Source organism: Micromys minutus (genome assembly GCF_963924665.1).
Source record: "Micromys minutus genome assembly, chromosome: 9".
In the NCBI taxonomy this organism is placed as follows: Eukaryota; Metazoa; Chordata; class Mammalia; order Rodentia; family Muridae; genus Micromys; species Micromys minutus.
Window position 1 is genome coordinate 43,234,338 of NC_137978.1, and position 71,643 is coordinate 43,305,980.

Below are 71,643 nucleotides of genomic sequence, written 5' to 3' on the forward strand. Positions count from 1 at the left end.
TGGGGAGGCAGAGGCCAGGGGGCTTGGCTGTGACCCAGACCTAGTACCCTAAAGGCAGAGGCCAGGGGGTTCAGCTGTGACCCAGACCTAGTACCCTGAAAGCAGAGGCCAGGGGGTTCAGCTGTGACCCAGACCTAGTACCCTAAAGGCCTAACCCAGTGGGCTCAGTTGTGTACCCAGACCTAGTACCCTGAAGGCAGAGGCCAGGGGGTTCGGCTGTGACCCAGACCTAGTACCCTGAAGGCAGAGGCCAGGGGGTTCAGCTGTGACCCAGACCTAGTACCCTGAAGGCAGAGGCCAGGGGGTTCAGCTGTGACCCAGACCTAGTACCCTGAAGGCAGAGGCCAGGGGGTTCAGCTGTGACCCAGACCTAGTACCCTGAAGGCAGAGGCCAGGGAGAGCAACTGAGCACCTAGCCCACCCCACCCCACCCAGCATCCTCCTGACTCAAAAGAATGTAACTTCCTAAAAGGAGAAAGGATCCCTCGATTTGGATCCCGTGTTATCTATTAATTCAAGGTCACTGTCTCTTGTTCCCAGGAGAAGACCCAAAGTTCCATTCAATGGCTATGCTGGCCACGAGAACACGAACGTTCGGGCCACATTTGAGAACCCCATGTATGACCGAAACATCCAGACCACAGACATCATGAGCAACGAGGCAGAGTTCACAGTCAGCACAGTGTGTACCGCCGTATAGCCCCCGGGCCTGGCTGCAGCTGCCACCGCCACCGAGAGCCCCGCCGCCAGCAGCCGGTGAGATTTGGGGGGCTGGAGAGTGGGAGACAGACTGGCTCTGCAGGGGACATAGGGATATGTGTACACACTGCTCCAGCACACAAGGACACACACACACACACACACACACACACGCACGCCACAGGCACAGGGGGCTGGCCAGCAAGTATTAGGCCCCTCCTTGCAGATGAAGAAGACTGAAGTCAAGCACGTGAACATTAACAAACCTGAACAAGGCCACGTATCTAAGAAGAGTGGGTTAGGATCCAAACTGCAGTAGGAAAGTTGACCCACACAGGAATAAAAGGCATAACCAGAAAGAAGCCTGGTGCATGTGGCAACCACCTGTAATTCCATTGTTGGGAGAGAGGAGGTGTCAGGAGTAAGCTGGCGGTCAGATTAGTTGATATGTGAAGGTACCAGAATCAATGTCTGGCTTCCACACACGTGCATGCGTGCATGAGCACTGCACTTCGTGTTGTCCATGTGTATGCAAGCATGCAGACATGACACACACACACACACGCATGCACACACATGCACACACACACATGCACATACACAGGCACACACACACGTACACAAATACACAGGTGCACACGCGCACACACACAGGGGGTAGATAATAAATCCTGTCCCACTGTGCACACTTCCTACATGTTCCCATCCCCAGCTTGAGAAGACTAAAACCCTAAAGCGAGAAACAGAACCAACTGACACCCTTCTGTTCTTTCCTCTTGCGTGGCTTTGTCTCTTTGTCACCCCCTCCACTTCTGTCCCCACCCCACCCCTCCTTCCTCTCTTCCACCTACCTGCTTTGGTCTGTTGGCGCCCAGCTCCCCAGGGGGCAGGAAGGAGCTCCCCTGAGCACAGCGCCCAGTGCCCATCTTCGTCTGTCCCTCCGCCTACGTCTGCCACTGCTGGGACTCAGGCCCTTGCTCACCCTGCCTCCATCTGTGCTCGTCACCCTGGAGAGGACCCCATGATGCCCTGGCATGGGCCAGTAGAGGAAGAGGGCTGAAGATGGAGTAAGGCAAATGGATTAAAACAGCTGTGCAAATCATGGGTGTGCACCTGAGCACACACAGCCTCTCCTTCACTGTGTCCTACGGAAGAGACCACAGAGGCTTAAAAAAGGGACGTGTGTGCGTGCGTGGGTGTGTGGGTAAGTGTGTGTGTGTGTGTATGTGTGAAAGATGCCCTAGACACTTTTCCCTACAACCCCAGAGGAAATAGTGAGAGGCACCATTACCTCTCAAACCAACAGGTCCCCATGTGTGGGGACATGGAGATTGAGTAAGAAGGACACATGTCATGGAAGGTAGCAGGCAGAGGCCACCTGGCTGCAGGGGTGGCCCCATTTGCACAGTGATGGCAAGGATTACCTGGAAGAGAAGGGGAGAAATTCTTCAGACATAATTTGGTAATCAATGCAAGCTTTTCCAAACATAATGGCGCTGGGGTTTAAACCCGGTGAATTAAAAAGTCATTTGGGGTCCTGGGCAGCTTTGAAAAAGAAGGGTAAGGTTGTGGTGGAGTTGGGGAACAGAGCAGGAATCTGGCTCAGGGGCCTAGCATCACGTCTGGCTGTCAGCTGACCCAAGAGAAGAGAAAAGACCTCTGCAGACCAGACAGCACACCCTGGCGAGGACAGGGGCAAGCCAGCCCTGGCTCCCAAAAGGTGGCGGCCACCGCTTACTGACTGATTCTCCGTGCCTGACTCTTTACATGTCATTTCTAGTTCCTAAAACACCACCAAAGCAGGACTTGCTGTTTCCATTCAGAGGCCAGGGAAGATGGAGGCACGAGCCACTGAGAACAAGGGCATCAGAGATGCAATCGCGAATCTCTCTGACCCTGAAGTGTACTGCACCTGCTGCCAGAAAACCCAGGTCTACAATGGGCACCAAGGCAGGAAGGTAGGGGAGTCTCAACAAGAGGATACGCATGTCTAGTCTGGATGCTGCTGTCTGTGCCTGGGCAGCACCAGATGAAGCGCCCAGTGCCCCAGCCTCCTGAATTGGTGCTCGCCCCTTGGCTTCCAACAGCCCACAACCACAGCAGAGGACCGGGCAGCTCCTCAACCAAGAGAACTGAATAAAAATCACCTTCTCCGCAGCTCCTGGCAGGTGGCTCAGAGTCATTTAGGCCAGTGTTTCTCAAACCTGGGGATCACAACCCCTTTGTGGGTCAAGTGACCCATTTACAGGAGTCACCTAAGACCATTCTGCATATCAGATATTTACATTATAATTCATAACAGCAAAATTACAGTTATGAAAAGACAACAAAAATAATTTTATGGGGGGAGGGGGTCACCATGTGAGGAACTGTATTAAAAGGTGGCAGCGTTAGGAAGATTGAGAACCACTGATTTAGACAACGTCACTGTGTTTAGGTCATTAATTCCTTATGAGTGTGGTCGGGAAGCTCGTGAGTTTAAAAATCAACATCATGACATTTGGATTCGCTTTTTTCCGTGTCCTGCGGGATCCCCGTGAGCATACATCCCTGCTTCCGTGTGAACGGCAGCCTCCGACGCTTATAGGACATATCAAAATAACATGTAGGATGTGTGTGGGGATGAAAAGGGAGAGCCGCACAGTTCACGGGAACAATTAAAAGAGCTCAGTGAGGGCGGGCTGAAGTGAGGGGTCTCCATGGAGACCACAAGGGCAGGTCCTCTCCTGCCCACACACCCTCTGGCCCTCTGGGACGCAGCATCCCTGCACCCAGTGGGAGAGGACCAGTCTAGACAAACTTGCTCATTCTGACCTTAGAGGTGAATGCAGGAGATTCTCCGGCTCCTCCCTCTTCCTCCCCAAAGCTAACCCAGCCAGTGTGCTCACCCAGCCCTGCCTCCCTCCCTCCCCTGTGTGTGCTTGGGAGGTTCCAGGAGACACTCAAGGAGCAAAGGCTGGTGGGCACCCAGCACCTGCTGTGTGTCACCCTCCCGCTGGCCTTGGCCACTTTGTCTTCATCCCCAGAGGCTCAGAGGGGAAGAAGGCAGATTGAGCCCCTCGCCCACCATCCGTACCCTGTACCCACCACCTCCATCCCATGAGGAAAAAAAAAAAAGTAAAACAAAAACAAAAAAAAATCTTTTGTACAGAGATATATTTTTATTATACAAAGTTTGTACAGTACCAAAAAAAGACAGAAAAAAAGGGTGTACATTTTTTTCATTATTGTAGGTAAATGGTGTGGGAGCCCTTTTTGTAAATGTAATAAAATGTATAAATATGGTTTTCAGAAAGCATCTTGTGCTGTAAATATGTAATCTACACCCCTCCTCGGCTTGTCTGCGATATATGCATTTAATTTATCTGTCTCTGTATATGAGGCTTCCCCCTGGGGTTCTGCATTATGGTACTTTCCGGAATTTGAAAGCAATTTTAAATTTTTTGAATTCAAATAAAATATAAATTTTTGCATTGGTTCTCTTACATTTTTATGGCCTCTTTAGCGGCTGGGGGCAGGTGTTTCCTGGTGATGGGGGGGGGATGCAGTTTGGCCGGGACTATGAAGGTCAGGCTTTAAGGATTCCAGGATGTGGGGAGGTCTTCCAGGGAGGACAGTCTCTAAAGGAACGGGGAGCTTAGTGGGAATTAGGAAGTTGTTGTTTAATGTGGAAAGCATACCCAGGTCACCTTCAACCTCCTGGCTTCCAAGTTCCCCTCCTCAGTGACCCAGTTTAAGTCAACGTTCCCAATTTCGGTGAAGGCATTTTGTCTGGTACATAACATCTAGTGTTTACCTTCTAGCCACTGAGAGCCGGCAGGATGGGCCAGCCCTTGAACCTCCCTCCGTTTGGCAGGGTTTACCATCAGATGGTGTCAAGGGTGAAACAAGCCTCATTGCCCAGGAGATGGCTCAGAAAAGAACTTTACCCCAGTTTATCAGAATAACGGCAGGTAATTTCTCACTGCCCCCAAACACCAGGACAAGGCAAGAGTTCCATAAATCTAAGGACACAGAAAGAGGGGCAAGCTAACCTACAGTGTCAGAGAACCAAAGCACATCATCCTCGCTACCCCCGCTGCACAAGGGAAGAAGGTACCTGCTGTGGTTTGAATACAAAATGTTCTCCCAGGGGACATATGTGTTTGAACACTTGGTCCTTGGCTGGTGCTTTCAGAGGGTTATAGAACCCCTCAGAGATGCAGCCTTGCCAGGAGAAGTAAATTGGTGGGGGTCAGCTTTGAGGTTTAATAGGAGCCCCTCTCCCCCATTTTCTGACTATGCACACAATGTGACCAGATGCCTCAGCCCCTGCCCTCATGTTTTCCCCATGGTCATAAACTGTACCCTCAAGCTATAACCCGAAACCAAACCTTCCTCCCTGAAGTTGCTCCTGTAGAGTACTCAGTCACAACAGAAAGAAAAATAATCAATTCAGTACCCTTGAACTAAGAAACCATAAGGAACCAAAGCCACCAGACCCCTCCCTCCACCGAAATCGCCCCAAAACTCTGCACACATGTTTTATCATGAACCGATAGGGCATCTACACATCTTCACAGTTTCCATGAGAATAAGAAGTAAGATGTTTCAGCAAGATGGTGCCATGAGCAAAGTCATTTGCTGCTCAGGCCTGACAACCTGAGTTTGATCCCTAGATCCATGTGGAAAAGACTCAATGCTTCTGCAGTCTTGGCGCCTGGATGGCGAGATGGAGAGGATGTGGGAGGGAGGCTGGCCTAGCTTCTCAAAGGCGAGCTGACCTGGAGGTCATGGGACAGAACCACAACGGGGAAGACGCGACCTCGAGAAGGAGGAAGGAGAGAGCTGAGTCTTGAAAGCTGTCCTCTGACCTCCATTCCTGTGCGTGGCGTGTACATGAACATGCACGTACACACACACAAATGTACATGTGCATGCATGTACACATGCACACACATTTTCACACACAAAATACACACACACATGAATATGCATATACATACATGGGCCCACATGCACACACACATGTACACATGCACAGGTCTAACCACACACACACACACACACACACACACACACACACAAACGCATGGACATGCACACATGCACATATATGACATGCATACACACATATATACACATACACATTTGTATACACAATAGAAATAAAGTATAGAAAATGATAGTACAGGACATCAGCTAATTAAAATAGTCCTCTAGGAATATATAAGGAGAGAATGCCCTTTGGAAGCATCTTAACATCACTTAAATAAAATTAGGCGCAAATATTAAAATGCAGCTGGGGGTGGAGGGGGCTAGGAAGATGGCTCAGGCGTGAAGAGCGCTTGATGCTCTTGCAAAAGCCCCAGTTCAATCTCCAGCACCCAGAGGGTTGCTCACACCGTAAGTAACACCAGTCCTAGGGGATCAACGTCCTCTCCTGGATACCGAGGACACTGTCTGCATATGGCACGCAGCCAGGCATACCTTAGAAATAAAAAGCACAGTAAAGGGGGATAATAGGTTCAAAACAAACATGCAATGAAGGCCACATGGAAGAAATCAGAACATCCACCGCACAGAAAGAAGGAAACATAAAAATAGTGAGAAAGGGCAGGGCAAGTGTGTGATGGAAGTCCTGGAAGAAGAAACCTACGTAAACCAAGCAGAATTAATATTTACAGTTATATAAAAATACTAAAAGTAACAGAAAATCTTGGCCTACTTGTTAAGACATGCACTAGTTTCTGAGAAAAGTTCATCCAGGGTGCTCAGCTCTGAGTCATCCCAGGAAAACTTTAGGATTTTAAACAAAGAGAAAGAGCTCAGGTTAGAGGTGCAGCTTGCTTTTTAGAGGATTTGCCTATGATGTGCAAAGCCCTAGATTGCTTCCCCAGCATTGCAAAGACAAAGGGAAAGAGAACATTCTGAATCTCTTTTCAAATGAGCCCTTGTATGGGGAGAAGCAGTTTTGAGAGACCAATGTTGGGAAGCTGCAAGGACCCCAGCTTCTGAGGAGAGCAACTGTGATTTGTACGGATGGGAGGAACGGTGGAGACGCAGAAACAGTTACATGGTAGCAATGCTCTGTGAGAGGGAGAGATGTGGTCAGTGAGGAAGATCACCAGATCTCAGAACAAGTGAGGGCATTTCTACTGGAACCAAGCCACATGAGTGTGGCACGTGTGGATACGTTTTTACATGTTGCTCAGCCTTTAAGAGACATGGCTTCTTTCTGTGAGTATGTGGCATGCACAAAGACACAATAAAACTGTTGTCCCTGAAAAAGATGCAAAGAAGCATGGGAAACCCCGTCGTGAATGGCAAATATGAGCTATGTTTAAGATCCTAAAGAGGAGGATGGGGAGGAAGAGGAGAAAGAGGAAAAAGGGGAAGGGGAAGAAGAAAAGGAGAGGGAGGAAGAGAAGAAAGGAGGAAAAGAAGGAGTGAGAGGAGGGAGAGGAGGGGACAGCTAATGCTAAGATATTTTTTTCTTTATTAAAATTTCTAGTTGATAAATGGATTCTAGAGTTAAAATTTGGAAACCTCAATTCCAAGAAATCCTGCCATGATCCTCAGGGGCAAGCCACCACTCCACAGAGGAAAACACATACCTGGTAAAGTAAATCTAGCCAAGAACCCACACTTGGGACTCACAGACCACAGAGGTGAACCTACTACTATGGTTCTGCAAAATGGACCTAGTGACAAGCTCCTCTGTAAAGTTTTGTGTCCCGACATATATATATTGGCATGGCTCTCAGGCCTCATCAAAAAAGTTTCTTTGGTTAATGAAGAAACTCACAAATGGTCAAAGTATGAAGAGTAAGTGTCAGTCACAAATGGAACATCTGCAGTACACACATATTCTCCAAGGCTCAGGAACCATTGCAGAGGAGTGGACAGAAGGTAAGAGCCAGAGGTTGAACAGGACCAGAGGGAAGCCGTGTCTTCTGCACCCAAGACCACAGCAACCACAGGGCAGGTGTGGCTACTGCACAAGGTTAATCCAGTCACCATCTTAGCATAGAGCAAGGGGGGCGTTCACAAGCCCCCACGCTGTCCTGGCTAGCTTGTATTGCCAAGGGAACACAGTCAAGGGTCACCTGGGAAGACAGCCTCTACTGATGACTTACCTAGATCATATGGGCCTGTGGCCATGTCTGTAGGGCGCCATCTTTACTGATGATTGATGTGTGGGTAGCCACGTCCCCCACCCCGGGGGCAATGCTACCCTCGGGCAGGTGGTCCTGGTTGTTGAGCATGAGCCAGAAGGAGTGAAAGCCATCAGCAGCCTTCCTCCATGTCTCTGCTTCAGCTCCTGCCCCTGGGTTTTCTGCCTAGAGTACTTGCTCTGACTTCCTCCACTGACAAGACTGTTTTACGGAACTGAGGAGCGTTGCTAGCTTCTGTGGAAAGTAGTTCATAGTGTGGCCCTTGATAGGTCCCCAAACGCACTGCACACACGGGTATGTGGCTAGCCCAAGTGGGACTTGGTAGGTTATAAAGGTTTTTAAAACTGAGGACACAAAGTTGGGGAACTGAGGAGGTAGGATGGATCTGAAAGGACTTACATGGAAGGAGGAGGTGAATATGATCAAAAACATTGTATACAATTATCAAATAATACATTTCATTTTTTCAAATATGTGATTTTAAATTTGAGTTATCAACAATTTAAATCCACCTGGTTTAAATATATATTATATACTTATATGCATAAATATATTATATATTTATATGTACATATTATATATGTTTATACACATGTATATATGCATATGTAGAAATATATGTTTATGCATATAAATATATTTATGTGTGTCAAATATAATGTAAATATATAACATAAATATACACATGTTCATACATATATAATATACATTTGTTTCTTATTTCTATCCATGGGAAGGTTCCAGAAATGATATGTCCCAGTAGCAATGGGCATAACTTCCATCTCTTGGCATTTGGTTGGTTGGTTGGTTGGTTGGTTGGTTGATTTATATGGTACACATGTGGCTGACAGAGAGAACTTGTTGAACTAAGTTCTCCTCTCATTCCACCATGTGAGGCCTGGAAATGAGCTTCAGTTTGTCACTGAGTTTGGAGGAGAACACTTTACCTGCTGAGCCATCTCACAGGCCCCCAACTCTTGGTTTCTCGATTCTATTCACTCAAAGGAACTCTGTCCTTGAGGAATTGGCTGATTCCTCAGTCAGGGTCCCACACAGCTGGGACAGGAATAGTAACAAAGGCTACAGCTGTGAGTCCCGCATCATCCTCGGCTTCCCAAATGAGCTGTTTCAGATTTTAAATGAGGACTTGGGCTGGGCATTGGCAGCACACACCTTTAATCCCAGCACTCAGGAGGCAGAGGCAGTCAGATCTCCGTGAGTTCAAGGCCAGCCTGGTCTATAGAGTGAGTTCAAAGACAGCCAAGGACAGCCAGGGCCACACAGAGAAACCTTGTCTCAGGAAAAGAGAGAGAGAAAGAGAGAGAGAGGGAGAGAGAGAGAGAAGACTTGGTGGAAGTATACTTTTTAAAACATGCTTTGAGGGTATTTAATTTGGACGTGTGCACTGAAATTCTATTTTTCTGGCATTTTTTATTTGTTGTTAGTGACTTAATTATACCCATAAACTTCCAGTGTACAGAATAAACCCAGAAACAAACATATATTCCTAGCAGAACAGCCAAGTCAGTTACCTGCATTACCTCGTACACTTATTACTGAGAGAACATAAAATCTACTTAGCTGTGTTCAAGCACACAGTGAGTGTGTTTTTAGTGAGCTCTCTGAACTGCCCCCTCCATCTAACTGAAATGTTGCATCCTTTGGTCAGCACCTCCCACTCACTTCGTTCTCTAGCCCCGCCCACACCAATCATCATTCTGTGGCCCCTCCCCCATTGATCATCATCATTCCGTGACACCCTTCCCCGACTGCTCAACATTGTGACCTCCTTCCCAACGTTTTAAAATTCTGCACACAAATGAGCTTGTAGGGGCATGTGTCTTCTGCCCCCTGCCGTATTTCACTTCAAGATGACAAGCTCTTCCTGGTTTTGGAAGCTTTTTCTGTCTTGGTCCATTATGCATGTACCACATTGTCTTTAGCCCTTCACCAGTGGATGGTCTCAGGCTACTATCTACTTGCTGTTTTGAATAACACTGTTATTCAAATACAGTGTTAATAATAATATACATGTTAATAATGTATATATTTCCTTGACACATCAATTTTTTTCCCCTTTGGATATACAGTAGTGGGGTAGCTGGGTCTTATGGTAGTTGTTTCTTTAATTTTTTGAGGAGCCTCCATACTGATTTCCTCAACGGCTGCCCTAGTTTCCACTCATGTCAGCCAGGTGCAGGTCCCGTTTCCCCCAAATCCTAATCTTTCTCTTGCCATCTTCTGAGTAGCAGCTGTCCCAACAGGTGTGAGACTAGAAGCCTTGCGTGGATCATTTTGCATTCCCTGATGATTAGAAGACTTTTTCTTGTGCACTTCAGGGTTACACTGGAAGCTGATGTCAAGGTGATACATGATTGGACAGTAGGGAGTGGGGCGGGGACAAAGGTTGGAAAGGCGGAAGAGATGGGGAAAGCGGGAGATTGAAGGTGGAGGCGGCAGAGGAGAATGGTTCAGATCATGGTGAACTAGATCGATTTTATCTTGTTTAGGTGGGCGGTTTATATCTTTATTAGTTGGCAGTGGATTTATTGTTTAGATGTACTGTGGACTGAGAATTTAACATATAATTCTGATTAATAAATTATTGATTATCGAGTCTCGATTTTACCAGGCAATGGCTAAGAGGCAGCTGGAGTGTGAGATTGGGCACAGAGCCTGCAGAATGAGATGTGTGTGTGCAAGACTTGGTAACTAACCACCTAGGGGTCTGGGCTCAGCTCCACACTGGAGCGGCTCCCGGAGTGAGAGGTCCGGAGGAGTGAGACCCTGCGGGACCGGTAGTAACAGAACCTTTTTAAAATTTTACCACAGCATTACACTGTATAAGGGGGAATTTCTCCAAAGAATATAGATCTGGCCTATCCCTCCTATAAATCATCCCAGGGCTAAGAGGAAGCAAAATTCCTGGCAAATATGAAAGAATAAACCAATCCCCTAGATTAACCACAAGCATAATATGTAAACATAGGACATAAACTTTATAAATAATACCCCAAGTAAATTTTCACACAGTACCCAGCTGATGCACTTCTGCCGGAGTGTAATGTACAAACAGAAAGTGGGGCTGTGGCATTTAGAAGCCCAGGAACAGCCCTGAGCACCTCCAGCCCCTGCCGTCATTTTATAAGGAAATGGATAGCCTCACTTTAGAAAAGATTAATTATGACCATTAGTCTTAAAACACACACAAAATAATAAATATCTGTAACTCCGAGATAATCGCATTAGCTCCGTGCCGTAGATCCAGCAGGGCTCACGTCACATGGATAATGTTATAGTCCTGAGCCAACTAGTCGCTGTGGGCTGGTTGTTTGTACATTCAGTCACGTTAATGCATCGTTTCCACATTCTAAGTGGCTGCCTATTTTCCATGCCTGCCAACCCCTTTGAGCATTTCCCATATCCCATCATTGCCATAAACCAGCTCGTAGGGTGGTTGCTGGGCACCGTGGAGGACCTAATGGGCTGTGGGTTTGGTTGGGTGACAATCTTTCTGGTTGGGCTTCATTTTCCTCCGGCTGCAGTCACTGGCATGAACACTGGAGACACAGCTTGCACTTGTTTGGATCCTTGGGTGACAGACAAAAGACACACAGAAGACGTGTGAGGCTTCGTTCTGTTGGTTGCTGTATCTGAATCATGCCTGAGCTAGAGACACGGGGGGGGGGGGTGAGAGAGAGAGAGAGAGAGAGAGAGAGAGAGAGAGAGAGAGAGGAAGAAGTTCCTGGGCGTGCTTCTCTCTGCAGTCAAGGAGAGGAAGCATGGCTCAGACCAACCTGAGACATCACCTTTGCTAGAGATCAGCCTACCCCAGACCCCCAACCCTGTCTCTCTGCTGTGCTGTACATGGCACTGGCTTCGTGAAAGGAAGTTCCCTTGAATAAAAACCACTGTGCTCTCTGGGGGCCCAACCTGGTCTGGCACAGGCACTGACATGAACTGACATACACTCACATGTACTAACATGTACTGAAGAACTATAATGAGTATTATGAAGAAAGTAATGATGGGGAGTGACCCAAGTCAGATGGAAGTTAGGGCCTGACGTTCTGTGACTTCAACTGAGCCATGGAAGATACACGGAAGTCAGCTGGGGGATGAGTGCCAGGAACAGCATTCCGGTAGCTGGACAGGTTTGTGTAAAGCCTGGAAGGGCCTCAGCCTGTGGGAGGAACTGAAAGAGACCAAGGAAGTCAGAGCACAAGGAAGTGCGAAGAAGCGCTTGTGACAGAAAACAAGGGCAAAACGGAAGGGGGGCAGTGCCTTGCTCTGTCAGAGAAGCATGGGCTGAAGACAGCCCAGCACAGCAGCAGATGTATCAGCTCCGCAACTGGGTATGGGTGGGGCAAGCACAGCGAGGGTAGAGGCAGCCGTGGAGAAAATGGACAGGGGTGGAGTGGAGATCTGTTGAGGAGACGGGTCTCAAGGTATACAGAGGCTAGATGGATGGAAGACAATGGGAGAGAAGATTCCGTGTGCCTGGATGGATGATACTCTTCACTGGATGAAACAAAGAAGCATGGAGGGCTAGAAGGCAGGCTTAAATCCACACAGACATGCCGAGACCCAGGGGAGATGCCAGGGAACCAGCTGAGAAAACCTGAAGCTCCAGAGAAGCAAGAGTTCAGATTACACTGTGGATACTGGGCGCGGAGGGTTCGAGACCTGGGCTTTGAGTGAGCAGTTGTGATGTCAAAGATGGCAGTGCCACCTGAGCTGCTGTGGGCGTCCAAGCCATCCAGGGTGACAGCAAGAAATGGATGCTGGGGAGGAAAACCAGCCAGGGGAAGCAGACCTGGGTGGCTGCAAGAGGATGCTCAGCAGCTGAGAGATGACACGGGCAGAGGAAGGATACTGGAAAACATGAGGAACATGCCAAGAGACATGGGGGTGGAAGGCTGGTTCGGAGAATAGCCCTGGAGCCAAAATATTGCATCTGACTTGTGATTTTAGGCTTTCCTGCATAGCAGCTGGATGTTACCTAAAGCAAGTTACTAACCTGGGACTCTCAGTGGGGCAACCACATCACCCCACTGAGGATGAACTTATGGTCTTTGCACATAAGTCCTCTGCATGTAAGAGCTTTGGGTGACTGACCAAACCAACAGGAAAGTAAAGAAGTAATGGGAGAGCGGGTAGAGGATGGAGGAGAACAGCTCACCCCATGTCCCCACCAAGCGGTTCAGCTCTGAAAACTGAGCAGCCACCATTTGAAAAGGCATCCAAGGATGCAGGATCTTCTAGAAATGTTTCCAATATAGCCTTAACTATCAACTTGATGAGATCTAGAATTATCTGGGAGATGAACTTCAGGGCATGCTCGTTGGAGACTGTCTTGATCAGGTTGCCAGGTGGGAAGATTCACTCACTGTGGGTAGCGCCATCCTCTAGGAAGGGATCCTACACCATATAAAGAGAAAATGAGCTAAGCACAGGCACTCACCATCCTCTACCTCCTGACTGCATCTGCCACAGGCTCCTGCTGCTGTGACATTCCTGACATGCTGGATGACCGTACCTTCAAACTGTGAGCGAAAACAAACCCTCAGCGTTAGCTTCAGTTATTAACTTCACACGCCCGGGAAGAGGGGACCTCAACTGAGGAATTGCCCTCATTGGATTGACTTGAAGGAATATCAGTGGAGGCATTTTCTCAGTTGCTAATAGATGTAATAGGGCCCAGCCCACTGTGGATGGTGCCACCCCTGGACAGGTGGGCTTGGGCTGGGTAAGAAAGGCAATTGAGTGAGCCAGTGGGGGCCAGCTAGTAACTAACATTCCTCCATAGGGTGCACTGCATCAGTTCCTGCCCTGACTTCCCTCAATGGACTGTGACATGGAAATATAAGCTAAATAAACCCTGTAGCCGTTGATTAGTTAAACCGCTTTGGCTCCCAGTGGGTAGTGCACACACTGTAGCTACCCAAGAGTTCTGGATTCACAAATGAAAGACACACACATACCATCTAATTTTGATATGCTGTCTTAGTCAGGGTTTCTATTCCTGCTCAAACATCATGACCAAGAAGCAGGTTGGGGAGAAAGGGTTTATTCAGCTTACACTTCCATATCACTGTTTATCACCAAAGGAAGTCAGGACTGGAACCCAAGCAGGTCAGGAAGCAGGAGCTGATGCAGAGGCCATGGAGGGATGTTACTTACTGGCTTGCTTCCCCTGGCTTGCTCAACCTGCTTTCTTATAGAACCCAGGTCTATCAGCCCAGGGATGGCACTACCTACAATGGGCTGGGCCCTCCCTCCTTGATCACTAGTTGAGAAAATGCCTTACAGCTGGATCTCATGGAGGCATTTTCTTAACTGAAGCTCTTTTCTCTGCAATAATTCCCCCTTTTGTCAAGTTGACACAAAACCAGTCAGTACATATGCCTTGACTAGCTCAGTGATTGGGCACTTCTAAACCTCCCCACAGCTAACACACATTCCCCTCTGGTATTCCTGGCTTAACATCTTCTCAAACTATATTTTATCTTTGCTGACCTGTTACTTTCTGGGCAGCTCCACCTCCCCCCCCCCTCTCTCTCTCACACACACACACACACACACACACACAAAATAGCCCTGCTTTTTTCCTTTTACCCTAAATTGCTGGATGATATTTCTCCTGTAGCTCTTAAATTGAAAAGGCTAATAATTTTCCACCAGCCTCAAGGCACTAAGTAACCCCTCCCCACCAAGAAAGAATGTTTCAATCTTATCTAGCCACAGTTCCTTGATTGTCTCCAGGGAACCAAGCAGCCCTGCCTCCCAGGAAGAAATGTCCCAACCTTATCTAAACACCAGCCCCTATCCCAGAACGGTTTAGCCCCTGGAGTGTGGGCCAAGAACCCCAGCGAGGCTCAACTCAACAGCAGCCAATCTTCTTAAAAGTCAAATGACCCCACTAATGCTTGCATGCCTAATCACCATCACTATAGCCCGCCCTTTACAAGATGTATAAAAACTGTACTAACAGGAAGTTCGAGATTGCCTCTCCTCTGGATGTGGGTCACCCCAGTGCACTGGATTAATAAACCTCTTGTTTTTGCATCGATCTCCAATCTCTCTCGTCTCATTCATGGGAGCCTCTAGATAGATAAGACACAAATTGGATCTCACAAAATCTGATCCTGTCCCTCCGAGTCATGATTATCCCTGGCCAGGGAACCTAAATGTCCCGCCGCCTTCTCCCTTCCCAGCCATTGGCTGTACAACAATTCCTTATTACCAACCAAAGCCAGCTGGGGACAGGGACCCTGAGCATTTGGAAGCATGGCTTCTGAGAGCTGGATTAAGACAAAGCATTAGAACCAACTTCCAACAAACTCTTTCCTTACACATTGGTTTTGGTCTGTTTTAGCACAGCAACAGAGAAGCATGCTACTGCCAACACTTCCTTCCTTGTTATGTTTGCATGTTTTAGCAAAGCAATAGAAAAACACAACAGGCTCAATGAAGTGGGGTGGTTACTGAGGGTAAAGCTGGGTCTGAGGAAGACAATAGGTATCTGAGGAAGTTAGTTCAAGGCAGAAACATCAGTCCAGGACATTAAGAGGTATGATTTAAAAAAAAAAAATTTGTCACATGAGGCAGATCGAGGCTGACACCAGGCAATTCTGACTCACAGAACTCATCTGCAGGTGCATCTTTATGAACACCAGGCAGTAAAGAAACAGGAAATTGTGAAAATGAAAAAAGAAATGTGATGTCTGTTATCAAAAGGCTAAATAAGACAAAACACCATTGTCAGACATATGAAGAAGCCACTAGGCACAAATTCAAATCTGCCATGGTTAGCCCTTCTTGAAGTCACAATACATGCTCGACTTTCATTTCTCCCTAGGAACTGCACTGCTCTGGATCAGTCAATTGTACGAGACTGTGAGGCTGGGTTCCACCCACTCAGATAGAGTTACAGGAAAGAAATCCTTTAAAACCCTGGCAGGACCTGGCTGAATGGGCTCATCTGTAAAGGCTATGCACCTTTGTGGGAAAGAGCCCAAGATTTTGCCTTGCCAAACAAAATACTTTGGATTGTGTGGCAATTCTCTCTTAATCCCTGATCCTCGTCTTTTTACGGTTTTATTTTTATTTTTAATTTTGTGTCTCGTATGCAGTATGTGTGTCTAGTACAGGGCCCTACAGCAGCCAGAGACATCAGATCCCCTGGAGCTGGCATTACAGGCAGTTGTGAGCTGCCTAATGTAGTACTGAGAATTGTACTCCAGTCCTCTGGAAGAGCAGTTTGACCCTTAACCACCGCGTCATCTCTCCAGATGCCAGACCATTTCTTATGATCAAAAATAGCTATAACACCAAAAATCTCACTAGTAGCTGCGTGGAGGCGACCTCCCAAAAGTTTCCCTTCAGTAACAGAGGGGGTACTTAGAGTACATGGTTTCAGGTGATGGTCTGATGACCCTCCCCCCAAATCCTTCCTATGAGGAAAGGTTAATAGGCCAGAACTGGTTGAGGTCTCCTGTAAGTAACTGTGCTGATTAGTGTTCTGTCATCCCGACACAGCTGAGTCACCTTAGAGGACACCTCAGCTGAAGAACTGCCTCCATCAGATTGTCCTGCAAGCATGTTTATAGGACATTTTCTTGATTAATGATGGATGTAGGAGGACCCAGCCCATTATGGACGACATCATCCCTAGGCAGGTGGGTCTGGGTTATATAAAAAACTAGCTGAATGGGCCATAAAGAGTGAGCTAATAAGCATGTCTGAAAAGACAGAGGGAATGGGAGTTGGAGCTTTCCCCCAGCACACGGGCCTAAAGATCCTGGCTCCATCTCCCTGAGGTAGCACCATGTCTGACCACTAACTGCCCTTCCACTTTTACCCTTCTTGTATAACAAAGAAGATGCTAGAAGAATCCAAATCTAGTTTCTTCCTCCTACCCCTTCTGGCCATTTAATTTACTCAACAGGTTTAGCATAGAAAAGAAAGAAAATAGTAAAAAAATAAGAAAGCAAAACAAGGGGCTGGAGAGATGGCTCTGTGTTTAAGAGCACTGACTGCTCTTCCAGAGGTCCTGAGTTCAATTCCCAGCAACCACATGGTGGCTCACAACCATCTATAATGGGATCAAATGCCCTCTTCTGACAGCTACAGTGTACTCATATAAATAAATAAAACAAATAAATCTATTAAAAATGTTTTAAAGAAAGCAAAACAAAGCCAGAATAAAATAAAATAAAACCAGGTGACTTAGTACACCCGAAGCGCCTGTTTTAGAGTTACGGCCTTCAGTCAGTCTCTTACAGGCTAAGAGTCAACCAATTCTAACTTCAGTAACCACAACACAACTAAAAATTGCTTGTCAAGGCCTACTTTTCTAAAGGAACTAGCCTGTGGAGAAATCCCTGCTGATTGTACCTACTTAATTTCCCTGACAGATAGGTTTAGTGGGACCCCTGCCTTCCAGTCTCACTTCTTTCATGTTTCTTGGACACTTCAGGAACAGGGGTGGGGGTGGGGATGGTCTCAGATGTGGTCAGCTGCAATCCAATCCACAGAGGTGCTCTCTCCTGCTCTGGGTCCATAGGTTTATAGAAGGCTTCTGACCACTGCCACCAGAGGGCGCCACTGAGGCGCCACCAGTTGGTCCTACTGACCTCTTAGGACTGCAGAATTTTCTCTGTGGTCTGTTAGTTGCCCAGGTCTCTGAGGCTAAACCCAGTTTCCCACCTGCCACCAAAGTAGGGCTTCCTGACCCCCAGGAACTCTCAAGTTTTTAGTGACAGCCGCAGCCCCTCTTCCACTTGAGCTCAGGTGAGTGTCTGATGCTGCTCTCAGAAATTGACTTTTTTAAATGCCCCTTCCTGTGACCCTCGTCCTCTAAGTGGCATGGCTATTGTGTATTTTCCTGCAACACGGATCTAAAAAGTAAGCGTGGCTTTAGCAATAAGCAGCAAGCACAAGAATCTACACGGAGAATCGCTAATGATGTCGTAAGTAGAAAGCCAATGACCACGCAAATTCCCAGACCACATACTCAATGCATTTGGAAAATAAACAAATCAACGGGTTTTGCTCCTCGCTGACCTGAGGCTCTGGCTTTAACTAAGTGGCTGTTAAAGAACTTGGGGTTCTAAACCCTCTGCTTCCTCCTCCTCCTCCTCTTCCTCCTCCTCCGAGGTTAGCGGTGGGACAGACATCGGCAAAGGGCTCGTGAGTGGGAGGAGTGATGGATAACACGTTGCCACGCCTTCCCAGCTGCAGGCCCAGCTTTTCTTCGAATCCTGCCCTACCCCACCCAGCCAGCAGGCTGCACAGACCCCTTGGAGCAGACTGGTATAGGAGGTAAGAATGGTGTTTGCTCCAAACTGGAAAGTGTAAGGGACATCCAATGCAAGGAAGGGATCTGAGGTAACACACACACACACACACACACACAAACCTGTACTTTGTGTGATTCATTTTAACTTTAGGAACTGCCTAGCGCAGCAGTTGGGGAACCAACCCAATCTGGAACACCAGAGGAGAGATCTTGTCTGAGAGGCTGAATCTAAGGCTGGGGTGAGTGTGCAAGGCTCCCCGGGGCTGCATGAGGGCTGCATAGGCAGAGCCTGAAGATGGTGCAGGTGAACAGGGCTTTGAGGGCCCAGGAGTCACCGCAAACAGGGTTGGATGGCTCCCAAGAGGCCTGGGAAGAAGACGGAGCCAAATCATCAGCATCCAGACAGTAAAGGGAGAGGATGGGAAGTGTGGGGGATTGCAGCCTTTGGCAGCACCCTGGAGCACAAAGGATCCCTGCCATGCCCACTTCCCCTCCAAACACCATGGCGTTCATTTCTCAAAGGCTGCTGGCTCCCTGGGCCAGCGAGGTGGCTCAGCAGGTGAAGGCACTTGCCAGGACCCAAGTTTGATCACTGAAATCCATATGGTGGAGGGAGAGAAGACTTTAGTGGGTATGAATCAATCTCCCCAGCCCCCAATAAGGCAATAAAGGTACGTACTTGTTTTTGGACTTGCTCCCTGACCTGAGAGTAGGTAAATACCGGCCCTCCTCTGCAGCCTGTAACAGAGCCAGCCACACTGGGGCCAGAACTCTCATCTGCTTTGCTCTGCTTCCGAGAGGGCTGAGAGACCGCTGGAGGCTCCGGAGAAGCTCGACCATGTTTCCCTTACCTTTCTTACCTATAGTCTGCTGCTCTGTCCCGGGCCTGTAAAAGGGGGCTTGGGGGGGGGGCTTTAGTCTGCCCTCAGCCAAACACAAAGCTCTCCTAGTGCAGCAAGCAGCACTCCGCTTTCCAGACAGAAACAGAAAGACAGAGAGACGGAGAGACAGACAGAGACAGACAGACAGATAGACACACACACACAGAGAGAGAGAGAGAGAGAGAGAGAGAGAGAGAGAACTAGGGCTGAGGAACGGTGTCCATCACTGTGCAGACTGAATTGGCCTCCCAAGAAGTGTAAGGTAAAACCCAGATACCAATTTACTCAGCAGAAAAGTCCTTCTGAAGGACGCCTGACATCACCTGAGTCACCGCCCAGACTTGAGTGGACAGTTCTGGGCCCTGCTACCCTTGCCTTGGTGGCTAAAGAACAAAGGACAGCAAAAGATAATACCGGCATCAGAAGCCGTGACTGAAAACAAGAGACACCAGCACAGCTCCCAAAGGAAAGAAGGTCTGAGCGACCATTTCACTTCCTTGGGGAGCTCAGTGTTCCACAGTGAAGCTTCCAGAAAGTACAAGACAGTCTAAGAAGCCAGGGGTCAACAAGCAAGGGAGGCAGTGTCCAAAAGATGACAAGAGCGGGGTGGGGAGTGGTCCACATGGCCTTGAGGGGCGTCTCCTTCACAGTTGGTGCTTCTCCAGTTCTGTCTTAAGAACAATACTACTTTGACTTTGAGTATGATCCCTTCCTTGTGAGTTCGCCTCTACACCCACACAGATAATTCACTAGACATATTCTCTTCCCCAACTTCAGGCTCAAATATACAAATGTATTGTTAATCAAAGGCCCATTAGAAACCCTGAGTTCAAAATGTCAGACTAAGCCTACGTACGCCTTCTGCTTTCCTGTGTCTACATCTCGTCCCCTTGGAGTCATGGATGCCATCCAGGCACCGAAGGCCCTTCGCTCTCCTCTGCTCCCCAGAAGTCTTCCTCTGAAACTCTAGAAAGGTATCTCCTCCCTCAACAGAACCACTGCAGCCTTTCAAACCCTGACCATACAACCAGGCAGCGACACATTTACGCTCCAGTCAGTTCTTAACTTTGACTGCACATCGGAACGCATCACCCTGTCTGACATCTATGCTCTATCTACACGTGACTGTGGTGGTCGGAGTGACAAATGTCCCCATAGGCTCGGGTATTTGATCCTTGACCCCCCCGATGGTGGTTCTGTTTGGGATCTGATGGAACCTTTAGGGGGCAGAGCCTCGCAGGGAAAGGTAGGTCACTGGGGGAGGGGGTGGAGCTTTGATGGCTCATAGTCTCCTCTCCCTCAGTTCCAGTTTGTTCTCTCTGCTTTGTGTTTGGGGTAGAATGCTGTATGCAAAGCTCAGTGGGCCATGACAGTAAGAGCTGGGGACAATAGTAGTACTGGGGGAAATGTAGACTGTGAGGACCCAGCTCAACAGGATTCAGAAGGAAATAAGGTCTCTATTAGGAACTGGGATAGGAGAGCAATTTGTGTGACATTTTGGCAAATAATCTGGCTGCCTTCTGCCTATGCTCTGAAAACTTGCCCAAGGCTAAATTTAAAAGTAATGAACTCGGGTTTTGTTGTTATTGTTGTTTTTGTTTGGAGGGGATGTACTTCAAAACAGTATAACATTGTGCCTGTGGCATAGTTAGTACCAATAACTCTTATGTGGATCTCCAATGAAAAACAGCAAGTGAGACAGAAAGAAATACAGAATGTACCGTTTGGAGAGAATAAAAACACTAGGCAATTTAATTACAGCTAAGGCATGTGCTGAATGTGAGGCTGGAATTGAGAGATTAGCACCATTAAGGGCCCACCCGGCTAAGCTTCTAACTTGTGAAAGGAAAAAAGCCAAAGGCACTGCTGCACCTAGAATGACCTTGTCCCAGCTGTGCCATCCCAGACGCCACTCTCCTACGTCCCAGTCCCTTACCCTTGGCTACAAACCTGGCCCTCCACCTCCACCTAGGACCCATGCTCTTTCATACCTCAGTAACTTTCTCTAGAATGTTCTTCTCTCCTTGAGGTCCTTTCCTTTCAGACCCAGGGTATTCTACATAGCTCCCTATTGCAGTAACTGACATTTGCTGATATCTAGCCAGGGCTCACCCCATGACCCTGATCCTCAGAGATGAGCCAGGAAAGGTAAGCTGAGGAGAGTTGACCGAAAGTTTTTGGGAAGGGGGTTCTGGTACAAGGGTAGGGAGCCACCTTTTCCTGGGGGTGGCAAGACCTTCCACCTGCTTTTTCACATGCAAACAGCACATCCCAGTCTTCAAAGTTCTTCACAGCCATACCCCTGACAATGGAATGTGAGTGGCATTCTAGGGTCACCTGTAGATGTAAGAAAGTCGCCTACCTTCAAAATCTATGAAAACCTAAGTCCTTAGTCAACACTTTTAAACCCTAAGGAAAAACTATGGAGGCCAAAGCGCTACACACAAGAAAAGCACTGTGTATGGAGGTCCCTGCCCCGGCCTGTCTGTGTGAGCGCTGGTCCGAGAGACCATACTCAAGACAAGAGGGCTCAAGTGGTGCCGTGAGCCTAGAATACGGGACCATTTTCAAGCCCCCTCAGTAGAGGACAATGTGTCAACTCCTTCCACCTCGGGCATCGGGACTGGAAATGAAGCAAATGAGCCAGTGAGACCAAAAGGCAGGCATGGCTGGGCACAGGGGAGGCCTGTTTGGTAAGACCTGCCCACCTGTGCTCAGCCATGTGTAGACAGAAGCAGGATGGCCCAAGAAAGGACTCTAACCCACTTTGTAACCAAAGCACTAACTTTCTGCAAGACACACCAGCCTCTGTCTACCTACCTCTCTCACCCATCACTCTGAAGATGGTGACCCCACCCATCACTCTGAAGATGGTGACCCCACCCATCACTCTGAAGATGGTGACCCCACCCATCACTCTGAAGATGGTGACCCCCACCCATATCACTCTGAAGATGGTGACCCCACCCATCACTGTGAAGATGGTGACCCCCACCCATCACTCTGAAGATGGTGACCCCACCCATCACTCTGAAGATGGTGACCCCCACCCATCACTCTGAAGATGGTGACCCCACCCATCACTGTGGTAACAGCTCAGCCTCACGAAGAGTGCCTCGCCAATTCTGAACATACCAAATCCTTCATCTGCAGGAACTCTCAACTTTTGTACTTGTGAAAGGGAGAGTTCATTACTGATCATATTTTGAGGTCCTAGTACTAGCTACCTGCCCTCATATAAGAGAACTCGGGAGAACACACAGCCCCTTGGGTCCTGGGGACACACAAGTCTTGATAAAGTCTGTCTCCCCCATTTTCAGATGTGTGATTAATGCAGGTCACCTGACTTTCCTGGTCCTCAGTTTTCTACTCTGGGAAACAGGACTACTTTGAGGGTTAAATGAGATGATACATAAGGCACTTGGCACACTGGCTACCAAAGAGCGCGTGTTCCGTGAACAGCTTTCTCTGCTGTTACTAATGATTCTGTGATGATCTCGCTGCTGCCCCACTGCTGCTGACCTCGAGGTGGGGGTAGCCCAGGCACTGGTTCTCGGTGCATACCTCCCCTCGCTATGAGGTGTCAAGGTTGCTCTATGAGGATTTGCCCCAACTGCAAACTACCGAGAACAAGAACTGCTTTCCATGGGAAGGGCAGCCAAGGCACAGGAGGAAACTGGAATCAACACGTTGGGCCACAGGTTCAACTCTAACCCCCACATCACCGATCTGCCTCGATGGCTAAGCTCTCAGGTGACAGCAGATATAAGGACAGCCTAAGGATGCTGCTACATGTGTGTTGGGGGTGTACGGACCAAATTACAGTCGCGAAGTATGTCAAACTTCAGTCCTTAGTGGTTGTAATTCACCTCCAAATTACCGGAATTTTACCAAGATGGCATCTCTAAGTATACACCAAGCTTAAACATCAGAGGGTTTCTTTCTAGCGTGTTTAGTAGCATGGGAGGCACAGACACACATTATTGCTCTTCAGTTGGGAGGAGGCATTGCTTACAGTGCTTTCCCTCGTGCGTGGGTTCTGCGGTGGGAACTGAAGTGTGAGCTGTTGTTGAAATCTTTGCCGCACTCCGTGCACTTGTAGGGCTTCTCGCCCGTGTGAATCCTCTGGTGAATGTTGAGGCTGGAACTCTGGTTGAAGCATTTCCCACACTCTCTGCACTGATACGGCTTCTCTCCCGTGTGGATTCTCTGGTGGGTGATGAGGTTGGACCGGTCTCGGAAGAACTTCCCGCACTCAGGGCACTTGTAGGGCTTCTCTCCCGTGTGGACCCTCTGGTGGGTGATGAGCTTGGAGCGCTCGCTGAAGCACTTGCCGCAGTCCGCACACTTATGTGGCTTCTCGCCGGTGTGTGTTCGTTGGTGGTTAGCGAGGCTGGAGCTCTTACTGAAGCTTTTCCCACACTCGGCACACGCGTATGGCTTCTCGCCCGTGTGGATCCTCTGGTGGCTTATGAGGGCGGAGCTCTTAGAGAAGCACCTTCCACACTCAGGGCACGGGTACAGCTTCTCCCCTGAGTTGGGGTGACAGGCTGCAGGAGCGTCTGCACCCGTGCTGATACTCTGAGGTTGTTTAGATCTCTCTCGTGTAGAATCTCGCCAGTGAGCACTGTATGATGAACTCTGGCCACAGTTCTCCCCTGGCTCATCATGCTGGTCAGGCGTTCCTCCCAAGTGGATCCGCTGATGTCTCCGTGAGTTTGAGCTCTGGCTGAAGCTTCTCCAACACACCCCATATTTATAGGGCCTTTCCCCTGTGTGGGTTCTCTGGTGAGTGATGAGGTTCGAGGGGTCATTGAAGCTCTTCTCACACTCCAGACATCTGTACGGCTTCTCTCCAATATGGATTCTCTGGTGGGTACTGAGGTTGGCATGGTCGCTAAAACTCTTCCCAGAGCCGAGACGCTTTTCACCAGCCTGGGTCCGTTGCGGGGCAAAGAAATGCCCTTTCCGACTGAACCTCTTCACACGGGTGTCACATCTGTAGGACTTCTCTGTGAGGTACAGGCCTTGGCGGTCGATGAGTTTTTCTAAGTCCTCCTCAGAGGAGCACTCTTCCCATGGGAGAGCGCTCCTCCACTCCCCTTCATTTCCATTCTCATGGTCCTCCCCACAGTCATGGGGCTGGCAAACAGCTTCGGTGGTGTATCTTGGTAAGGCTCCAGGCAAACCGCCCAAAACATCCCGCTCTGAAGTCTGGTCGCTGTCCTCATGCTTCAACTCAAAACCTGAAAGATCAGACAGAAGTTCGAGGCCTTTGTCACTCACTGGTTAGTGCTAAGGTACCTATAGCGTGTAGTTTGCCCATTTTGGCTAACACGGATTTGTGTATTATAGCCCACAGCTTATAAATGCAACTAGCGTGAAGGCTACCAAGTTTTTGTGTAAACGTGTGCTTCTAACCCCATATAGTAAACCCTCCCAGGACCCACCCTACCACCCCCCCCCCCCGCCCCAGAGACCATGCAGCGTGGCTCTCTTCCCCAGCCATTCCTCTCAAGTCTGTATTCAATAATAAACAGCTCTTCTCCTCCTCCAGCACAGTAAACCGACCCCGGGTCAACAATCGGTTCCATAGTTACCCAGGTGTGGCCCAGTAAAAGCTGGACTGGCCACACAGAGTGCAGGCTGGCACTAACCATATGGCAGCGACTCAGCAGTGCACAGGCCTCTCCTGCGTGATCGGATTCATTCTTTTTGGTTCAGAGACAAAGATGATACAGCTGGTTCCTGGAGGATTCTAGTAGACCCGAGCACTGCAAACATGGCGTGGCAGGCCCTGCCCTTCCCTCATCCTCTGCCATGGCAAACTGTAAGATTACATCCCTAAGTTAGCCTCCCAGGCCACTTCCTCCTCCTGAGGCTGACCACTAAGGGCCAGTATTGGTTCAAAGGTCCAAAGTACTGAAGTCCAGCAATCAAAAGGTCCCTTGGGCTCATCTAGTTAACAAGTCCAATTAAAATTAAATGCCTCATCCTAACACGGGGTTTTTCCTTGTACCTTTATAAACTGCCACTGGCCTGTGGGCCATGTCTGTCTCCTCTCTGTCCAGAGGCATTCCTTTGTTCCTCCTGGGAACCCACTCCCTGCTCCCCCCACCTCGTTTCTTTATCCCTTCATTCATCCTGTCTTCTGTCTTTGTTTCTTACCCCCTGCCCTCTGTCCCTCTGGAGCAAATAAATCTCCTTTGTGCTGAGAACTTGGTCTTGGTGTGTTCTGTGCCCATCCTGGAACTTTCAGCTCCCATCTTTGTACAGGGCTGCAGATTCTGCCAACACCCGGGGACTCCAGGCTCACCTGCACCTGGAGTCTGGGGATCTGGAGGCAGAACGGTAATGGCGTCCTCGTCTTCCATCTCACCCCAGGTCTCTTGGTCGTCAGCCTCAGTACCACTCTGCTCAGCTCCAGGGAGACCTGCGGCTTCTCGAACCGTCTCCATGGCCCTGAGCACAGTCCGAGCCCTCATCAGTGAATCTATCTCCTCATAGAACGGGCAGGTCCCTGGGGGATGGCTGCTCTTGGCTTTCCTGTAGCTCCGAAGAAGGTTCTTGAATCTGTAGCGGCACTGCTCCAGTGTCCGCAGGAAACCCAGCGCGCTCAGCCGCTCCGCAATGGCCCGGTATACCTGGCTGTTTTGGTGACAGGTGCGAAGCTTTTCAGAGAACGGGGACTCACTGAGAATTGCCAGAAAAATCTTGGTCTCTTCGAAGCCCCAGTGCATGCCTGCTGTCAGAAGTGGAGAGTTCAAACGTGTGAGACTTAGGAGCCTTACCTAGGCCGTTAGGACTGGGGTCACCTGCACCTCTACATATACAGAACACAGATCTCAGAAACTGTCCAAGGACCCGGGGACACAAACTTGCTTCTCGGGGACATACTAGGGAAGTCGGCAAGGCATCCTCTCTCACCACTGCAAGAGAGTCTTGCCGGAGGAGGCATAGCAGCTACGTTTTAGCAACTGCATCAAACGACCCACCCTTGGCTTCAGCTGACATGTGACTATCGTAGAGATTCTCCCCGCATTCACTCAACGCACCCCTGTCTCCTCCTTTCGACAGTACATGGGACCTGAGAACCCCCAAGATCAGAGACATCAGTGGACCTTGAATAACTAGGTGGCAGACTCCAGCTGAGGCCATGCTTTCCTCAAAGAAAAGGGCCACAGGACAGTCTCCACGCAGGTAAGTGATGGAACCCAAAGAGGCAGCATGGGGAGGGGCCACATGAACACGGCTCTGCTCCTGCCTATGTGGCTTCAGAAGGCTGTCGGTGACTTTCCCTTCACAAGATTAGATGTTTGCCACATAGTGACTCTCAAGGCTGCCCTGTCGGTTTCTACACTCCAGTATTTCACGCACTCTTACCCCAGACTTGCTATCTGTGAATGAATGGGCAGTTCTCACACACAGTTCTCACAACCATTAAGAGAAACAAACCTAGTTCACTTGGGTGCCACCTGAGAGCCCTCAGGGAGTCCCTTTGGAAGCAGCTGGACTCTCTCCAGGTCTAGCCAAGCTCCAAGGTTATTTGCTCCTATAACTTAGAGACATGGCACAGAGACAACTGAGTCTGAGGAGGGCCCAGGTACTTAGCACCTTTCTCTAGTGTCAGTGGTCCAACTTGTAGGCTGAGTGCTAACCTTGGGAGGCAGCAACCTGGCTGATATGCATCCAGTTAAATGCCATGCTCTTACCGATACGGCTCTGCAGCAGAGCTGGGCTCCCTGTAATCCTGGGCCCCCGAACAGACTCCTCAGCGGCCAGGCCAGAACCACTGCAGTCTTGCGTTGCCTCCTCGGGTTCCCAGCTCCCTTCGTCTTGGTCATCCACCTCGGTGTCGCTATCACCCAGCCTGGGGAGTGCCACAGCCTCTCCTGGCCCACCTGTGGTTCTTCTGATGGCTGTCCGAGCCCTCACCAGGGCCTCCAGCTCCTCATAGAAGGGGCAGGTCCCTGGGGGATGGCTGTTCTTGGCTTTCCGGTAATTCCGTAGAAGGTTTTTGACCCTATAGCGACACTGCTCCAGTGTCCGCAGGAAGCCCCGTGCCCTCAGCCGCTCTGCGATGGCCCGGTATACCTGACGGTTCTGGTGACAAGTCCGGAGCTTTTCAGAGAAAGGGGACTCGCTTAAGATTGCCAGGAAAGTCTTGGTCTCCTCGTAGCCCCAGTGAACACCTGACACCTTCATGTCCTCTGCACCCCATTGGCATGGCTCTTCCCAGGCCCTTGGGTCTGCCTGGGCTGCTGCCTGGGCTGGCTGGGCTGGCTCACTGTCGAGGCTGTCTTCTACAGCACTCCCATTCCCAGAATTTACAGGGCTCAGACCCAAAATCTCTGCTCCTTGCTCGTGCTGGGAGGTGACACTTGGCTTTGAAGCGGGAACTCCTACACAGAAGGAAAGACAGGAGCGACTGAGCAGAAATAATCCTGTCACACTGCATGTCTCTAAACCATTCCCGAAACTCATACCCTTCTCAAAGAGGTCAATGAGAAATTCCCATGATGGTCTCCCTAGAGAGAAGGTGCGCAGAAGACACAGCACCCTCACCAAAAATGAAAGAGACCGGCCAGCTCCTCATCTGCCCTGCTGTTGTTATGAAATACATCACAGAACAGAGTGGCCACCATGGATCCACAGTTGACAAACACAGGGCCTCAAACAACCCCATCAGACTAACTCACTGGTGAAGGGGAGGGGGGAGAGAGGGCAAAAGAATGAACGTAGAACCTTAGAGCATTGCTGGGCTAATAGGTAGTATGCCTGAACACCTCGTCCTCTGGGCTCCTAACAATGTAGCTGGTCTAGAGGAAGACCTTCCCAGAAGCACATGGTCTTAACAGAGCAGAAAGCTTTTCCTTACAGTGAATGTTTGAGGTGATCTAGATAAAGAATTCAGATGTAAAACTGTTTCAGGGTACTCTAATTCAGCATTTCTTGACTGGTTCATTTAAGCAAGCACTATTGGGGTTCCACTGTCCAGTAAGCAGCCCTCAGACTTCTAGTCTAAGCCTATCCCAAGGAGTTAACCTGTCTCAACCTTTCCTATTTCACCCCATTTGTGTGTTACCCTCCCTCCCTCTGGGGAAGGGTGCTTTAGTGTTGGCTTTCTATAAGGGTGGCCTTCAGAGAAAGGTGTGCTGGTCACGTGAGCTTTGAGCATTTAGACGCCCTTGCTGCTCACTTTTCCCATGACTTCAGTTTGTAGGAGTCTGCCCCTAAGAGAAGTTCTGAACTTTTGAGACAGAGGGCCTGGTCCAGTTCCAGACCAAGGTGACGACACCCAGGCCATGAGCCCCAGCAGCGACGGTTCTAAAAAACAATATGCAGCCCCATCCCAACCTGCAGACTCTCTACACGGGTGGTTAGGAGGGGCCGGTCTTCTTCTTCCTCTGAAAGTCCAGAGAGGGCAGAGCTCTGGTTCTAAGGTAGTGGCAACCCCTCTCTTAGAACTGAGTGTACCAGAAATAGGCCAGCTGGGCCCTGGAGCAGAGCACGTTTTCCTTACCCAGGCATGCGCCGTTCCCACAATCATCTCCTGCGGGGTCCTGGTAGGGCTCCTCCTTGGCTTGTCTACTGGGGCTCAGGGTTTCCTGTGACACAGACACAGAGGACCTTAATTATCAATGGCACTTTAAAAACAACCTGGGAACCTGACCAGACCTGAGAGGTCACTACAACCATGTGTAGGGCCAGCGTCACAGTCGGTGAGTAGCAGCAGGCCCAGTGGGGCAAGGGCTAACTATGCTCTATACCCCTTTTCTGGAGAGGACATGAGTCGGGGGCAGGGCACAGCAAGAGGGTGACATGAAAACAGTACTTTACCTGGGACTTGACTGTCACCTGCCAGTCTCCAGTGCTTGCCATCTTTGGAACAGTTGGGGCTTGGGGTGTGAGGACAACTGAAAAGGAGAACAAACCCATGAGATAAAAGCTTTCGTTTTCTAAAACCACTTCCTTCTGAGACCCGGCTTCCCAGAGGTCACGGTGGGATCACACCTAGGGTGCCACATGCCCAGCACACACTTGCCATTTCACTCCCTTTAGAGGATGGGACTCCTAAGCTGTTTCTATGTATCACGTGTGAGGTACCAGTTCCCTGAGTAGCACCCACCCCACTGCCACACCAGCTCCTTCTGCATAACTCCAGCTAGTGGGGTGTGCTACAAGCACCCTGTTTCGCAGAGCTTCTTAACTTTACTGCTCAGTAACAACATCCATCAGACATTTATCCTACCTAGTACCTCGAATTCGGCATGTCCTTTCTCCCCACCTCCCAAGCCCATCCCTTGGGATAAAAGGCCTCATTCCTTTATGTGTTCATATCCTTGGTACTTACCACTCTCTTTCAAGGACTCAGGTGGCATCTTGGAAAGGCCAGGATGTGTATTCTCCACCCATTGTTTCCAGGGCTGTCCCTCAGAGCAGTGGGCCACTGGCTGCAGCTGGAACCTCTGGAACTCCTGAACTGCTTCAAAGGACCTGGAGTCTTCAGCACACAGCTCCAGACCCTACACACAAAGTTAAGACTTCCAACCATCAGATCGGTACCGTCCCTTCAATGGGATAGGAATGTTATTTTGAGTATAAATGTGTTCCCTGGGGTTAACAGACTCTTAAGATCCAAAGAGGGTTATAACACAATAGGAAAGCTATCAGACTGACTTCAGAAAACAAATCGACATTTATACTACCAAATGAGGTCCGTCCTGTTGAATTCTTAGAGGCTACACAAGTATTTCAAACAGGTGATCACTATTCAAAATGTTCTTGATTCACAGAGGCAAATTATGTAAACTTTTGTGACATTAAAAATAATTTATGGGCTGGAGAAATGACTCAGTAGTTTAGAGCACTGACTGTTCTTCCAGAGGTTCCAAGTTCAATTCCCAGAAACCACATGATGGCTCAGAACCATCTGTAGTAGGATGCTCTCTCTGCTAAGGCCTGTGACCTTGTCAGTGGGTTTTTAGACCAGTTAACAGTACCAAACCTGAGTTCCATCTTGTGGAGCAGGCCTCAAAGTCCCATCAGGCCCTCTGTTATCCCTGTAACACTCACACCAACATTGTACCAGTGGAGAGATCTTGACAGGCCACTTGTCAGACTCTTTGCCACTAGGAAAGCTAGTTAGCAGGGATGAAGCTTCCAGGTTGGTACCAGCTTGATTTCTCTTTAATTCAAGTATGTGATGTGTTCAGTAATAGGATGTTACCGTTATGTTCTGAAGGGCAACCAGGGATAATGGCTGTAGCCTGTAATGTTTGTGGAATGGTCTCAGGTACCACTGACCAACAACTTTAAAAAAGGTAACCCCATATCTGGAACTAGGCTCTTTATTTGATAGCCTGGTACCTGGGAAATGCATTGTTCCTTTTGTAGGGCAACTCCATTCTTGTGTGTGTGTGTGTGTGTGTGTGTGTGTGTGTGTGTATGTGTGTGTGTGTGTCTGTGTGTATGTGTGTGTGTGTGTGTCTGTGTGTCTGTGTGTCTGTCTGTCTGTGTCTGTGCGTGTGTGGTATGACTATATTTTAAGATGCTTGTACAGTGATACTTTTCCATATGGCATTTTCAAAGGTCTTGTTAGTTCACCCTTCCCAAACTGCCTGTTCTGCCTTGTCCACCCTCATCCCTTTAACTCATTTTTCCCATTATTCTCTCTCCCCCACCCCCAGTAATCTTCACCTGTCTGACATATCCCAGAGCTATCTAAGGGAGTCTCAATTAGGGGAAAGCATATTCCCTATGCTAGTTGATGTGAAAGGGTCTAGCCCACTCTGGGCAGTGCCATTACTAGGTGGGTTGCCTGAGCTGTATAAGAAAGCTAGCTGAGCAAGCCAGAAAGGGCAAAGTAAGCAGGGAAGCAACATTCTTCCATGGTTTTTGCTTCAGCTCCTGCTTGAGTTCCTAGCCTGACTTCCCTTTAAGATGGACTATGAGCTGAATTATGAACTTGAACCTCCGCAAGCTTCTTCTGGTCATGGAATGTTGTCATGACCAGACAGTAACCAATACCCATGCCCCCTTACTACTCTCCTGATTTCTGTGGGCACTCCAACTGAAATATGCAGCTAAGCCAGGCAATGGTGGTACACACCATTAATCTCAGCATCTGGGAGGCAGAGGCAGGTAGACTTCTGAGTTCCAGGCCAGTGTGGTCTACAGAGTAAAGTTCCAGGACAGCCAGGGCTGCACGGAGAAATCCTGTCTCAGACCCTGCCCCTCCCCAAATAAAATAAAACGAACACACGTCTAAATTGTCAAAGCTAACATCCACCCATGACAGGGAACATGCAGCATTTGTCTCTCTGGGTTTGGGTTACATCACCCAAAGTGATTAATCACAACCCCAACCATTATCTGTGAATTCCGTAATTCATTTTTCTATCAGTTAAATAACGTCCCACTATATCTGTGTGCATTTTCATTATCCATTATTGTCAGCAGATGAACATCTGGGCTGCTTCCAATATCTGGTTATGGTGCATAAAGCAGAATGCATAAAGTGAGACGGTATCTCTGTAGCAGAATGGAGTCCTTCAGGAACATGCTGAGGGGTGCTGTAGCTAAATCACATGACAGATCTATTGCTAGCCTGTGGGAAACCACACTGATTCATTCCCACAGTGGCTGTACCAGTCTGCACTTCCACAGAGAGCCGTTAAGGGTTCCCCTTCCCCCATATCCACACCACTATAACTTGTCAGCTGCCGTTGTTGTTTTGTTCTCAATTATCCTGACTGGAGTAAAGATGAAATCTCAAAAGATTTCCAGTTAGCATTTTGCCAGGAGCCACCAGGGAGAAGCTAACAACTAGTGGGTGATCTTCCTGAGATGGTTCTGCCATGGTCTTTAAGGTTAATGATGGAATTGCTTCTCTAGGCAAGGCCTAGGTTAGGAAAGGTTCCTGTTATTAACATGCTTTGCCTGTTGTTATTAAATATACATTCCAATCACTAGGTATTAGTCCACGCCTTTGAGCAGATCTCTGCAGAACAAAGATGTGCTGTCTTGTAGTGATGCTATATAGACAAGGAGGTGATTTCTTAATTCTTAATGATGGTCCTCTAAGAATTCCTAAAACTGATCCATTTTGAAGAGATGGAGGAGCAAGGCGCTCATCAGACCCAGGGACCCCAAAACAAGCAGCCTCGGACTCTGAGAAGCCAGCAACTCAAGGCTCGGCAGCGGCGACCCTGCTGGCCGGAGGGGGGTGCAAATGCGCTGGTCCCCAGAGGCATTTATCTGATCACTACGGATACTGAAAAGCTTAAAAGAATGTATTCCTCAGTCATTTGTACTTCTGCTCTTGAGAAGTCTTTGTATAGTTCCACATTCCAAATGTTAATTGGGTTTAGTCTGTCTGTTGTTTGGGGTTTTATGGGGCTATTTCGTTTTGTTTGCTGTCAGTCCTAGGTACTAAGCTCTATCAGATGTGTAACTGGTAGAGTCTTTTTCCCCCAGTCTATAGGCTGCTTCTTCACTAGGATGATCATGTCCTTTGCTATACAGAAGCGTTTTAGTTTCATGAGGCCCTGTTTGCCGGAGGTTGATCGCAAAGCCTGTGCTGCAGCTGCAGCAGTCTAGCTTAGAGCCCTTTCCGGAGCCTGTGAGCTGAGGCATATCCCTCACCCGCCCACGGCCTTCTCCTCCATCAGACTCAAGTTATCAGGTCTTAGTTGAAGTCCAGGATCCATGTGGGCTCGGGTTTTATGTAGAATGAGAGACAGGGATCCAGCTCACTCTACAGGCAAGCTATCTACTTTGACCAGCAACATATGCTGACCATGCTGCCATGGTGTTTCAAATGAGTATAGCGCCATAGGCTCAGATGTTTGCATGTCTGCTTCCTAGCTGGTGGGCGGCTCAGGAAGGAGTAGAAGGCATAGCCTTGCTGGAGAAGGTATATCATGGGGGTGGGGGCTTTAAGGTTTCAAAAGCCCACAGCAGGCCCAGTCTTGTTTCTAAAACAAAAATCCCAGTTGTTGGATTTTGCCAAATGAAGCCTCGGGAGCCAGATACTGTGGTAAATGCCCACTAGCTCAGAGAGGCAGAGAGAGCACCCAGCCGACCTTCCTACTCCACTTACCCTCCAGAAGGCAAAGCTCTTTCTCCTTCTCCACATTGCTTTAATACCCTTCAATTCAAAAGACCTCCTTTCTGTTTGCTCATGTTCACTCCCGATGAAGCTGCTTACTTGCTCTGCCTCTTGACTAGAGTTGACTTTCTGTAGCTCTTGGACTAAAGGTGTGTGCTAGGGCTGAGCCGCACCACAAGCACTCGTCTGTGGTAAACAGAAAGCTCTAGGATCAAAGGCTGAGCCACACCACAACAAGAAACAGGTTTTTCCAGTTCACAATCTCGGGGTTCACAATGTGATCAAATATCCATCCCCCAACACAGTTTCATTCTCTCTCTCTCTCTCTCTCTCTCTCTCTCTCTCTATATATATATATATATATATATATATATATATATATATATATATGCCGCCATCTTGCTGATCAGGATGTAAGCCCCTAGCTGCTCCAACACCATGCCCACACTCCCTCTTGCTTCCCCCATAATGGTCGTGGACTAGCCCTCTGAAACTATAGCTGCCTTGTACAATCTGCCTTGGTCATCTTTTTCACGGCAACAGGACAGTGACTGAGATGGCTGTATTTTCCCCAGTGTATTTTTTTTTCTTTTCTGTCAAAATCAGGTGGCTGTCGAAGTGTGAGCTTTTGTCTAGGTTCTCATTTCTATCTCATGTATCACATGTGATGCCAGAACCATGCTGGCTTTATTACTATATCTCCATAGTATAACTTGAAATCAGAGATGCCGATGTTTCCAGCAGTGCTTTTATTATTCAGGATGGTTTTGACGATCCTGGGTCTTTTGCATTGCCATAGAAATTTAAGGGTTTTTTTTTTTTTTCAATTTCTATGAAGAACCGTGTTGGGCCTTTGTTGGAGGCTGTATTGCATCTGTAGACTGTTTTCAGTATAATAACCATTTTCCCAATACTAACCCTACCAGTCCATGAGCATGAAATGTCTTTCTATCTTCTGGTATCCTCTTCAATTTCTTCAGTGTCTTAACGTTTTCGTTGTACAAGTCTTTCAGTTTCTTGATTAGATTTATTCCTAGGTTGTTGGGGGGGGGGTTGGGGGGTTAATTGTGAATAATGATTCTTTGATTTCTTTTTAGTATTTGCTATTTGCATATAGAAAGCTTATTTTTTTTTTTTTTTGCTTGTTAATTTTGTATCCTACCGGGTTTTTTTAAATGTGTTTACCAGCTATGAATGGGATTTTTTGACATTTTCCTGTACTATTTTCTTCTTTTATCTCTCTCCTGTCTTACTGGTCTAGCTAAGAATACAAACACTATAGCTAAGAATACAAATACTATATTGAACAGGAGAGAGGGGATACTCTTGCCTTGTCTTATTCCTGATTTCAGTGGAAATGTTCCATTTAGTTTGATGTTGGCTGTGGGCTTGTATCATATTCTTTATTAGGTTAAGGTATGTCTCCTGTTCCATTCTCTAGAACTCTTATTATAAAGGGATGTTGGAGTTTGTGAAAGGCCTCTTCTGCATATGAGATGATCATGTGGTTTCTGTACCTTAAATCAATTTATGTGGAAGACTATTTATTTACTGTTGAACCATTCCTGTATCTCTGGGATGAAGCTGACTTGGCTGTGGTAGATGGTCTTCTTGATGTGGTCTTGAATTTGGCTTTTAAGTATTTTACTGAGAATTTTTGATGGATTTTTTGCTTAACATCAATTCTAAGTTTATATGGAGAGGCAGAAAAACCAGAATAACCCAGACTCCTCACCAAAGACTTGCAGATGCCAGCCAAGCATATGAAAAGGTGTTTATAATCATTAAGTACTGCAACTTGGGTAGCAGGAGGAAGGCTCGGTCAGTAAAGTGTTTACCACAGCAAGATTAGGACCTAAGTTCAGATTCCCGGAACCCAGGTGAAACACAGCATGCACCTGTCATCCCACCCCAAGGAAGGAGGATGCAGGAGGAGCCCTGGAGCTCACTGTACAGTGGCTCTAGCCAATCAGTAAACTACAGGCTCAGTAAGTGACCACATCTCAAACCAACATGGAGAAACTACTGAGGAAGACCCCTGACATCAACCTGTGCCCTCTAACATGTGCATACGTATTCACTCACACATGCACCCCTCCGCACATATGAGAAATGACAAATTAAAACGTGAGACCACTTCACAACTACCAGGATGCCTGGCATCTAAACATAAAACCAAAGGCTGGTAAGGATGAGCAACCACAGAAACCCATGCTCACTGCCAGCAAAAGATATAGAATAGTTGAGCCATGTTGCAAAACAGCTCAACAATTTCTTAGAAGACTATAAACACCCCTTTGCCATAAGATCCAACAATGCAATTCTTTATTTTCATCCAAATGGCCTGAAAACTTATGTGCAAATAAATAAATAAATAAAAACATACATGTGGCACAGTGCCTTCAGTCATATCTGCCAAAATATAAACCTAACCAAGACATCCTTCCGTCTTGACTGGAGGAACTGGTACATCCAGACAACAGGACAGAATTCAGTGCTAAAAAGAAAAGCGATTATCAGGCCACGCATGGAAGAACACTAGGCATGCACTACTGTAAAGGAAGCCAATGCATAATGGTCACAGACTGTGTGACTCTGCTTCTGTGGCCTTCAAAGAAAGGCTACTCTAGGTGATGGTAGAAAGATGAGTGGGTGCCAGGGGTTGGGAGGAGAAGGAATCCAGTAAGCAGAACACAAGGACTGTTGAGGCAGTGCAGCACCATAATAGCGGACACATGCCATCATGCGCCTGCCAAAATGCATACAATGCATACCACCGGCAGTGAGCCTCAGTGTGACAGGCACACTCTGGGGGGGATGGTGATGTCGGTACAAGCTCACTGGGGTAATAAACGTTCCACTCTGACGAGGAAAGTGATGGAGACTACATCTGAGAACACTGCACTTGCCCGCTCAGTCCTAAACAAACAAACAAAACTCTTAAAAGGAGCAAACACGTCATCAAAATATCTGATGGGGTCCCAGATGAAATAAGCTAACGACTGTAAGAGAGTGGCACACAAAGACCCCGTTTTAGGAAACCATCTTAGTCCACTTAGCCCTGAAAGAAGGCACTGACCACAGGATGAGGTTCACCTTGGGGAGCATAAGGTTCATTCTCTAATGAAGATTTAGATTCTGCCTCCAGAAAGGAAGACGACTCAGAGATCTTGTAGCACCAGGCTACAAGTTGTGACACATGCGCTGAAGAAGGCTCTCCCCTGTGCACCCACTACTGTGAGGACCCAGGAGCAGACAGAGACGCTGGAGAATAAAAGTGGAGGTCATGGAAAACAGGGTGGGGCAGAGAGGACGCCATTGCTTTCTCTCTTCTCTCTATTTTAGAAAGGTTCGACCTTTGGCCACCTCGCAGGGGTGTCACTTGAAAAACTAGCCTAGTCTGGCTTCTCATTTCACAGATGGCGTATCGAAAAGGCCTTACGTCCAATCCTCATTTCCCAGTGTTTCTCCTCTGAGCTCAAGCTCTGTTCTCAGTTGGCCTTCCCTCGCCCCACTCTCTATTCTGTACGGAGCTTTACAGTTTAGATGGACAGAAAACCTTGATATTTACGGCATTGTGTATTATCAAACACAGAATCCTCACAAGCAAGTGTGGTTAAGTGTGAGGCACAGGGATTCCTCACTGTAACAAGTGGAAAGCCGCAAAGGTGTGAGCAGAAGGTTCCAAAAGGCTGCCTCGCCTGAAGCCAGCCACAGGGGCTGACGTCCGTCAAGGAAGCTCCAAGCAGCAGCCAAACTCTGTGCCATGGTAAAATGACATATTACACCACAGGTTCTCAGAGTTGCTTGTAAATTGTAGAAACTGCGGATGTGGAATCCACAATGCCCCTCTGTAGGAAGCCGTTGGCGCCAATAGATGGCGCCAGCTTCCCGCCCATTATTCAGCCTACAAAAACCTTTCCCCTCGTGTTGCTTGGCAACCACATAAGTCATAGCCCAATCTCGGGGCAAGTGAATGAGCTACTGGAGGATGCACCAATCAGGTAGCAACACAAGTCTCTTAGGCATATAAAAGCAGTGCATTTCTCTCCCACGTGAGAGATCGCACGTGAGAGGAGAGAGACCCGGTAAGAGAGATCGCATGAGGAAGACCCGGTAGGGAGATCACAGAGAGAGAAGACCCGGTGAGAGGAGATCGCACGTGGGAGATCGCCTATACAGTAGACCCCGGTAGGGAGTCCCCAGCTCAGAGAGAAGTTCCCTGCTCAGGAAGTCCCCTGCTCAGAGTGCTGTACAATAAAGGTTGTCCGCAGAAGAATCTTGTGTTGTTGCACGCCTGTTTCTGCTGGCGGGACATGGGGCGCGCAACACCCTTCCCCTTTTCGGCTCTACCACTCACAGATTCAGACAAGTTACTCACCTTGCTGTTAGCTTATTTGAAGAACAGTATCCTGACTGGATGACATACACATGTAAAAGGCTCAGAACAGGGCCTAAAGCACGAATGCTCATCTAAGCCATCCCCTCAGAAGCATTTTAAACTGCAAGTTTGCAGATGAGGCATCAGTTCTGTAGTGGAAAGGGCATGCATGACCTTGAAACCCAAAGACTGGGGGTGGGGGTGGGAGTGGGGGTGAGGGTGGGGTGGGGGTGAGGGTACGGGGAAGCTTAGGCTCTGGTTTGCTCTCCAAATGACCTCCATGAATCACCTGATTCTTGGAACCCCAAGCTACCAAATGGACACAGTAAAACTACTTCTGCCTATGTGCTGCCATAAGCATCCAAAGAGACCCAAGTTCGTGTCAGGACTGTGTTGAACATACAGCACAACGCAGATTAGGTACTCGAGATGGAAGAGGCAGTTTCAGTGGTGGTTAGGCCCACACACACCCACTAGACAGGCTTTTCCAAGTGCAAATCTTGGCTCTACAATCCAGTAGCTGGTGATTTTGAACACATTATTTATCTTTTCTTTGCCTCCATTTCACCACGAGTAAAATTAGGCTAGCAGCGCCAACCCACCTCATTAATCTGTGGCAGAATTAAATGAGTTAATACGAGTCAAGCAGTTGGAATAGTACCTGCTACACAGCAGGGTTCAATAAATGGTAGTTGCTCAATGATCACTATTATGGTAATTTGGGGGCAATTATTAACTCAATCCCGGGGTTCGCTCCCTTGCCTAACCAGCTTCTTAGAGAACAGACTATCGGCTTTACCTGCTGTCCAGCAGCCCAGGCCTCTCGGTGCCAATCCTCCACCAGGGCCACGGCCTCTTCTCCGCTCTCAGGGTGCCGTGCCTGTACCCAGGTCTGCACCTCCCTGGGGAGGATGGAGAGGAACTGTTCCAGCACCAACAGTTCCAGAATCTGCTCTTTGAGTCGAAGCTCAGGTCTCAGCCAACGACAGCAGAGTGCCCAGAGCTGGCTGAAGGCCTCGTGGGGTCCAGCTGCATCCCGGTACTGAAACTGCCTGAAACACCGGCGGGAAGCCTCGGGGCCGGGGACAGGGCCGTGGCTCTCCTCTGAAGGTCTGGAGTCTGAGCCCCAGGAGTCCTCCTCCAGCTTCACAATCAGGAGGTCTTCCTGCTCGGGTGAAGGCGAGGCCACGGCCATCGTCTGGCCCGGATGCTTCACTTCAGCAGGCTGTCCTCATCTGGTGGCTTCCTGCATTGGCAATGTCTTTCAAGGGACTCCTGGGGAGGGACTGCTCCCCAAGACTATAGAGGCAGAAAGACAAAAGACATGTGGTGAGGGAGAGAACCCATGAGCACGGCTTCCTTCACTTCTCTCATACCTTCCATGACCTGTGAGGGTGCAGGAAGTCTCAGAGACATTGCTTTGCAAAGGGCAGGAAGTGAGACCAGGACCAGGCACCAAAGCCAGCACCCAGCTTGCTTTACAAGAAGACAGTACTGTGTCACATCTTTTGGGACATGCCTGTATGTTTAATCTAAGAACCCTGGACATCTGGGCTTTGACCCTAGTATGGCCTTCCTCTCATCTACACCATGTTCCAAAGCTAATCTTCCCCAAAGCTGGACCCTAAGAGGGTCCCGTCTTCCATGGGACCCACCTTCTGATACTTGGTCCTAGTCTATGGATGGCCATCTGGGAAAATCCCCTTCACTATCCAGTCATTCCACACACCTGACATTAATCACCATCCCTAAACTGAAGTTTCTCAAAACTCCAGCCAAAGCTGTCTGCACACCTCAAAGCTCCAACATTTCCACTTGACTATACACTAGATACCTCATCTTCAATAGGTCAAAACCAAATGTAGAATCCCCAGCAATCAGGGGGCAGAGGCAGAAAAATTCTAAGTTTAACATCAGCTTGAGTAAACAATAGTAAACAACCAAAACTCCTACTCAAAAGACAAAACTAAATAATAAGATCCTGAGTTCTTCTTCTTTTATGGCAAGCTTCATAGAGCCACTTCCAGTCCTTCCTCACCGACCTAGGTCTCTCCTGAAACTGCTTGGTTCCCAAGGCCTTCCTGTTCCCTGAAACAGGACTCAGTCGCCAGCTTCCATAGCATCTTATGTTCCCTTGCAACCATGATCACCCTATTGTGATTACCACAGTGCCCAAACCACAGCTTCCGAAGGCTCTAGCACGGTGCTTGGCACATGGAGGCACAGCAGGCAGTGATGCTGTGCGCTCAAGAGGACCAGATCGCACTAGACAAAGGACAACTGGTTGCCTGGCCATCAAAAGAGTTCCTCTCTCCCCGACTCCCACCTTTCCATGACACTATCTTCTGTTACACTCTGTAGAGACATGTGCACCTTGGCACCCAAGGAGGGTACAGCCTTGACACCCACATTGGGTTCTCTTAGAAAACAAGCATGTCATCACAAGCCTAATGGCATAAAATGCACCCAACAGAAGGAGGCCATTGGCTACATCTAAGTTGGAATAGCACAGCACAACCCAGAGGCATTCTGGGTCATCTGACTGAGATGTATAGAGACAAGGCCCGTACACTTAGGAAGATGCTTAGAGAACACATAGCCACTGGGCTACTTCTGGCTCATCCCTCTGCTACCAAACTACATGTCACTTCCTTCAGGAAGAGTCCTTTGGTGTGCTCTGTCACGTCCGACCACCATCCCTGCTCCTGTCCCCAAAGCAGCTGATACACAGCTCTGAGATAAATGCTCACCCATGCTTTGCAGTCACCTATCTCGACAGTGGACAATGCCACTACACCGTATACGGGCCACTATGTGCCCAGCCTCATCTACAACAAACAGCAGGGCCATTAAAGAGTTTCGTTGCCATTTATTAAATATATGAATCTGTTATTTCAAAAGTCTAGAACGTCCATAATTTACATTAAAAAATTAACATTTCATAACTTTAAACACACATACATACACACACACATACACACATCTTGGACACACTAATGCAAACACATCTGTCACTGTCATACAGAAGGACTAACCCTTCAGGCATTCGGAGTACCTGTCACGTGCCCTGCATTGTACTGGGAACTACAGATCCAACAATAGCTGGGACATAGAGTCCTTTCAGCCTTCACAAAGTTAGTCTAGGAACAGACAGCAAGTTGGCAAGCAAAGGCTCCTACGCCCCTGCATAAAGGGGATACCTGTCAGGCAATGAACAGCCACCAGTCACCAAGTTAGAGTCAAGAACATATTTTAGTGTGAGGTGGGGGTGATCCTAAAAGCCTCAAAGGTTCATTTCAAACAGATGGCAGAAACCCCTGCTGGAATCATTCATCAGTCTTTCCCTGTGGACTACAGACTACTGGGGGTGGGGGTGGAGATCAACACAGCCAGCCAGGAACAGGGCAAGGGTATTCTGCAGAGATACATCCAGGCCTCCAAGAGGTGCCTTTTATTGACCCTAAGTACAGTGCTAAGCAGTTCTCCATCTACATTTGCACAGAAGCCTATAGACAAGGAAGTGGAGGGCTGTTAGTACTAAGCTGAATGTCACTGACCTGTAACACCCACGACCCAGGAAGACCAGAGAGAGAAAGTGCACCAAGTCCACCCGTGTCTGGTCCACGGTGAGCATGTGGTACTGATCCCTGTGTCTCTGCGACTCCCTGCCTGCCTTTAGTTTTGTGAGCCTTTCTTGCCACTGAACGGAAACAGGCTGTCTTTGCCACCGCATTATCAGACAGAAGTCAGTTCGTCTGCCTCGTGGTTACACTAGAACACCCGGCTGTGTTCGTGAGCTTATGCAAAGACAGAGTGCTCACTGAATCCGCTCCTTACCAAAGGACTCCCAAGCTGTGATGTACAGGGAGAAACAGAACTTCTCAAAGAGAGGAGGTAAGGAGAGGGGGAAAAAAAGAGAGGGGGAGGCAAAGTCCCAAAACCAACAAGTGTCTGAGCTAGGACCTAGGCCCGGGTCAATCTCCCACCATTTTTTGTAATCAGGTCACACCCTCCTACTGCTAGAAGTATGCTATAAGAGACAGACAAGAACATCCGGGGAAGAGTGAGACTCTAGATCCACTTCCGCCTCTCGGCAGCTGCGTGACCCCGAGCCAGTCACACAGGCTCCCGTCCTATCCAGCTCTTATTCCAGGCTAACTTGTCAAACAAGAGCAGAGTGAGCAGGCTGCGAGCCTGGAGCGGAAAACGTGAATCTGTGCAATGGGCAAGGGACTGCGACCCACTGTGAAACCCTGAGGGGATGGGGGCCCAGGATGTCCCCAGTTTGTCTGCTTTTCCCAAGAGAAACTAGACCTCCACAGTTCAGATGCTGACAACAACCAGAACTGCTTCAGACATGAGGATTAAATAAGGCATGACAGCTGACTTCACCCCACGAGGGTTCCCACTATGTCCCCCTCCTGTGGTACTACTCCCAGGGTCTCCACTACTTCCTCCCTGATTTTAGTTTTGTGAGCCTTTCTTGGCACAGAACGGAAACAGGGTGTCTTTCCTTCTGTCTGGGATAAATAAATCACAAAGGTTTCTCTTCCAGTACCCAGAAAGACTTAGGAGGTATGCTCAATCAAAACCAGGGCCACCAGAATTCATCGTATGAAATTCTCACATTTAATTAAAAAAAAAAAATTTTTTTTAATTAGTTCCACTTAATCATGGGGAAGCTGAGCAGGGCCTTGACAACTGGGGCACTGGATGTAAATGTGGAGCTAAGTTTCCCCCTCCACCCACTCCTATAACAACAGGAGGGGGAGAGCAGATGCTCCCCGGGTCCAGAGAAAGAACCAGATTGGTTGGGGACAGTAAGAAACCGGGAGTTCCCAATGGTTGTCAGTCCTACTAGACTAACTGTACAATCTATGGCTGTAAGAATTGAGACTCCCATCTAAGGACTTAAACTGGGGACGGCAGATAGGTCTCACCTGGCAGACCATCCTCCATCATGGGGGTAACTACCCAGAATGAGTTCTGCGTGGATATATGTTGTGATCAATTAACAATGGCTCCAAGTCCTCAGGAAAAGGAAAGGGCTGTATGCATCCCTGTGTGTTGGCCAACACTGTCCTTACGCCCCCAGCAGCCTCAGCTCCCAGCAGACATCAATGTCAGGAAGAAGATTGAAGCTCACAGCCCTAGAAGTCTGTAGCCATCTTCAAATGTGGTCTAACAAAGCTCTCCCTGACAATTTTTAGTCCACATTCACCAAGCATTTACTCATTTGCTCGATCTACATGGGGTGTTTACCGCTGTGGGCTGGACAATGGGAAATGAATAATCCTTGTCCCGATGAAGCTATCTAGTGGAAGAGACAAAAAAAAAAAAAAGTCACATAATTATATTTATCCAATGCCGTAAATATAGTATGATTTGGGACCCGAGAAGTGACAACTTGCTGGAGGGAACTGTTGAACTGGTTCTTGAGTGGTTCTCTGCAGAGGGAATGAGGGATGGGTACAGCGGAGAGATAGGCAATGTAATTGTGGAGAACCAAAAGAGCCCGCCCGGAGAGTGCGGAACATTTTGGCAGCCTCGGAGTGTGCGGTATGGGAAAGCGGGCTGCAAAGGGAATTATGAAGAATCTATTAGATCGGATTTCACTCAACATGTGCTGTATGCCAGGGATGGATTCCAAGCTGGAGAACGAGCCGAAGGTGCAGTCAGAGGTGAGGGTTTCAACAGATCACACTGGCTGCGATGTTTCTCCCAGCTCATGGAGAAATGAAAATGTGGACACTTCTGCGGAGGCTCTCGGAAGACAGAGGTATTTTTAAGAGATACTAAAGAAAAGGCAAACCGGGAACAGCGGACCATGTGAGCGGGAGGAATGCAGGCACAGGTGGAATCAGCTGGTAAAACTAGTAGGTCGGTGGGCGGGTCAGTAGATAAAGATGCCTTTCACTTCCATCAGTTTTGAGGAAAGAAGTACAGGTTTGGGATTGAACACAATAACCAGTCCCGTCACAGATTACATGAATTCGGATGTGGAGAATGAAGAACTATCTTAAAATCAGACTTCCAGCTCAGGGCCTCTTCACTCCTTTCCAGGGCCCTTGAATCCTCTCCCCTTGACTGTGATTTTTTATCTAGACCCTAAAACGACTTCCCCACACAGGCAAAACGCATTCCTACCACCTCACCCACAGACCTCTGTAAGACCCGCCTCCCCAATTCACTCTTCATCCCGACCCCTGGGTGACCCTGCCCATCTCCAGACGCTGCATCCTCTGCCCGCCCCCACCCCGCCCCGAGACACACACACGCACACGGCATGCTGCTTTCCCGTCTCACTTTCCCCTCTCACCTTCCCAGCTCCCTCCCACACCCGGGTACCACCACCTCCAAAGCCTCCAGCCCAACGTCTGAGTCTGAGCTGCACCCCATCCGCCACCCCGACTCACCCACAGAGACACCCACTTCACAACGGGGCGGAAGTGCTCCCGGGCTCTTGCAGGGGATGCTGGGACGCAGAGTCCTGGCACCGCCAGGCCAGGAACCCGGCCCGTAAGACCACAACTCCCAAAAGGCATCGCGCGAGCACTGGTGGGCAACTCCCCCATCGGTCGCCTCCCAGATGACGTCAGCCAATGAGTGCCTCATCTTCTCAGGAGCTCTGGTACCGGAACAAGTCTTGCAGGGTCAACGCCTGTTGGGGTGGGGGGTACAGCTCGGTACTATTCTGATTCTTTGCACTGGTTCTGCGGTGACGGTACCGCTTAGTGTGGAGTCTAGATTAGAAGGGTGTGGGGTCGGGGTCCACTGAAGGATCATGGAGCCCTGGGTTGAGCTGGAGAAAGTAGGAAGAAATAATTTTTTAAAAGGGAAGAGGATAACTACAGTGACCATCTGTTGGGCAGGAGAGAGTTTGTCAGTTGTAGCTACAATTTCCAAATCACAACTTAGTTGAGTGGTTTGGAAGAGTTCTATACCTCACCTCTTCACTTGTAAGACCCAAATTGGGTCTTATCTACTTGAGACTCCCATGAATGAGATGAGAGATTGGGGATCCATGTAAAAGCAAGAGGTTCAATGCACGGGGGTGGCCTACATCCAGAGGAGAGGCGACCCCGAACTTCCCGTTAGTACGGTTTTTATACATTTTGTAAAGGGCAGGCTATAGCAGTGGTCATTAGGCATGCAAGCGTTGGTGGGGTTATTTGACTTTTAAGGTGATTGGCTGCTGCAGACTTAAGACCCCTGGGTTCTCGGCCCACACTCCAGGGGCTAAACTACGCTGGGATTTCCCAACCCTCACTCCAGGGGCTAAACTGTGCCAGGATAGGGGCGAGTGTCTCGTAAGGTTAGGACATTTCTTCCTGGGAGGAAGGGCTGCTTGGTGACCTGGAGACATTGCAGGAACTGTGGCTAGATAGGATGGAGGCATTCCTTTTTGGTGGGGAAGGGTTACTCAGTTCCTTGAGGCTGGTAGGAAATTATTAACCTTTTCTTTTCAGTAAAATAAGAAGAATAATAGTATCCAAGTAACAGGTTTATGTGAGGCATCAGTGAGACAAGAAACCTAGAACTTTAACTCAGATCCAGGATCCAACATGGAAAGCAGATACTAGCCATTTTATGTAAATAAATTTGTACAGAGCTTAGAGTGTCCTGGGTGTTGGAAACAGGTTAATCCCTGTTTCTGAATAATCTTAGTATAATACTTGGTTGCTCTGTTCCCCTGTCCTCGATAGTTTTATGCAAACTTGACACAAGCTAGAGTCATCAGAAAAAGGGGGAGTTTCAGTTGAGAAAAATGCCTTCATAAAATGGGCTGTGGGCACACTTGTTGGACTTTTTCTTAGTGGTTGTTGGGAAGAGCTCAAGCAATTCTGGGTGGTGCTCCTGGGTTCTATAAGAAAACAGGCTGAGCAAGCCAGTAAGCAGCTTTACATGTCCCTACTGGTCCCTGCATCAGCTCCTGCATCCTCCTTCCTGCCTTGTTTGAGTTCCTATCCGGCTCCTTCGTTGACAAACTACAATGTAGAAGTGAAGAAAGAAATAAACCCTTTCTTCCCCAAGTTGCTTAGGTCACTGTGTTTTGTTATAGCAATAGTAACGCCAAGATAACCACTGTGAATACTCTTTTTTTCTTTTTCTTTTTTTTTTTTTTTTAAGATTTATTATGTACAGCATTCTGCTTATATGCCTGCAGGCCAGAAGATGGCGCCAGATCTCACTGTAGATATTGTGAGCCACCATGTGGTTGCTGGGAATTGAACTCTTAACCTCAGAGCCATCTCTCCAGGCCCCCACTGTAAATACTCTTGAGGTATGAGCAATCTAATAGGAAGCTGGAATTGTGGGTTTTGTAGTCCATCAGCCATAGATCCAAACCCCAACTCTGATACTTCCTATCTGTATGTCCTTGAACAAAAATACAGCTTCATGATTTTTTTTTCACCTGTGTATTTTAGGTGACAGAACAAAACCTATACCTCAGGGTACTTTGGAGATTAAAGATAATATGTAGGTGAAGCATGAAGTCAAGCCACTTACCTTTTAATCCAGGGTGTGTGCCTCGGCACACCCCAGCTGCAGAACCTCCAACAAAGTGCAAAAGCCTCTTTTGTACACACCTGTTGGCCTGAGTAGATGCACTCTGTATGCAGGTACACATGCTTGTGGAAGCTGAGGTCAAAATGAATGCCCTTCAATGGAGCATGCTTCACCCTGTTCATTAAAACCAGGGTCTTTCACTAAAGTGAAGGATCCAACTAGGGTAGCTAACCCATGAGCTCGGGGCGTCTGCCTGTCTCTGCCTCCCCACCCCACTCACCAGTACAGGTGTTACCTCTGGCACTGACACTCCTGGCTTTTCTATGGATGCTGAGGCCCTGAGCATGCACCTCATCAACAGGGCTATCTCCCTGTGGTGGTTTGAAAACGCTTGGCCCAGGGAGCGGCACTATTAAGAGGTGTGGAATAGGTGTGGGCTTGGAGGAAGTGTCACTGTGGGTGTGGGCTTTGAGACTCTCTTCCTAGCTGCCTGGAAGACAGTCTTCTGTTAGCATTCATAACAAGATGCAGAACTTGCCGCTCCTCCAGGGCCATGCCTGCCTGGATGCTGCCATGTTTCCAGACATTATGTGATACTGGACCAAACCTCTGAACCTGTAAGCCGGCCCCAATTAAATGTTGCCCTTTATAAGAGGTGCATTGGTCACGGTGTCTCTTCACAGCAGTAAAACCCTAAGACACCTCCCTAAACTGTGAAGGCTTCAGTTTCCTTCACTGCAGAGTGGGAGTAAAACTGAACTCTTCCTTTGAGTGTTGTTGGGGAAATGTGTGAAGAGCCCGTCTCCCTCCTGGTACACACAAAGCTGACTGACAACTGACTGTTGTTTCTACTGAGAGCTATGAAACCTGAGCAAATTTGACAGTAGCTAACCTTGGGGAAGGGCTCACTATACCCGATGGCGTTCCATTTAGGGGAATTCTACATCTTACTTTTAGTAACACACTTCAAATTCCTTAGCTAGAAATTTATATTCTGACTTTTTCATTTTGTTTTGTTTGTTTTTTTATTATTATTTTTTGAGATAAGGTTTCTCTGTGTGGCCTTGGCTGTCCTGGAACTCACTCTGTAGACCAGGCTAGCCTCAGACTCAGAGATCCACCTGCCTCTGCCACCGAGCTTTTGACCTATTTCTTAATATATCATGTGATTCACTTAGCATATGTAGTGTGCTGGTCTTAACAGGTTACATTAGCACACCTTGTTCAATTGTCCCCGAAGCTCTATGAAGTTGGTACTGTTACCCCATTTTATAAAAGGAATGGCAGCTTAGAGATATAAATTAGCCTGTTCAAAATCATAAGTGCCAAGATCAGAATCTGAAACTCTAAAACCCAAAAGTTTCCTTGCTCGCTGCCTGACTTTCCATGAAGAGACCATTGGTGGAAGAAGCCAAGGACTTGGGTAAACATTGCCACAGTAAGGAGGGCTTGATGGGATGAGTGTTTTGGAGAGAGTGTTTGGGTCTGAAGGTGGAAAGACAGCTTTGCAGGGTCCAGTGAGACTTCCACATCAATGCAGGGTTTGTCCTAAAGAGCAGAAACAGAGGTGGTTCCCAGAAAGAAAAATGCACTATTATGCCACAAGAGGGCGCCCCTCACCCTAAATCCAGCCTGGAATTGTAAATTGTCTTTTTGCCTTTGTCTAATTGAAACCTGGCCTTTTATCGCAGAAGTGGAAATTAAAAAAAAAAAAAAAAAAAAAAAAAAAATCCCTAGGAGGCCAAATCCAGGCCAGAACCAGCCTTGGGTTCTGTCTGGTTTGCACTCTGTGCATTTGTCAATGTGAATCTTTTCAGCAGGCAGGACTCCACTCCGAGGATGAAGACATCAATCTTCATCTTTGCTTCAGGACCGGATCTCCAAACTCACGGGATCAAGTGGCCGTAAAGCACACTTCCAGAGCACATGTTTTCAACATATGTGTATTTGCTTATAAAGGGTACACATGTCGTAACATAAAATGTCGTTTTAACTTTGTTTTCCAAAAGATCCTTGTTTTTGAATTGTGTGTGTGTGTTAGGGTTGGCCTGTGCACAAGTGCCATTGTACTCTGAGGCCATAAGAGGGCATCAGACCCCCTGGAGCTGGAGTTAGAGGTGGTTGTGAGCACCTGCCCCAAAGTGAGTGCTAGACTGCAAACACCGGTCCTTGTCAAGAACAATGTGGATTATTAATCATTGAATATAAGTTATTTGTTCAGTCCTGTAATAATAAATTCCTATTGAACACATGTAATGAGCTGGGTGGTTTTCTTAGTTTTTCAATCACGACATATTTAATTCTCTCAAAATACTACAGTGGGGAGTGATGCTATTCCATTTTACAGAACATGAAACTGAGATACACGCTAACACACCAAAACCACATAGTTAAAAAGTGGGCAGCCTAGCTTCAGAAAAGGTAAGAGAAAGGGAAAAGAAAGATGGGCCAAATAATGCATATACCCATAATCCATACTTGAAATTCAGAGGCAAGAAGATTAGGAGTTCAGAGTCAGCCTCAGTTACGTGGCGTTGCAAAGCTAGCCTAGGCTGGGGATGGGGGTGAGGGAAATGGAAAAAGAGAAGAATAGTCATATAGAATTTTCTTCTAAAACCCTTCAACCCAGGCTTCTGAAGAAGTGATGGCCGAGCTGAACCTTAAAGGAAAGGTACTGTCAGTAAGGAAGCAGTACATGTAAAGGCCAGCGGCAAGCGCTCACGCTACTCTGGGAGCTGCTTGTGGCCATGTTTGAGGTTTGGGAGGAGGGCAGGTGATCTACATAAGCATGGCCTCACAATTTCACTGAAATGATGTATCTGCTCCCGGATAGCAGCCCAGTGTTTTTGGACCTCAGCTGTCAACTCAGATCTTGTTAGCCCTAACTGTCAGCCGACACAGCCTGAAGTCACCTGAGAGGAAAGTCTCAACCTAGAAATTGCTTAGAACAGATTGGCCTGGGGGTATGTCTGCGAGGGGACTTGTCTTGATTGTCGATTGGAGAAACAAGTCCACTGTTGACAGCACCAAGCCTGGGCAGTGGCCTTGAACCCTATAAGAAAGCAGGCTGAGCACAAGCCAGCTAGCAAGTGGCACCCTCCCTGGTTCTTGCTTTACTTCTTGGCTATGAAGTGAGTTCCTTGGTTGGACTGTAATGCTGTGTGGAATAACACGCAAGCCTGCCTTGAATTTCTGCCTTGACTTCCCACACCCACAGAATAGGACCCAAAATTGCGAAGTGCGAGGGATCACAAACAAACAAAAACCCTTTCTTCCTTTAAGTTGATTTTGGTCCAGGTATTTTGTCGAATCTACAGAACCAAAACTAAAACATCTTCTGTGACCCTGAATGCAAAAGGACCCACCGGCGTTTGAAGATCAGGCTGAACTTTCCTTCTTCCCAACGTGCCCATGGATTTCCACCTTCCTTTCCCGCTTTGCCCTCTGCCTCTTGCATTTCCACTAAATCAAACGTTTAACTAAGCCGAGCATTTCATGGATTTAGCAAGTTTACTGAGGATTTGAAGATCTCGAGACTGTCACATGCCCCATGGGCACCCTTCCATCTCTCAGCTTCTCTCATTCAACCTCTAGACCCCCCCCCCCCAAAACCTGTTCCCAGCATGTGGATTCCTGCACCTGCAAAGGCTGTCTTCAGCCTCTTAGACCCACTGTCACCACCCCCCAACACACACACTGAGTCCTTGACAGGCTGGCTTGTTTCTCCTACCCCACCCTCACCAGTGCTGGCTATGGCTTCCCTAGCCTGCTCCTCAGCCAAGTCCAGAACCCACTCCTTCGTTCCTCGTCCTCGGGCCACAGACAGTAGTAGTCTCCTCGTCGAATCAACCGAGCCAGTCTGTGGTAACCTGGCAGCTGGTGCCGGGAAATGGGTTCCAGGAAGACGAGCAGCAACACAGGAGGGGACGGGGCAGCCAGGAGAAGAGAAGTGGCCAGGTGGAGCTCCAGGCGGCATCGGGGGTGACACAGGGCCTGGCCACTCAGCACACACAGTGTGACACAGCTGCTCACCATATTATCGACCACATTATCAACTACATCCTTCCCGGGTTCAAAGTCACGCTCGGGGAAGCAGAGGCGCAGGCCCAGGCCAGCTGGAAGGAAGCCCTCCAGAACGGGCAGAAGTTCCTCTATCACCCAGCCCTGGTCTTGTCTGCAGTGGGACACAAAGACATCAAAAATGAACCTCTTGCCCGCGTTTCCCTGACCCCTCAGACCCTGGAGCCAGACCCTGAACAAGGCCCGAAAGTAGGGGATCCAAGAGTTCCTGGCTTCTTGGAGGAGAGGCAAAGCAATTAACAGTAACACCAGGGCAGAACTAGCCAAGAAGAGTTTCAGCTCCAAAGTCTGGGGGCAGTGGTCCCAGAGAAAGGCGGTAAGGGAATCCCTGGCGGGTACCTCTCCTGGACATAAGCGATTTTCTCTTATGTGTATGTATGTTTTCGTGGACTGTTTAACCCAGGGCTCCATCCATGCATTGGCACACTGGCAGGCCAGTGAAGACTCAAGGATGTATATATAACGGGGCATCTGGGGGCTGTACTCCCTCAGACTGTCCTGCAGTACCAAGTCTTTCTCACTGTCGAGCACTAAGACCTGGAGACTGTGCAGGCGCCGGAAAGCAGTGGCTGACAGTGACTTGAGCCCTGTGCTGGACAGCTGCAAGGTCTGCAGCTGTGGCAGGTCACCCACCAGCTCCTCCAGCTGTACTGAACGGGGCTGGGTTATGGATTGAAGTGACTCAAGCTTCAGCTCCTGCAGGCTGGGCAGCCCAGTGATAAGGCAGGGTCTGGAGTTGCTCCCAGAACCCCATATTTTCAAAGACTGAAGCTTGGGGATCTGCCAGAGGAAAATGTTGGAGGTGTCCTGGGAGCAGAAGGCATCCAAGCTATTCTGGAGCAGGGAGAGATGCTGGAGAGCAGGGAAGACCTCAGAGGCATTCTGGACTTCCAGTTTCAGCCCTCTGCCTGTGATAGTCAGGGTCTCCAAGAAAGGAAAGATATGTGGGGACAGCATCCAGTGCTTCATGCCTGAGGCTACATGAAGCTCTAAGCTGGTCAGAATCAAAGGCAGGGACAATACAGCTGGAGCAGGGAGAGCGGGCAGCCTCAGTCTCAAGGTACGCAGACTTTTTGCTCCCCAGAAGCCAGGGTCTGGGCTCAGCAATATTTGGGTATCTAGCAGGCTAAGGGTGGTCAATGCAGGCAGAGCAGCCAGCCAGTTCTTACCCAGGTTAAGCAGGGGATTTTTATCTAGCCACAAGGTCTCTAGTTGCTGTAGATCCTGGAACAGGTACCCCTCCAGGGAAAGCAGCTGGTTGTCCTGAAGCCGCAGCTCTTTCAAGTGTGGTAAACAAGAGAAGGTGGTTGGAAACAGGATGCGCAACCCATTGCCTGACAGATCTAGAGTCATGAGCCCTGACACATCTGTTTCATTCAGGCACAGCATGCTGCTCTTCAGCTGGTTGCTGGCCAGACCCAGTCTCTGAAGCCTAGGCATGGCAGCCAGGAAGCCTGGTGGCAGCTTAGTCAGGCCAGTGTCTGACAGATCCAAGGTCTTCAGGCTACGGCAGGAAGCCAGGGCCTCCTGAGATATATTTCCTATCTTGCTTCTTGCCACATTCAGGCCCTGCAGCTCAAAGTGGGCGACAGCCTCAGCAGCCAGCCCGGCCGTGGCAGTCTGTGCGATCAAGACGTCGAGTTTCCCAAGTCCCAGGTCCTTTACTGCCGCAGCACCCAGTTGTGTTCTCCTCAGGTTCAGAATCTCCAGCTGGAGACCCTGGAGGGACCCAGGGCTAGCCATCTTCAGCCCCAGGTTTGAAGACAGATCCAGCATCTGCAGGGTCCATGGATTCCCGGAGGAGGAACCTCGCACTAGATCTGGGAATATGCCAGCCAGCTCCCCCACATCCTGAAGGCAACTGAATGTAATAGCCAGTCTTTGCACACTGGGAGGCAAACGGACACCTGCCTTCTTATCCAGACAGGGGCCAGAGATATGGAGTCTCTGGAGGGAAATCAAATCAGCAAAGGCATCAGGGGGTAGAAAGAGAGATTTCTTCCCAAAAGGAGTGTCAATAAAAGAGAGTTCCCGCAACTGTCCCAGGCCCCTGAGAGCTCCTGGCAGGAGTCGGGTAAGGTGCAGATTCAGTCCCAGGATCTTGAGTCCAGGAAAAGCAGAGAAAGCATCCGGAAGCAGAGTAGACACAGAACCCATGAGGCAGAGGCCCTCCACAGTCCGAGGTACAGTTTCCAAGGTCTCTGTCAGGTTGCTCACGGGGAAGCACACAGCAAGAAAGGGTAGCTTGGAACGGGGGCAGAGTGAGAAATAACTGGAGACCAGGGGCAGTCGGGAGCCTTCGGTCACCAGGCATTTGGAAGTGGCCCACCCTGCTACCAGAGGTAGGGACAGAAGGAGACCAGACAGCAGCCAGTACCTGCCCATCTCAACACCAGCAGAATCAGAGCAGGGAGGACTTCAGACCCCTACCTCTCCACACACGCACATTGCCAATGCTCAAAACACCGGTGGGATCTCGTCTGTCTCGGAGTACCCACAGTGCCCAAGAGCGTAGTCAAAGGGCCTCGGGGCCTTCCACTGTGGAAGCTGGGAAGTGAGACTCGACACACTTAGCACTGAACCTCCAAGGGTGGGGAAAGAACGGGCAGGGGAGAGGTAGAGGGGTGTGGGTCTCACTTCTCTGTCAGCAGAAAGCTTTGTGCGTGTAGCCTAGGCTGTCCGTGATCTCAGTTTGGAAAGACTCCCTTCCTGATGATTCTCTTTCTCCTTGCACCGGGGGAGGGGGTGGGGGTGGGGAGGCGTTATGACTGAGCACAGCTAGAACAGTGTGCAGAGTGGTTAGAACCCAGGCCTCTGTGCCTCTAAGCAAGCATGGAACACAGCTACATCCCCATCCCCCACCCTCCCACAAGTAGAGTCCAATGGGGCTTTGCTCTGTCCTCAAGGAAAGCATCTCACCTCTTCAGAGCCTCGGTCCTCTCTTCTGTCCAAAGTAGACTAACTCTCTCTTGCTTGATCAGCATGGGGTTTTTCCTTTGTTACTCCGTTGATACTTTCATTATGACTTCCTTTCTTTACTAACCCCTGGAGCCCTTGAATAAAACACAAACGGAGATGTTTTATAAGCAAAATAATATGTCAACACAAGCCTGTCACAGGCATCTTATAGGCTCTTCATGGAACATCCCCCAAAGGCATCAGTTTCACCTGAGAAGACTAGGCATAGGGAGGGCTCCACCCCTGCTCTCTGAGACTGGGGCAAGAAAGGAAAGGCCCCCATCCTTTACCTCGACCTAAGGGGGAAGTAGAAAGAGAAAGAAAGGAGCTTCGTGGTCACCTCAAACTATGAAGAAAAGCATTTGGCACAAATCAACATCTGTTTGTGATTTGAAAAACTAACAAACCCAGAGAGAAGAAAATCCTGTTAACTTCAAATGGCATAGCTCTCCAAGATCTACGAAACACATCATTCTCAGCACCTTTGATTTAAAGCCGGGAACAAGGCAACTGCATTTCTACTGAGAGTTAGAACACTGGACAGACGAGAAAGGTAAAATGAAAGGTACTAACCGGACAAGCACAATGGTCACCAAAGGAAGGATGCTGGGACGCCTGCATGGGAAACCCAAGAGTTCCTAAAACAAAAGTACGTTTAGCAAAGGTAGGCTGGACTTCTTAACCGTTTTCCAACATGCCAGAGCACTAGTCACTGCCGATAGAGAGAACCGACAACAAGTTCAATTAAGATGTTCCTAAGAATTTAAAATGCAAAAAGACTAAGCACAAAGGGTTAGGAGGCAGGCTTGCAGGGTGTCAGCAGGTAGTCCGGGAGTCCAGGCAGGATTAACAAGTGAGGACAGGCACGTGAGTGGCAAAGTCCTGGAGCAGCTTTGAAGGAACAGCTGCCTCTAGGGGCAACACAGAACCAGCATCTAAATATCTGCATCTCTCTCGACTCCATGATGCCGATCTTGTCCCAAGAGGCTCCCAAACCAGAGTGGGGAATCTGGTGTGCAAGTCAATTCTGGTAACTGCCCTGAGCACCGAGCAAAATGAAGGACAACAGAGATGCTGGCAACAGAGGGTTAGCAAACAGATGTTGCTCAGAGTCCCTTTGCCCAGGCAGGGGGATCAGAATCTCAAGGTCAGCTTGTGCTACATCATGAGTTTCAGGAAACTTCTGGATTCTTAGACTTTCCATTCACAGCCAGCCTCTGTTGCATTAAGTAAGTCATTCTAATAAACCCCCTGTATGTGGTTCTGGGTCTACAGGCAGCAGGAAGAGAGAGAGACTGAGGGTCTAGCTTGGGCTTCTAAAACCCAAAGCCAACCCCCAGTGACACACTTCCTCCCACAAGGCCATGCCTCCCACTGGTGACAAAGCATTTAACCCTATGGGCCAGTGGGGGCCATTCTTATTCAAACCACCACAGAGTTAAAGTAACCCAGAGCACAGGCTTAAATGAAAATGTTTAAATTAGCAAGATGACCCCTCAAACCAATCCCTGCCCAGACCTCAGTAGCCTCCAAAGAAAAACACCAAAATTTAGCTTGTCAATATTATATAATTTGCAATGTTCAGCACTAAATGAAAGTTATAAATAAAAAGGTGAGAAAATGAGACGTGTAATGGGGCGAGGTGGAGTGGGGGTGGGGAGGTGTGGGGTGGGGGATGAGGGAGTTGGGGGTGGGGGGTCAATGTAAACACAACCAGGAATGTCAGAGATGGTGGAGTTAACAAACTGACTAGCTCATATAAATACGCTCAGTATGCTTGAAGATTTAAAGAAAAATATAAACAAAATGGGAAAATGTTTTAAATGAGATGAAACTTCTGGAACTGTTCACATTGAGAGAGATGATCTAGATTTGAGAAGATGGTTTTCAGATAATACACAAACAAAAACCAAGAGATAATTCAAATGTAAAATTGTAAGCCTTTTAAGTTAGGATAGATGATAGAGTGCTTTAGCTAATTGGACAAAATTGATGGACTGGGTGTTAAATATATCTTATACTTTATTAATTACATAATTATAATAGTTATACTCAATTTATATCTGAGAGAAAAATAGCCTATTAATTGGGCAAAAGGGAGAAATGTTATGGATTGCACTGGTACTGTTTGTATTTTGATGTTAATTCTGCTTCCTCAAGAGGGGTTGCCTAGACAAGAAGTAGATCAAATATTTGTAGGTCAAATCAGATGATTTCATGTGAACCTTCTCCCCATTTTAATTGGTCAAAATAAATGTTAGAGCCTGTGATTGGGCAGTGGAAGGGAAAGGTGGGGCTGGAGGTTTTAGAGAGGGAGAGGGAGGAGAGAGGAGAGATAGAAGGGACAGAGGAGAGAGAAAAAGACAGAAAAAAAAAAGAGAAAGAGAAGGAAGATGGAGCAGAACCACATGGCCCAGAGAAGCCACAAGTAACAAGAGATCTCATAGCTGGGGAATAGAGCAGTGTAGTGGAAAATCTGCCCGATCTCGACATATATCTTAGAAATATTATAACTGAGTTGTATGTTCTTTATACAGGCTTATTGGGGTTGGAGATTTACTACAACAGTTACCCCCACTGGGACCAGAAAATCCATTTCAGCACTGTTTCTACGGTGGCAGCAGCTCAGAAGTGATAGTACATGGAATTCTCAATGTTTTCAGATTCACTGACTTCCAGGGATGTCAGCAACTGGGACAGAGATCTAGCTCTGTGCTGTCACCCCCAGAAGCCCAAGGGGTCCCCTTAATCTTTTAGGGACCCAGGCTAAACTAAGATTTATGGCTTTGAAACTAAAGAATTTTAGGCCGGGCCAACTAAAAGCAGATTAGAGCTTTTAAAGGAGACATGTTAATATAGGCTTAAGCATGAAGGGTAAGGAAAAATCAAGCACCCAGAAAGAAAGAAACACCCAAGTGTGTATTGCTTCCCAAGGGACCGTGTGGATAAGGGCTCCTCAAGGGAGCATTATAGAGGGTAAGGCACACCCAAGAACAAGTAGGGATCCTTTAGAAAGGGTTGCAGTTAATTGTCTTAGCATTAACCATATCTACCATTTTCTGTGGCTGGCGAAGTTCTATTTCTCCGAGTTACTCAAGTACCTTATCATTTCTCTTCGCCCTCTGCCCCTTTTGACAACAGAGATGAGCAAAATGATTCCAATGATAGCTTGGCTATCATTGGATAAGGTAAAACTGGGAGTCACTAAGTTTATGCAAAAGGTTTATTCAGTGTTAGTCAGTGTTTGTTTCCTGTTGAGTTTCTGGTGCAATTCCTAGGAGGCTCCAGCAGGGAAGGCGATTGGAAATCTTGTTTCTATCCTTGTTTTCCTGCTGACAAGAGGCTGTCATTGGACTCTAGTGTGAGGGACTTGTCTCCTTTCTCAACTCTCCAAGTTCCCCTGCTTCTCTATCCTGCCTTAGGTCGTTGTGGGAATACAGGAGAGGATGGAAGGAAGATGCATCACACATAGAAACATGCTAAGTATTCTGACCTTTCTCCCATTTTACACTAGGAATGTATGACCTCATACAGCCTTCTTCTGTAGATCACGGTTTCAACCAGGAGTCAGTCAACAACCTTCTGGCTACTCAAAATCGCCTATCAAAATAAGGATCTTTATTTCCACATCAATAAATTCAGTCCAATCTAAAATGTCACTTGATCACATCCTTGGTCTAGCACTCTTGGAGTCTGTTTTCATCAGTGCCTACATTTTGTCAATAAATCGCCGTTTTTTTTCTATCCCTTTTTGCCTCTCTTTCAGGTTCTGACTTTGCAGAAACTGCCTTCCAAGTACTGAATAATGTATCTCTAGTTCTACATCTCTGGTCTCCTCAAAGTGTTTTCTCCTCAGTCCCCTTTTGTCTCTCTCCTCTCCCTCCCAGTCCTCCTCCCCTTCCTCTCCCTCTCCATTCTCTGACCCTTCATCTTCTTCCTCTTCTCAGATCTTTCTTCCTCCTATTCCTCTTCCTCAGATGCCTACATCCAAGCAAACTGGTGTGAAGTGGAAACGTGCAGATTCTTTGGAAAGTCAGCTGTGTCTGATGGTGTCTTGCTGGGGCAAACACCTGAAGTAGACACGGGTGTGATAAGGCTAAGGCAGACTCCTGAAGGAATGTTTCACTGAAGCAGACACAGGAGACATGATGTTTTACTAAAGCAAACATGTCAAAGGACACACGATGACTCTTTGCTAATGACACGCATGTATTGGTCCTCCTTACACCGCAGAGTTGAGCTCCATTTGTCCGGACTCCATAGAAAGAAACAACCAAAAACCTTCTGGTGGTGTGCTGTAATTTCTTACTGCTTCCTTGAACTCGGGCTGATTGGCAGAGTGATGTCAGCTGAGGCAGACACACATCCCGAGGACACATGATGGAGGGTATAAATAGGACTCAGTGGACAGTGACACTGAGCTTCACCTCCCTGAGAGAGGCACAGCCAGGAACTTCTCCTGGCCTTCCTGCTGGTCCCTCCAGCTGACTGGTGCTGAGGCCGAAGCCTGGCTGTCTGTGCTAGACAGTGCCACTGCTGCTGATTCGTGTTTGCTATCCCGACTCTACTGACCTGGACGGCTGGTGTGTCCGTGAAATGTGGGTGAATAGATCAGATCGAGCTGCCGCTGCTGACCTGTGAACTGAACTGCCGATTTCCAGACAACACAGATGGGAGCTGCTCCAAAGAACCTTCCTAAACAGGTTCACTTCCCCGTATCCTTTCTTTTTCACTACCCCTGTTGGGTGGTGGGCTACAAAGGAGGTTAAACTGTTTAAGAACCATCATTAAAAATAAGGGTTGAAAAAATTAAAGTTACTCTGGTGCTGCAGGTTGTGTGGTCTAGTTTCCATGTAAGAAGCTGAAAGAGAAATGAGGTCACTGGGGTTTGTCTTCTGAAGGGCTCCAGCCAGCCTAAGCATGGCAAACATGCTCTATCGGGCCTTTCCGTTTTCCCCATTCCCTCTGCCTTGCTAAAACCATTAGATTACATTCCTAAAGCTACTCACTAAGGTCTATTCCCTTATTTAGATACTTCCTTCTCCTACAATTGACTACCACGGTCCAGCTATCAAAGCATTGAAGTCCAGCAATCAAAAGCTGCCTTTGGCTCACCCAAATTAACTTTCCCAATCAAAATTAAACACCTCATCCTAACACCTTTACCTTTATAATCCTTTATTTTTTATAAATCTCACTTTACATATGTGCCATGTCTGTCTTCTCTCTACCCAGAGGCAGTCCTTTGTCCCCTCCCAGGACAATTACCCTTACCCCTCTCCTTTGCCCTCCCCCTTTGTTCCCTTCCTCTTCTTCATTCGTTATCTCCTGTGTTTACCCCTTATTCCTGCCCTCTATCTGTCTGGGGCAAACAAATCTTCTTTGTGCTGAGAATTTGGTCTTGAGGTGTCTCGAGCCAATCTCCAGGTTCCCTACATCTTCCCCCTCCTCTGCTTTGGTGGAATTTCTAGCTACATGTGAAACTGCCGTTGGCTTCAAATTCCACAGGACAGAATCTGTCTTAATACCAGCTTCCCCTGGCTCTGAACTCAGCCATGCTAGCTAGCTCTTCCTCTGGAGAAAGTGTAACTAGGACTCCAGGGACAGTGACAGCATCCTTGCATATCTAGCTGTGCAACACTGCATCCGTCTACCATCTTCATCTTCACTGATCTTCACTTCCTTGAGACACTGCAGAGAACTTCTGGCACCTCAGCTGGTCCTGGTCACTCATGCTGACTGGTGCTGATTTGTCGGAGGCCTGGAGGTTTCTGCTGGATTGTGCCACCGATGCTGATTTGATATCCTGACACTACCAAACCGGACTGCTGGATTCCAGAGGTTGGAATCGCCCCAAGGAACCACTTCTACACTGGTCCGTATTCCCTTGTCTTATTTACCATCTTTTCTCTCCTACCTTTGGACAGTGGGCTAGAATGGAGGTGATGAAGCATTTGAGAACCCTTATTAACAGTAGGTTGTTTTTTTTTTAATCTAAGCCTACAGCCATTGAAGGTGGACACTTTAAGTCAGGAGTTAGAATATGACTAAAGTTTGTACAGCGTAGCTAGATGCTCCTATACCGCCTCCTGTCCCTCAGGTCTCCACATCATTCACACTGTGATAAAGCAATGTCCCCTGGGCCTTAGAGCCTGGCTTGATATGGACACATTGTTCTGTATGACTAGGAAGCTCCAATTAGATATTTTCACAAAAATATTCTTAGCCCACTAGAGCTCAGAGCTGAAAGCTGGGTTTTCAGTGTCTTTGGCCCCAGCAGGCCCTGAGAACCAATTCTTAGAGTCGTTATCATTTTTTGGGCCTGTTGTCAACATCTATTCCTCCCACAGTCTCATCTCTGCCATCATTGTTCTGGGTCTGGTTCTCATTAACTTGTGGAATCTTTGGGGACCAGGAAGACCAACTTTGTGGCCACACAGCCAGAATCAGTTCCATGAGGATAACCATTTCTGCTGCTGCTGCTGCTGCTGCTGCTGCTGCTACAGCTGTGGTTACTGGCTTGCCCAGTTTCCCAGACACACATGGTCTATTGCCAGAAAAGAAGTCAGATTGAGTTGCCTTTTACCCCTCAAACCAATTACCAATGACAGCATCTGCTCTTGAAGGTCTTGCCTTCTGATTCAGGGTGTGCCAAATACTGGTCCATAGTACTCAATATAGCTCAAGAGGAGTGGAGAAGGTAGGACCTTGTCACTCTCTTCTAGAAATGATTGGACCCTACCTCCCTACCTAGGGGTAGAGGAGTCCTCCCCGCTAAAAAGAAATAGAAGAAAAACTGTGATGTTAGAGCACCAAAGGAATGGTGTGTGAACTATATTGACTTCAGGGTCCTTTCCTGGAGTGTATGGTTAGAGCAAATGTTCTTCTGTGTGCTTGGCACGTCCTTCCTTCAGTATGACTCTCCTGGGTTGATTTTTCATTCCCTTTTCAGGGAGGAAGTGGGACTTACATTAATGACGAGTTTGAGGAAACAACGAGAATGTCCCTTCTGCCTTCCTCTTTCTGTTCCTTTTGGGAATATACACCTAATCTTCTGTTCTGTGTTCTTATTTTGCTAAGAATGAACTGCAAATGGAAAAATCAACGTATCTCCTTCACTTTCTTCAGTCAGACAGATAAAACTGATCCTGGGCTGCATTAGACAGAAGCCCGCGTGTCTGCGACCCAAGTCATCAGGCCCACTGTCAGCAGATAATACTTAGCTCAACTAGTTGGGGATGGGAAAGGCGCTAACCTTACCACCTAACTTTATCAGTATTGCAGAACTAAATGTGATACCCCAGCTTTATCCCTGTATGGACCTGGTGGGTTCTCCTTTATAAACCTCAGCGAAATGTGACTCACGGCCATTTTCTGGGGCTCCCAGTCCATCATGTTGGCTAATACTTAATTAAAGCTTGTTCAGATTTGGATAAAAAAGTTATGGTAGTGATCTTCTTCTTGACCAGTGGGATTAACATTCATGGTTTACAACCATCAGAAACTCCAGTTCCAGGAGATCCAAAACCTTTTTCTGACCTCCAAGGGCACCAGGTACATATGTGGTATACATATGTACATATAGACTTGCCAGGAAAACACTTATACACATAATATAAAATAAAGAAAATTAAAACAAATCTTTAAAAGGCAAATAACTCAATGCTGTGACTGTAGCTCATTACCTTTCTGGTGATGAAAAAAGAAAGTGGGGGAAGACAAAAAGGAGGAGAGAAGAAAAAGAATATATCAGAATCTAGTCTGTGGGTGGGTGAGCTGGGAATGGTAGGTTGGTGGGAACAAGCAGCCTTTTGCCTCTAACTGTAGGAAATTAGGCTCCTAGAGCTCAGAAGGCTCCTCCCTCACCACGCTTGCCTGCGTGAGAAGTTGTGGAATTTGCAGCAGCCAAGTAGAAAGGAAGGAAATACCAGAATGAGACTGCCTCAGTTTCCCTCTCTTGTGGGAGACAGAAGATGAATAGCTTTATTGTGATCTCACGAGTCCAGGGAGACAGTGGGGGGTGGGGAGACATTGTCTGATGGGAAATTCTTTGGGATTCCTGCCCATGCTTCTTTCCCTTCCCCAGAGACCTCTTCAAAGATCTCAGAGACTTATAGACTGTCTGTGTGTCAGATAGCCTGCTAAGCCTTTGAATCACGTGGCCAGAAGTGTTTTAAATTCCAGACGCACCCCCCTTAACCAGTCTGAGTTTCTTTTATTCATAAACATTTGTCGAGACTATGTTATGTGCACTCCCTCCCTTTCCACTGTCCCCCACCCTGTCCCACCCCACTCCCACAGTGTTGGAGATGACTTTATACCAGACAAGTGCTGAGCCACAGGGCAAGTCCCATGCCTGTTAAATTCTCTCTTGTTCCCCAGGATCCAGTTCCTGTGAGCACATGCCCCTCTCCCACCCCAGCCTCCAGGTGAAGAGCTATTGCCTAGGTTCAGTAACCTCCACGGACCCTAAGAGAGTTTCTTTCTCTGCAGAAGGCCAGAAACCTTGGTTATCACTTTGCCATTTGAGCTTCCAGGGGATGGTTGGGGTTGGACGATGGAATCCCTTCTTGTTTTCGGCTTCGTGTTCCCATGTCTTCACGAGAAGATTCTTAAAACAGCCCAGAGAAAGGGGAGTTCTCGCTTCCTCATAGTCCAGACATCACTAGGATAGATGGAGGAGTCTTAAGCTGAAATAGCTCAGTTGGGAGCGGGTGAGAAAGAGGAGTCCAGATAAGCACCTTCGACCTGCAGAATTCTGCTCTGGAGAATGTCTTTCCCCCAAGCCCCATGAATAGGACTCCAGAGCAGAGATTTGGTCAGACCAGTGGGAAGCAATAGCATCTACCCTATAAGGAAGTGAAAGAGCCCCGGCTAAGCATTTCTGAATAAGGTATTTTTGATATCCAGAAACAGAAAGCAATAACTTCCCTAGCAGCACGAGCTGAGGGAAGTGGGAACTCAAACCCAAAGTTGAATTTGGAGGCAGTAAAAGCCCCGTCCTTCCCCATTCTGGTCCCACTGAGGCTCTATCCACCTATCACCACCTAGAACACCTGCCTGAGGTTCCTCTTCTAGAAACAGGTTGATGCCTTCCCCTCAACCCATGGGATCCACTGTAGATGCTCAGAGGAAGAGAGATATCCACTATATCCTCCTTTCTTGGTACCTTTAGAAAATCCTTCTCTGTATAATGATCTTGCTAGAATATTCTTCCTGGGGGTCACAGGATTCTACCCAATTTTAGGGAAAGAGGCAAACAGCATTCTTTCATCATCCCAAAGGCCAGCAAACAGGGGTCACACCTGTTCCGAGAAACACAGTCAGCATGGAGGCAAAGGCAGGAAAAAGAATCCTTAGGAAGCTTGTGATAGGTGGGGCAAACGTAGCGGGTGGGAAAGGGGGGAGTGATCCAGGGTCCCCTTGGTTTTTCCCAGCTGTCAACACTTCCCTGTAATGTATTAGCAGCCACCCTTCCAGCTCCCAACCTTTGAGACCCCAGTGTCTTTCACTGGGCCTTCAGGCATTTTTCAGGCCCATCAGTGTTCTGACATTGCTTCCTTCCTTCCATCGTCTCTACTCGACCCGATCTGAAGTGAGTCTGCCCTCAAGACCTCCCCTCCCCAGACTGCTTCTCACCATCTCAACATGAGCAAAGCTCCCAGCAAGCCCTGAGGTGCTAATTGGTTTTATCAACTTGACACAAATGTAGACATGTCTGGTAAGAGGGACTCTTCATTGATAGAATGTCTCCATCAGATTAGCCTTTAAGCAAGTCTGTGGGGGCATTTTCATTTTTAATTAATGATTGGTGTGTGTGGTGCCATCCCTGAGCATATGGTCCTGAGTTGCATAAAAAAGCAGGCTGAGCAAGCCCCAAGGAGCAAGCAAGTAAGCAGCACTCCTCCATGGCCTCTGCTTCACTTCCTTCTTCCAGGTTCCTGTCATGAGCTCCTGCTGACTTCCTTTCGGGATGGGCTGTGAGGTGTGAGATGGAATAAACCATCCTCCCAGAGTTGGTTTCGGTCCCCTGCCTCATTACAACAGTAGAAAGAAAGCTAAGAGTTCGGATTCCCTTTCCTTTTCTCCCTAGGTCACCTTGTACAGTCTCCAGGCTCTTAGCATCTATTTGCCTAAGGCTTCTTCCCTCCTGCTGGGCACCAGGCTAATAGGCAACCACCTATTTGCCATCTCCACTTTAGAGGTGGTGTATTAAGCAAGCGATCTGGACTTAATTAGCTAAAAGTAAACTTCTAGTTTCTAGCCTGCTCCATTCTACTCCCTCTCAGTGTCTCTGCCTCCTTTGTGGGAGCAATGGGAATCAGACCCACAGCCTTGCACATGCTGGGTTAAAAGTGCTACCACAGAGCCACACCCAAGCCCTGTGGATCTCCACCTCTGGAAATGTGAGTGTGCAGTATAAGTCTGTCTACAAAGTTCTTTAACCCACAAACCTGAAAGTCACTCCTGATTGCTCTTTCATTCGTCCCCAGAAACCAGCCCTGCTGAGGTCACCCGGGAACGCTTTCAAAACCCGCTCTCTTCTCCCCATCTCTGTCACCATACTTTTAGACACAGTGGCCACCACCTTCTGCATGGACCTCGGCTGTGTTCTCCTGACCCTCTCTGACCTCCTTCCCGTCTTCTCCGTCCCACCTGTTATACAGAGTGGAGAGTAGTCTTTGGAAGACACACGTGGCAGCTTGCTGTTCTGCACACAGCCTTCCACAGCTCCAACATACTGAGAATAAAAGCTCATTCCTTGCTGTGACCCGAGCTAGCCCGGCCTAGCACCTGCTACACCATCTTCCTCTCCCAAGCCACACTTGACCTTCTCTGTGTTCCTTTGTCTGGCAAGTCTGCTATTGCTCTGTGGGTGTGTGGGGGTGTGGGGTTGGAGGGTAAGTGTTGGGGTGTGCTGCTTTCATGGACAGTGATTGTTTTGTTGATGTGTCCCCTTGTGTGCACGGGCATGTGTGCACATCTGTTGTTGATGCTGTGAACGTTGTGGCTTTGTGTATAGGCTGCTGCTTTAGAGACTTTTTGGCCAGAAACAAAACAGTTCTCCAGGGTCATGGGGAAGTTCTGTTCCCCCATCCTATTTTCTTAGCAGACAACAGGACTTTGAACCTAAAACCAAACCAAACACTTTGAAGTCTTGCCAACAGCAAGAAGACCGTAACGTGGTCCCCATACTAATGTGAAAACTCAATAGAATCCAGTGCCAAATCGTTATGTGAAAGAGGGGCGTGTTGAAGTAAGAGAAGCTAGTTGCTAAAGCAACAGCACATACCCAACTTTTAGAAACTTTCAGCTTTTAGACACATGAGGAGAGGCAGAGAACACGGGTTCAATACATAGGGAAATGAAAGAAGAGGGCTTTGAACTCTCTTCAGCTGGGGTTATGGGGGGCTGAGAATGTGCTGGGAACCAAACTCAGTCCTCTGCAAGAGCCGTGCATGTCCTTAGCCCCTGAGCCACCACTCCCACCCCCTGCTTCTACATCAGTCAGGCAGACTTCAAGTGGCATAGTTTTAATTCATGTCCACGTTTTTTCCCACACATTCCATCTGATAAAACCTGGCTTCTAGTGTCTTCCCCTATACAGATGGACAGACCCCAGTGAGCTGCTAAGGGGTAGAGCAAAGTCCAATGTGTACTGCCTTCAAAGCCAAACACCCACCTGGCTCCCACTGAGGACACCTACCTGTGGGACCCAGCAATTACACAAACATCCAGGCTACAATGAAAGGGTACCTCTAGGGTCTGGCTCAGCCCCAGCTAAGGTCCTGGCCTCCACCTCCAAACTTGCAAGCCCCAAAGCCTGAGAGGAGCTATTCCTACCGAGCTCTCCCCAGACATCTGTGAGCAGCACGGATGTTGTTTGGGGTTCCCACAGCTACTCAGTCACAGAGAGTTGGGGTGCTGGGAACTGGTAGATCTATTTGAACACTGGAAAGCCATCTACAGACTTGAACGGACAGACACACCCAGCTCCTTGCCCAGTGATTCAGCTGAAAACGTTCCTGAGATCTAGTAGTAGCTCATGCCTGTGATCACAGAGCTGAGGAGACTGAAGCAGGAGTTTCACAAACCTCAGGCTCTCCTATCTCTAAAAGGGGTGAAGGGACCCCAGAGATGGATGTCATTTCAGGCCAGGTTCTGAGGATACCTTGCAGAAACCATAATCCAGCCCAGGCCTCGCTCAAGGCCAATTGTTAGGAAAAAGATAAAGAGAGTGGCCAGGACCAGTGAAAGAAAAGAGATGTCCCGGGTTTCGGCACCAATGTCAGGAAAAGATGAAGGGGGGTGGTGGTGGTAAGATATGCTCCATGGAGGTGTTATGAGGCATGGGGGAAAGGGAAATGCCTCTGGGGAACCCATGTTGGGAATACCTTCCCCCTGAGGGACCAGCCACACGATGGTATAGTACAAAATAGGGTATATTCAGGCCATGGGGAGGGGAGTTAAGAAGGTGGTAGAGGAGTAGAAGAGTACAGGCCGGCCATGATCCTGTGGGGGGGGGGGAGTGGGGAGAGAAGAGGAAAGGGGGGGAGCAAGAGTGGGAGAGCAAAGAGCTGGAACATGAGAGAGGAGAAGGGGTGCAAGCAGTCCCTTTTATAGTGCCAGGTAACTGGGGCGGAGCATACCTGGCTGTTGCCAGGTAACTGTGGGGTGGGGTTTACAGAATCCCAGCACCAGCCTTTTATATGTCTGTATACTTGCTACCACTCACATATCTTCAACAGTGTCCTAACGAGTCTCTGCTCTCCCTTTTCTTCCTTCACAGCGTTTGTTCCCAAATTCCAAGGCACTCCTTCCCAACACATAAAAGCTTGGGTTTTGAAGATTGTGTTTGTTTGGTTGCTTTCCACATTCTGATCTAAACAGGAGCCAAGAGACTCCTATGGGAAGAACTCACTTCCCTAAAGTTTGAGATCCTGAGGCCACTCCACAGGAACAGGGCATGGTGACTTTGAGCAAAGAAGGCTGAGGAGATGGGAGAGAGAGAGAGAGAGAGAGAGAGAGAGAGAGAGAGAGAGAGAGAGAGGGAGGGAGGGAGGGAGGGAGGGAGGGAGGGAGGGAGGGAGGGAGGAAGGGAGGGAGAGGGAGAGAAAACAGATGCTACTGTCAGCTGCTGGTAACCTTGACCACTGAGGGAGGGGGAAGGGCAGAAGAAACTGAGATGACCCGTAAGTATGTGGAAAGGAGAGGACTCTTGAGTCATCCTATTCACTACAGCCCCGGAAAAGTGTGTTCCCACCAAGTTTTATAGATCCCTGTGCTCTATCTTCTATCTCACTTATGCTAAAATAACAAAGCTGTTCCCACAGCAGCCCTGCCATTTTGCTGACCCCCAGGGCCTTCAACATCCTCCTGCGGCGTTTATCCAGTCTTCTCAGCCAAGTTTCCCACAGCTGCTCCTGCCCCCACACAGCTGTTGTCTATGGCCTGCAGCCACGGGGTAAGCCATAGGAATGGATGTTACTCTTCTCCACTGCAGGACTCTTCCTGCTTCATTCGTGACCAGCCTTTCCCATCCCCCACCGCCTGAAGCTCCCTGACCGCCTGCTGATGTGCAGGAGGCAGGCTTGCCAGGGCTTGGGTGAGGTCAAGGTGTCCGGAGTTGGTTTCCCCAGGAGACTATGAGGGGAGTGCTTGACCCAGGTCCCTCTCCTTGGCTTATCTATATCTTTCTGTGCCCTGTGTCTCTTCAAACCTGTCTCTATGTCCAGATTTCTGTGTTTTTTAAGAACAGTGGCTTGAGATAATGACTTTATTTTAATTCAATGACCTCTGAAAGATTATCTTAAAAGGTCACTGTACTGGTTGGTTTTGTGTCAGTTTGACACAAGCTGGAGTTAATCACAGAGAAAGGAGCCTCTGTTGAGGAAATGCTTCCATGAGATCCAGCTGTAAGGCATTTTCTCAACTAGTGATCAAGGGGGGAGGGCCCAGCCCATTGTGGGTGGTGCCATCCCTGGGCTGGTAGACCTGGGTTCTATAAGAAAACAAGCTGAGCAAACCAGGGGAAGCAAGCCAGCAAGTAGCATCCCTCCATGGCCTCTGCATCAGCTCCTGCTTCCTGACCTGCTTGAGTTCTAATCCTGACTTCCTTTGGTGATGAACAGCAATATGGAAAATGTAAGCTGAATAAACCCTTTCCTCCCTAACTTGCTTCTTGGTCATGATGTTTGTGCAGGAATAGAAACCCTGACTAAGACAGTCACATTCAGAGGTACTGGGGTTAAAGCACTAACATACCTGTTTTGGGAGAAGGGGCCAGCTTTGCCTGTATTTTTCACAGAACAGCTCCAGATCTGACTCATATGCATGGAGCCATCATATTATTTGGCTAGATTCTGTCTGACTGCCAGTCCAAATAACTGCAGGGCTCAGAACCCTTAGAGGATGCTTTCTCAGCTTCTGTACAGTCTGGACTATCAGGGCTCTCACAACATCTCTCATTGTACCTCTGCGCCATGCGGGGAGCCGTCACCCTATCCTTACCTCCTGTTCCAGGCTCACCTCTTGCCAAAACTATTGTTTGCCACCCTCGAGGGTTCCCTGTATCCCCATGAGTGGAGCCAGAGCAACATCCTTGTGTGGTGGGGTGGTGTGTCATCTAGGGAGAGAGCTCTACCCTCCACATCTACAGATATGTATAGATGCTGGACCCAGAGCCAACAGCAATTGTCATTCCTCAGTCTCTACGGGCCGCTCTCCTGCCTCCTTCCGTCAGCTGCGGTTTGCAGAATCCCTGATGTGTTTAATGGCCTGTGATAATAACTGCTTGTGAGGTTCCTGCTGTTACAAAGCAGAGTTACGTATCAGGAAGGCTTTATGTTCAAACACTCTCCAGATGTAGGCGGTGGCTCTGAGAAGTTGTTGGAATCTTCTGTAGATGGAGTCTACCAGAGGAAGATAGATGGTCATCAGAGGCTTGATTCCACATCCTGTCTATTCTCTACTTCCTGAACCACCAAATGTGAGCAAGCAGCTTCCCCCTCAAGCCACCTCAGGCACAAGCTATTTCTTCTGCCTCCATGGCTCCTCGCCATGGTGGACTGTTCTTGGCTGGTGTTTGGTCCGAGTGATGAGAAGCATTCCTCACACACCCACAGAACCACGGTCATCATCCGCTCTTCCCAGCAGCCAAGCAGCTGACCTCCAGGCACCTCATCAGTGAACTCTTACCCCCAGGCTTCTAGCTGGCCCCAGGCAATAGAAGCACTAAAGAAGAGACGGTGGGGTGGATAGGGTGTGGGGGTGGAGGGGCGGGGTATGTATTCCTAGACTTATTCCTGCCACGATGCCATAGGTTGAAGATTTCTGCTCTTGTTGGTGGCCTTTTCCACGAAGGACCCCTGAAGCGAGGCAATTGCTCTCTTCTCTCTGCCAACAGTATATGGCAGCAACCTTGCCCTCTGAGCTCTGCACTACCCGTGGTTTCCCTAAACTCTGCCCGAAGCTTTCCAAAGACCCTTCGTTAAATGTTTCTCAAACTACCTAATGTGAGAGTATTGATTACGTTCTGATGGCATGCAGCATCCTGTGTACTACTGCCCTTCCCCCTTTCCCACCCCCGATTTAGCAATCCAGATGTTGCTTAAAATTCATCATCTCGTGAGCTATTGTTCTAGTTAATATTAACTGTCAACTTGACATGATTCCTGAAAGAGAAGTTTCAATTGAGCGGTTGCCTGAGTCTGGTCCGTGTGGGTGCTTGCAGGTCTGTACTGGATGGCTTTGACTGTCAGCTGATGTGGGTGGGCCCAGCTCACTGTGGGAGGTACCATTCCCCAGGCTGAGCAGCAAATTAGCTGAACAAGAGAAAGTGAGTCTGAGGCTGGGAGCAAGCCAGCAGGGAATGTTCCTCCACGCCTTCTGCCATACATCGTTGGCTGTGGCTGAGTTCTCTGGTCAGAGGTCACACTGCATAGAAGAGCAAGCGGCCCTGCCTCGGGTTCCTGCCTAAGTTCCAGCACTGACTCCCCTCTGGGATGGGCTGAGACCTGGAAGTGTAAAAATGGATACCCCCTCTCTTCCCTTACGTTGCTTTTGGTCAGAAAGTTTTATCACAGCGGCGGAATGAAACCAGGGCAGCTGCAGGTGAAGTCTTGTGATGTCGGTAGAGGTGCCATCCCCGAGACCTGCAGTTCAAATGTCTTCTGAGTTTCTAGGATTCATGAGTCTTGGAACCAGGCTATTCCTGAGGCCAAGAGGAACATACATACACACTTACACACACACACACACACACACACACACTCTCTCTCTCTCTCTCTCTCTCTCTCTTTAGGTTTATACATCTCTCAACTAGACTGGAGTGGCTTTGGTAGACTGGATATATTTGTCAAAAACATATATGACCCTGAATGGGACCAAATCCAAACATGGGTTCCTTCCCTCTTTTACAAAGATGGCCCATTCTATGTCAGAACTCCCTCCCTGTGGGGTCATTCATAAAAATGAGCTTTTAGGAAGAAAGAACTTGACACTTATCCCCACCTCACATCTACAGGCATTGCCACCACCTCACCAGCCGTCCATCCTGCCCCCCTCTCTCTTCCTGGAGAGAGGCTCAGGGCTACTGTCTGCATCTTTGCACATAACCTCTGTACTAGTCGCTTTTCTCATAGCTTGAACAAACACGTTTGACAAAAACATAAGGCAGGAAAGATTATTGAAGTTCACAGTTCGAAGGTCCAGTTTGGGGAAGGCTGCCCCACTTTTTCTTTTACTTAGTCTGGGGCCCCACCCTGTGGAATGGTGCTGACCACAGGCAGGGTAGATCTTCCCACTTTAGTAAACCCAACCTAGGCACTTCACGCAGACACCCAGATGTGTGTCTCCGAGGTGGCTGTGAATTTTGTCAGGCTGACCATAGAGATTAACCATCCCCGTGCCTCCTGTCTACTGGAGGTCAGCTTCACCTAGGAAAGGGAATGGTTCTTTGTTTTCCCCATCTTTAGACTCAACTCTCCCAAAACATTCCTGTTTGCAAATGCTATGGGGAGGGTGACAGAGAAAGAGACAAAGAAAGTCTCATTTAGATTTCATTAGGTTTGCGTCTCTCCCCTCCAAGTTAGGTCTTAGCGTTATCTTAAGCTCCAGCTCCAATCCCTCTCTTCTCATCTTCAATCAATGCTATCTTCTCCACCTCCTGTTGTCATCTACCTCCCTGGCTGCCCAAGTGTGGGAAAATGAAGTTTATCTACCTATGACTTCGCATCTTCTTCATTCCTCCCGGTTCCCCCAACCCTCTTCCATCCCTGACATCAGAAACCGGACCTGGCATAAATCCGTAAATCCTTATTCCAGATTCCACAGCGCCCTTGCGGGATCTGGGCCCCGACCGCTTTTTGCCTCTATTTGGTGCCACTCCTTCTAAAGCCAGGCACTGTGTGTCTCACGCCGGCAGACCCTCATGCGCATCCTCCCGTCTGTAATGCCTGACTGTGTTGGGGGAAAGAGGTGAGAACATGGGTGGCAGAGACAGTACTGACTCTACCACCTACGGTGTGTTTCCATCCTCTCTATGCATATTATTCTTAATCTTCACAACAACGTCATGAGGTAGGGTCTGTTTTCCCCCGTGCTCCAGATGAGAAAACGGAGGCTCCTGAAGTCCAGTGGTTTTCTTCAGGTCACAAAGGGAGGAAGTGGGGAAGTCAGAATTTGAATCCAAACCTCTTGGACACAAAACAAAGAACCTGTCTAGGTCAGCTCTCTCCTTACCACTGTTTAAGAACTCAGCCTAGAGAGGTAGGCAGAACTGAATTTGGATTGAGGGCTCCACCAATTCCTAGGTGGGTAGTCCTAGGCAAGTGGCTCAGCTTTGCTGGGCCTCAGCTCCCTGACGCTTGGGCTAGCCGGCTGCACATACAAAAGCAGCGCCTCCCGCTTTGCCATTCTTCCTTCTACACTGTTCCTGGAGCTCTCTGGCCTCTGGCCTGTCCAAATGGGGCTCTGCATATTGTCACAGACACGGTCAGGGAGCTGCTTCTGGGACTAGGCCTGTACCAGCCTGTGGAAGTAACTGGGACAAGCAGAGAAATGGCCTGTAATTGATCTCAGAGCTGAGCAGGTCCTGTCTCCCTTGATGAGGGCCTCAGGAAACAGGGCACTGCCTGATTTATGTCCCTGTTGCACCAGAGATGACCTGGTGCCCCCTCTACGTGTTCAAGCATCAGATAAGGCCATAAAACAGAATTGGTACTGCGTGTTTGTTCCTTCACCACTGGCTTGTTCTCTGCTGCTTCCAGTTGAGGTCAATCCCCTGCAGTATCCTCCATGGGAAATGGTGTGTGTGGCCACCCTGTGTGGTCAGGATGCTAGGAGTTTTGGACCCTGATCTTGGCCCGGCAGCTGCAGACAATGAATGGGAGGAAAAAAACCACAATCTCATTTTGTGGCTTCTGTGACTCTCTGCTTACAAATGTCCTCCAAACACATCCTGAACTTCCATCTCCTTCAAGCCTCAGTCCCAACTGGCCACTGGCCTGCTGGCCACTTCCTCTCACAGGATGCTCGGCTTCCAGGTTGAATCCATCATC

At 48.4% G+C, this 71,643-nt stretch overlaps 3 protein-coding genes across 3 annotated transcripts in view; 1 reads left to right on the plus strand and 2 right to left on the minus strand.

Annotated features, from left to right (window-relative positions):
* CSMD2 (CUB and Sushi multiple domains 2) overlaps positions 1 to 700 on the plus strand; it is a gene marked incomplete at both ends in the record, with an annotated part of 547,554 nt that extends 546,854 nt beyond the window's left edge. Inside the window, one exon of the mRNA XM_080921920.1 lies at positions 541 to 700. Coding sequence (XP_080778046.1) covers positions 541 to 700 — 160 coding nt within the window. The remainder of the gene's footprint in view (positions 1 to 540) is intronic.
* Positions 701 to 23,051: 22,351 nt separating this feature from the next.
* Positions 23,052 to 38,729, minus strand: ZSCAN20 (zinc finger and SCAN domain containing 20; the record flags this gene model as incomplete). Its single annotated transcript, XM_080921244.1, has 6 exons — positions 23,052 to 24,286; positions 25,357 to 25,785; positions 26,753 to 27,442; positions 27,527 to 27,568; positions 28,564 to 28,648; positions 38,334 to 38,729. The coding sequence occupies 6 exons, from the start codon at positions 38,727 to 38,729 to the stop codon at positions 23,052 to 23,054; spliced, it is 2,877 nt and encodes a 958-aa protein (XP_080777370.1).
* An 11,066-nt stretch (positions 38,730 to 49,795) lies between these two features.
* LOC308424310 (toll-like receptor 12) lies at positions 49,796 to 52,510 on the minus strand (the record flags this gene model as incomplete). The annotated part of the gene is made up of 1 exon (XM_080921245.1): positions 49,796 to 52,510. One exon carries the CDS (start codon positions 52,508 to 52,510, stop codon positions 49,796 to 49,798), a length of 2,715 nt encoding a protein of 904 aa, XP_080777371.1.
* Between the last annotated feature and the right edge of the window lie 19,133 nt (positions 52,511 to 71,643).